We start from the raw sequence: 71,853 nt of genomic DNA on the forward strand, positions 1-71,853 counted from the left end.
TCCTGTCTCCCTGGGCAACCAGAGACTCTGAGTATAGGATTTGCCTGAGGCTACTCCAACTTGTAAACCCGGGAAACTCCCAGGGCAGGGCTGACCCAGAAGTCCGCTTTACTAAACCTAAGACGCACCTGGCCCTCAGGGGATCGTCAGCCTATAGACAATACAAGAGCAAAGACAAGCTGATTTGGGACTCAATTCAGCTTCTCTTCTGCAGGGGAACCGCAGAGTTGTTCTGTTCTGTTCTGTCAGTAACATTAATCAGGGGCGAGACTGGACCTGAGTGAAAATCCCCCAACCTTCATCAAGCGCCAAGGTTGTCAGGCCTCACCTCCTCCTGCTAGAGAGAGGCAGAGTGCAGCGGCCTGGCAGACTTCCTTGTGATTCAGGCAGGTGCAAACTCCTGGAGTACCGATTCACTACAGCCAACTGGGTCAGCCAAATGCAGGGCTATCAGTGACTGGGTGTGATAGCGGTGCAAGGTGGGGAAGGAGGCATCAACCTTCCCAGACTGATCTATTGGCTGGGTGCCTCCTCCTGACTCCACGCAGCACTGGAGCAAGCCACACCAGAGTAGTCACCAGACCCCTGTGATCCAGTTCCCAGAGGTGCAGACTGAGACAATTGATTTGCACTTTTTGAACTGAACCAATTACCTGAGGACAAATCAGGTGGTGCCCTGGGTGCACGGTGGTAGGAAGGTTTGATTTTTCTTTTCCAATTGTTTGCCGGTGGGGGTGGGGTGACTTAATTGCTGATATTTCTCCACAGCTGAGACTTCAATCCAGAGTATCTGTTTCACTAGGGTGGAACAGAAACCAGGTGAAAACAAGACAGAACCACTTAGCCCCACCACACCAGACAGGGCCCCAGTTTCTCAGGCCACAACACTGTACAGGCCCTTGACAAAGCCCCAGGGGAAAAAATCAGAGAGAGTAAAACAACCATGGGGCGGAATCAGCGGAAAATCTCTGGTAACATGAATAACCAGAATAGATCAACCCCCCAAGGAAAGATATGGCAGATGCAATTGAAGATCCCATTCATAAACAACTGGCTGAGATGTCAGAAATCGAATTCAGAATTTGGATTGCAGACAAGATTAACAAAGTGGAATTAGGGGAATTCAAGGAGAAATTAAAAAGTTGTCTCAAGAATTTCACGAATTTAAAGACAAAACCACCAAAGACTTAGACACACTGAAGCAAGAATTTGCAGCCCTCAAAGATATGAAAAATACAGTAGAATCCCTCAGCAACAGAATGGAGCAAGCAGAAGAAAGGATTTCTGACATCGAAGATAAAGCCTTTGAACACTCCCAAACTCTCAAAGAGGAAGAGAAATGGAGAGCAAAAATGGATCATTCTCTCAGAGAGCTCTGGGATAATTCGAAGAAGGTGAATATCCGAATCATAGGAGTTCCAGAAACAGATGAAGTGGCCTCGCTGGGCACAGAGGCCCTTCTGCATGAAATTATGAAAGAGAATTTTCCAGACATGCCTAGAGATTCTGAAATTCAGATAGCAGACAGCTTCAGAACCCCAGCACGATTCAGCCCCAATAAGACATACCCCAGGCATATCATAATTAACTTCACTAAAGTTAATATGAAGGAGAAAATCCACAAAGCTGCCAGGAGAAAGAAAACCATTACCTTCAAAGGGAAGACTATTAGAATGACTGCAGATCTCTCTGCTGAAACTTTTCAAGCCAGAAGAGGGTGGTCACCGACTTTTAATCTCCTAAAGCAAAATAACTTTCAACCCAGGATCTTGTATCCAGCTAAACTGAGTTTCATTTATGATGGAGAAATGAAATACTTTAATGACATTCATGTGTTGAAGAAATTTGCCATAACCAAACCAGCTCTTCAGGATATTCTCAGACCTATCCTCCATAATGACCAACCCAATCCTATACCACAAAAGTGAACTCACTCAGAAACTTCAGATCAAACTCCAATTTCCACACTAGTGAAAGGATTAAAAATGCCCACTGGACTTTTGAAAAACTCGATACCCAAAACTTCACCAGACTTATCAATATTCTCCATTAATGTGAACGGCTTAAACTGTTCTCTAAAGAGGCATGGGTTAGCTGACTGGATACAAAAACTCAGGCCAGATATCTGTTGCATACAAGAGTCACATCTTAACTCAAAAGACAAATACAGACTCAGGGTGAAAGGATGGTCATCCATATTTCAGGCAAATGGTAATCAGAAAAAAGCAGGTGTTGCAATTTTATTTGCAGATACAATAGGCTTTAAACCAACAAAAGTAAGGAAGGATAAGAATGGTCAATTCATATTTGTTAAGGGTAATACTCAATATGAGGAGATCTCAATTATTAATATCTATGCACACAACCAGAATGCACCTCAATTTATAAGAAAAATTCTAACAGACATGAGCAACTTGATTTCCTCCAGCTCCATAATAGTCAGAGATTTCAACACTCCTTTGGCAGTGTTGGATTGATCCTCCAACAAGAAGCTGAGCAAAGAAATCTTAGATTTAAACGTAATCATCCAACATTTGGATTTAGCAGACATCTACAGAACATTTCATCCCAACAAAACTGAATACACATACTTCTCATCAGCCCATGGAACTTACTCCAAAATTGATCACATCTTAGGTCACAAGTCTAACCCTAGTAAATTTAAAGGAATAGAAATTATTCCATGCATCTTCTCGGACCACCATGGAATAAAACTTGAGCTGAGTAACAACAGGAATCTGCATACTCATACAAAAACACGGAAGTTAAATAACCTTATGCTGAATGATAGCTGGGTCAGAGATGAGATTAAGAAAGAAATCGCCAACTTTTTGGAACAAAACAACAATGAAGACATGAACTATCAGAACCTCTGGGACACCACAAAGGCAGTTCTAAGAGGGAAATTTATAGCACTGCAAGCCTTACTCAAGAGAACGGAAAGAGAGGAAGTTAACAACTTAATGGGACATCTCAAGCAACTGGAAAAGGAAGAACATTCCAACCCCAAACCCAGTAGAAGAAAAGAAATAACCAAAATCAGAGCAGAATTAAATGAAATTGAAAACAAAAGAATAATACAACATACCAATAAATCAAAAAGCTGGTTTTTCGAAAAGGTCAATAAAATAGATAAACCTTTGGCCAACCTAATCAGGAAAAAAAGAGTAAAATCTCTAATCTCATCAATCAGAAACAACAAAGACAAAATAACAACAGACTCCTCAGAAATCAAAAAAATCCCTAATGAATATTACAAGAAACTGTTTTCTCAGAAATACGAAAATCTGAAGGAAATTGACCGATACTTGAAGCACATCACCTTCCAAGATTTAGCCAGAATCAAGTGGAAATGTTGAACAGGCCCATATCAAGTTCAGAAATAGCATCAACCATACAAAACCTCCCTAAAAAGAAAAGCCTGGCACCAGATGGTTTCACGTCAGAATTCTACCAAACTTTTAAAGAGGAATTAGTACTTATATTACTCAATCTGTTCCAAAAGGTAGAAAAAGAAGGAAGACTACCTAACACGTTCTATGAAGCAAACATCACCCTGATCCCCAAATCAGGAAAAGACCCAACAAGAAAAGAAAATTATAGACTGATATCACTAATGAATATAGATGCAAAAATATTCAACAAGATCCTAACAAACAGAATCTAGCAACACATCAAACAAATTATACATCATGACCAAGTCGGTTTTATCCCAGGATCTCAAGGCTTGTTTAATATACATAAATCTATAAATGTAATCCAGCACATAAACAAATTAAAAAACAAAGACCATATGATTCTGTCAATCGATGCAGAAAAAGCTTTTGATAATATCCAGCATCCCTTCATGATCAGAACACTTAAGAAAATCGGTATAGAAGGGACATTTCTTAAACTTATAGAGACCATCTACAGCAAACCCACAGCCAATATCATATTGAATGGAGTTAAATTGGAATAATTTCCACTCAGATCAGGAACCAGACAAGGCTGCCCATTGTCTCCATTGCTTTTTAACATTGTAATGGAAGTTTTAGCCACCGCAATTAGGGAAGAAAAGGCGATCAAGGGTATCCATATAGGGTCAGAAGAGATCAAACTTTCGCTCTTCGCAGATGATATGATTGTGTATCTGGAAAACACTAGGGACTCTACTACAAAACTCTTAGAAGTGATCAAGGAATACAGCAGCGTCTCAGGTTACAAAATCAAAATTCATAAATCGGTAGCCTTTATATATACCAACAATAGTCAAGTTGAAAAAGCAGTTAAGGACTCTATCCCAGTCACAATAGTGCCAAAGAAGATGAAATATTTGGGAATTTATCTAACAAAAGACGTGAAAGATCTCTATAAAGAGAACTATGAAACTGTAAGAAAAGAAATAGCTGAAAATGTTAACAAATGGAAAAACATACCATGCTCATGGCTGGGAAGAATCAACATTGTTAAAATGTCCATACTACCCAAAGCAATATACAATTTCAATGCAATCGCTATTAAAGCTCCACTGTTATACTTTAAAGATCTTGAAAAAACAATACTTCGTTTTATATGGAATCAGAAAAAAACTCAAATAGCCAAGACATTACTCAGAAATAAAAACAAAGCAGGAGGAATTACACTACCAGACCTCAGACAATACTACAAATCGATAGTGATCAAAACAGCATGGTATTGGCACAAAAACAGAGAAGTAGATGTCTGGAACAGAATAGAGAACCAAGAGATGAACCCAGCTACTTACTGTTACTTAATCTTTGACAAGCCAATTAATAACATTCAGTGGGGAAGACTGAAACTGGACCCACACCTTTCACCATTAACTAAGATAGACTCCCACTGGATCAAAGATTTAAACTTAAGACATGCAATAACAACAACAACAAAAAGACATGAAACTATAAAGATACTAGAGGAGAGTGCAGGGAAAACCCTTGAAGAAATCGGTCTGGGCAAGTATTTTATGAGGAGGACCCCCGGGCAATTGAAGCAGCTTCAAAAATACACTACTGGGACTTGATCAAACTAAAAAGCTTCTGCATAGCCAAGAACACAGTAAGTAAAGCAAGCAAACAGCCCTCAGAATGGGAGAAGATATTTGCAGGTTATGTCTCTGACAAAGGTTTAATAACCAGAATCCACAGAGAACTCAAACGCACTAGCAAGAATAGAACAAGGGATCCCATCGCAGGCTGAGCAAGGGATTTGAAGAGAAACTTCTCTGAAGAAGACAGGCGCGGCCTTCAGACATATGAAAAAATGCTCATCATCTTTAATCATCAGAGAAATGCAAATCAAAACTATTTTGAGATATCATCTAACTCCAATGAGACTAACCTATATCACAAAATCCCAAGACCAGAGATGTTGGCATGGATGTGGAGAAAAGGGAACACTTTTGCACTGCTGGTGGGAATGCAAGTTAATACATTCCTTTTGGAAAGAGATATGGAGAACACTTAGAGATCTAAAAATAGATCTGCCATTCGATCCTGTAATCTCTCTACTGGGCATATACCCAGAAGACCAAAAAATCACATCATAACAAAGATATTTGTACCAGAATGTTTATTGCAGCCCAATTCATAATTGCTAAGTCATGGAAGAAGCCCAAGTGCCCATCGATCCACGAATGGATTAATAAATTGTGGTAGATGTACACCATGGAATATTATGCAGCCTTAAAGAAAGATGGAGACTTTACCTCTTTCATGTTTACATGGATGGAGCTGGAATATATTCTTCTTAGTAAAGTATCTCAAGAATGGAAGAAAAAGTACCCAATGTACTCAGCCCTACTATGAAACTAATTTAGGGTTTTCACATGAAAGCTATAACCCAGTTACAACCTAAGAATAGGGGGAAGAGGGAAAGGGAGGGGAGGGAGGGGGGAGGGGGTAGAGGGAAGGGAATTGGTGGGATTACACCAGCGGTGCATCTTACAAAGGTATATGTGAAACTTGGTAAACGGTCTGTGAAGCTAGTGAATGATGCCCCATGAATATATCAATGTACACAGCTATGATTTAATAAAAAAAAAAAAGAAAGAAAAAATATATATCCTTGGTGAGTTTTTTTAAATCTCAAAAAAGAAGTATGGAATTATTATTAAACAAGGCCAGTGATACAAACAGAATTGGTCTGTTAAATATTGATTGAATATTTTCTCTGAACAATAGTGAGAAATGCAGGCTAATATTTGTTTTAAATGTTTTCAAAGTAAGTTTTTCTTGGTCTCTGAAAATAGCTTTTCAGAGCATTAAAATTATATGTATCGGATAATTTATTTTTGTTTGGTGGCTCATGGGAGGTAGAAATGTACAAGTTATGCAAATAAACCTTTTTTTAACATTAGGGAAATTGACACCTTCTGCAATTTTTGTTAAAATAATGCTATGCAAATACATAATTTATAAAAAAAACCCTGAGGCATCTAATGTTAAAAAATTCTAAGACTGTTAATTTATAGGTCACTTTATAAGTGAGAATTTATTTTAAGCAATTTAGGGTTCTTTTTTTTTTTTTTGTAGAGACAGAGTCTCACTTTATGGCCCTTGGTAGAGTGCCGTGGCCTCACACAGCTCACAGCAACCTCCAATTCATGGGCTTAAGCGATTCTCTTGCCTCAGCCTCCCAAGTAGCTGGGACTACAGGCGCCCGTCACAACGCCCAGCTATTTTTTGTTTTTTTTTGCAGTTTGGCCGGGGCTGGGTTTGAACCCGCCACCCTCGGCATATGGGGCCGGCGCCCTACTCACTGAGCCACAGGCGCTGCCCGCAATTTAGGGTTCTTTTTGATTGTCTATAGAATATTTAACTTGTTCAAGTATAGCTGATCTAAAACTTTAAATTTTGATAATGAAATATGTGGGTGAATACAAAAGCCTGAGTTTTAGAGTTCAGATGCACCAATATTAATTTGCTGTTTCTTCTAATAGTTTTGTATGTAGTGATTTGCACGCTCTGTTCTAGTAAAATGAAATGTGTCCACAGTCAACTGTTACCTGTCTATTTATGGTGGAGGGTGTTCAGCAACCAAATGTTAATCTAAGTAAGATTTCGTTCTGCCACTTAACCATGGTAGAACAGATGTGTGCATTTAGGGAAAATGGATGGGCTAGGTCAGGAATGGGGAAGCTTTTGAAGACCATATTAATTTATTAATAGGTATGATCAAATAAGGCCACATTCAAGAAATTTCAGTTAGATATAGTACTATTTTAAAATATTATTATTTTGTAAAAACAATAATTATTTTACAAAAATGTAATTACAATACAAAATTATTATTTTGTAAAAATACAACTACTATGCACTTAATAATTTCAGAAAATGAAAACTATTACTTTTAAATGGTTTTGTGTGTTTGCCCTTTGTTGAAAAGCATTTGAATATTTGGTTGCAGCATGGAGGTCCACACTTTCAGTTGATCCTCTATGGATATCAGTAACTTGTGATCTTAACAGCTAAGTTAGAGAATGTAAAAGCTGGGCACGGTGGCTCATCCTATAATCCTAGCACTCTGGGAGGCTGAGGTGGGTGTATTGCTTGAGTTCAGGAGTTCAAGACCAGCCTGAGCAAGAGTGAGACCCCGTCTCTACTGAAAATAGAAAAACTAGCCAGGTGTGGCAGGTGCCTGTAGTCCCAGCTACTTCGGAAGCTGAGGCAAGAAGATCTCTCGAGCCCAAGAGTCTGAGATTGCTGTGAGCTATGGTGATGCCATAGCATGTCACCCAGGGCAACAGAGAAAAGGGAACACTTCTGCACTGCTGGTGGGAATGCAAATTAATACATTCCTTTTGGAAAGATATATGGAGAACACTCAGAGATCTAAAAATAGATCTGCCATTCAATCCTGTAATTCCTCTGCTGGGCATATACCCAGAATACCAAGAATCACAACATAACAAAGATATTTGTACCAGAATGTTTATTGCAGCCCAATTCATAATTGCTAAGTCATGGAAAAAGCCCAAGTGCCCATCGATCCATGAATGGATTAATAAATTGTGGTAGATGTACACCATGGAATATTATGCAGCCTTAAAGAAAGATGGAGACTTTACCTCTTTCATGTTTATATGATGGAGCTGGAACATATTCTTCTTAGTGAAGTATCTCAAGAATGGAAGAAAAAGTCCCCAATGTACTCAGCCCTACTATGAAACTAATTTGGGGCTCTCACATGAAAGCTATAACCCAGTTACAACCTAACAATAGGGGGAAGTGGGAAAGGGAGGGGAGGGAGGGGGGTGGTGGGTAGAGGGAGGGGGATCGGTGGGATCATACCTGTGGTGCATCTTATAGGGGTATTTGCGAAACTTGGTAAATGTAGAATGTAAATGTTTTGGCACAGTAACTGAGATAATGCCAGGAAGGCTATGTTAACCATTGTGATGAAAATGTGTCAAATGGTCTATGAAGCGAGTGTATGATGCCCCATGATCATATCAATGTATACAGTTATGATTTAATAAAAAAATAAATAAACTTGAAGATTTGAAAAATAAATAAATAAAATAAAATTTCATGATAAAAAATAGATTTACAGCAAGTGGTTGAACAGCAAGAAAGAATTTTTTAGGCATGTTGGCAAAGGTATGAATATTCTACTGCATTTTTCCATATTTCAATTGTATCTTTCTTAGCATCAAAGAATGATGTTAAAATGTCATCTACTGAGAGCTCAATCAATTCCATCTGCGGTTCTTTAGATGCCTTGGTGATACCAATTAGGTGAGGCTGAAATGCTAATGTGAGTGTGATGTCATGATTCTCAAAGTCAGTGAACTTTTCATTGTATTCTCCAATTAATAGGTTTATAACAGCAACAGTTCTTCAAATTATTTGCATATATCATCTTGCTTATCAATGACATTTGCTAACCAGGGAAAATGTGCATCCGAAATTTCCTTTGGTGTTTTAAAGCCATGTTGCATTTACACTAATATAGTTAAGAATATTTATAACTTGCTGCAAAGTGTCACTTAAAATAGCAGCTTTAGCACAGAGATTTTGCGGATGCAAGGGCCAATGAAAAGAAATGATAACATCTGGATCTCATTTTTTTAAAAACATCATTTTTTTTATTTTTTGAGACAGAGTCTCAAGCTGTTGCCCTGGGTAGAGTGCAGTGGTGTTTCAGCTTGCAGCAACCTCAAACTCTTGGACTTAAGTGATTCTCTTGCCTCAGCCTCCCAAGTAGCTGGGACTACAGGTGCCCACCACAATGCTCGGCATTGTTTTTGGTTGCAGTTGTCATTGTTGATTGGCAGGCCCGGGCTGGATTTGAACCCACCAGCTCTGGTGTATGTGGCTGGCAACCTAGCACTGGCACTGAGCCATGTTAATATATTTTTTAATTTGTACAAGAAACCCTTCATGTTTTCCTGTCATGGAAGGTGCACCATCTGTACATACAATCACTAAATTTACCAAATTAAGTCCAATTTCATAATGTTTATCTTGAAAGTTGTTGAAGATATTTATTTCCTGTATTATGATTGCAAGAATGCCCAAAGCAAGTAACTCTTCATAGCAAATAAAATCTTCTATCATAACCTGAATGAAGTATAGAACTTGCACTGAGTCAGTGGTATCAGTTGATTCTTCCAAAGTGATTGAAAAATGTATGTTTTCCTTTTGAAGTATTACATGAAATTGTTCTGTTAAGTTGAAGGCAAATTCACGCTGCTGATCAGTTATGTTTCTCCTTGAAAGAGGTAATTGTTTGTGCTTTTAAACGTTATTTAAACATCCTACAACTTTAAAAATGCATTATTTCACAATTTCTAAATGGCTTCTACTTTATCTTGAATATATAAGCTACTTCAGTGTCATTATTTCCAGGTCTTATTTCTGCTTGACAAAATTGTCTTTGCTTTTGCTTTTCTTTTAATTTCTGCAATACAACCTTTTGTGCCTCTCCCTCTAACTTAAAATATTTGTGGTCCTTTGTGTGTTATAATGCTGATAAGCATTGAATTTCTTTCTTTTCTTTTTTTTTGGTGTGTGTGGGGGGACAGAGTCTCAAGTCGTTGCCCTGGGTGGAGTGCCATGACATCATAGCTCACAGCAACTTTCAACTCTTGGGTTCAAGTGATCCTTTTGCCTCAATTTTTCAATTTTTAGTAGAGATGGGGGAGGGTCTCACTTTTGCTCAGGCTGGTCTTGCACTCATGAGCTCAAGCAATCCACCCGCCTTGGCCTCCCAGAGTGCTAGGATTATAGGAGTGAACCACAGCACCTGGCCTGAATTCTTTAATGTTGATCTTGGACGCCTATAAACTCTCACCAATCAGCTTCATGTGGTAGTAGTGCCAGCCAGATGGGGGAAGTTAGAACTTAATCATGAAGTAGTAGCCATGAGTTTAACCCTTACGGCTTACTACTGTTCTCATTGTGCTGGTCAATCTGGGGGGATTATTTCCTGGAAACTTATTTTATTCTTTGGTATTTTAAATATGTTCATTTAAAAAATAAACCAACAACATAAAAGATGAACAAAAATGTATTAATAAAACTAAAAAGAATTGTTCTGTAAAATTTGGATTCAGTCAAAAGGCCCCACCTAAGGACCTAGACAGCCACAGGTTCCCCATCTCTGGGATAGGTTATAAATTGAAGCACATCCCAATTTAGGAGACATATCTGCAGCAATAACAATACTATTGATGCACCGTACACCACAAAAACAAAGGGAAGGTGTTTTCTTCTTTTTTAAAATCTGTCTGTAGGAGATTATCCAACCGTTAGTGAGGCCAAGTGAGGAAACTATGTTCTCAGCAGAAGAGATGATCAGCGGTATTCACTTGTGGCAAATGCCAGACTCCTTCCGGTAATGGGTTCTGAAGTTGTTGATCCAGGTGTGAATATGTTTGAATATGGAATTCTTTTTTTTTTTCTGAGACAGAGTCTCACTCTGCTGCCTTTTGTAGAGTGCCATTGTGTCACAGCTCAACTCTTGGGCTTAAGCGATTCTCTTGCCTCAGCCTCCCAAGTAGCTGGGACTACAGGTGCCCGCTATAACACCCTGCCTATTTTTTTTTTTTTTGTAGTTGTCATTGTTCTTTAGCAGGCCCAGGCTGGATTTGAACCCACCAGCCCCTGTGTCTGTAGCCGGTGCCCTACCTACTAAGCTATGGGTGCCACCTGAATATGGAATTCTATATGGAGAGGCCTTTCAAGGGGAAGATAAATGAAAATTGGATTATTGACTTTATTTGACCTCTTTAGTGAGTCAAGAACTTACAAGTCATCTTATTCAATTTTTTATTTAGTACAGCGGTTCTCAACCTGTGGATTGTGACCCCTTTGGAGTGTATTAAAGTTTTGCAGCATTAGGAAGGTTGAGAACCGCTGATTTAGTAGAAGAAATGAGCTAGGGAAGATCATTTATTCATTCATGCATTCACTTGACAAATACTTTTTTTAAAAAAACACTTATTCTGTATAGACATTGACCTAATCATGAATAAATTGGGTGAATATATAATTTATCATCCAAACTAGGACCCTTTCTTTTCAGAGTGAAAAGGAATCCTGTTAATAATGGTACTGAGACGGCAAACAAAGGCCAAAGTCTGTCCAGAGTAAACCTAAATGTAGAGCTACCCTGTGACTAAGACATATTCCTTAACCTTCAAGGAGCCCAGTATCTAACAGGAAAGAGTTATAAACAAGAGATGGTTATAATTATGCATTATGATAAGAGCAAAAGAAATGCTCAGGAAAGGTGCACCAGAGCCAGTGAGGAAATACCTCTCAGAGAAAATGATGCTTCATTTGGTGCTAAGGGATGAGTCATGGCTATAGTCACAGCGAGGAAGGAGGGAAAGGGTATTCCCAGTAGAAGGAAGAGAATGTACAAAGCCTTAGCGCTGTTTTGATGTTTGGGGGAGCTCGAAGTGTTTTCCCATGGTCAGTTCATGGTGGGAAAAGAGGAGATGCTAAAACAAGGCCAGGTTCTTGCACTGTGTGCTAAGGAGTTTGGATTTTATTCTTGTAGGTACAAGGGAGCCATTGCAAGATTTTAAGCAGGGCCTTAACCAAATCAGTTTTATGTTTCAGAAAATTCACTCTGTGTATAATGTAGGAGTATGCAGCACACCCCCTGGATGAGGGGCCAAACTACAACTTTACCTTAGATGCAAACAACGTATCCTAATCATTTGTATCCCCATACTTATCTGAAATTACAGCAAGTGGGAGATGGATTGGAGGAGGAGACACCAGAAAACAAGCTTTTGCATTAATTCAAACAAACGTTGACAAGATCAAGTGTAGGCAGTGGGGATAAGACTTAAGGGACAGAATTGAAATGCTCTAAAGAATCATGTAAAGATCATGTAACTAAAAAATCCAGAGGGTAAGCCTCCATCTATCATGACTGGTTACAGGGGCTTAAACAATGCCATCAGCCTCTGGACTGTCTCCTTAGCTCAGTGTTCTCTGTGACAGGTTCCGGCTTGAGATCTTTGGGGTTTTTTTTGAGACAGTCTCACTATGTCACCCTCAGTAGAGTGCCGTAGCATCACAGCTCACAGCAACCTCAAACTTTTGGGCTTAAGTGATTCTCTTGCCTCAGCTTCCCAAGTAGCTGGGACTACAGGTGCCCGCCACGACGACCAGCTATTTTATTTATTTATTTATTTTTTGGTGTGGTTGCCGTTGTCATTGTTGTTTAGCAGGCCCAGCCCAGGCTTGAACCCACTAGCCTTGATGTATGTGGTGCCCTACTCACTGAGCTACCGGGTGCCGAGCCCCAGCTTGAGATCTTATGTATATCCCCACAGCTTAAAACCCTGTGGGAAAGAACACCTGCCTTGCACTCAAAGCCTCAACTAATCAATCTCTTTGGCCAAGGAAATAGGAATCTCTCTTGGCCAGTCTGGGTCATATGTTCAACTTCTGATTGAAGATGAAGCTGCATACAAATTGCACAGACTGGGAGAAGAGATAAGAGTAGATAGCACAGGAAAATCTGGTGTTTTTTTGGAAAAAGTGGCATATACACTAGGTAGGTGAAGAATAGCCATCCACCATGTAGACAGAGCTGGATTGACCCCCAGGACACTGCTGTGGCTGCTGTCCCTTGGCAGCCCTAGGAAGAGGTCCTCCAAGCAAGGTCAGGAAAGGCATCTCTTATTCAGGAGGGAGTCTTATCCTCCTTACCTTAATTTCCTTAGAGGAAGAAGAATAGTCCCTTTCTCTTCCCATGAGGAGGAGAGAGGAGGGACTGACTTGACTGAGTTGAGACTAAGACATTTGCTGAGAATACAGATGGAGTTATTTTGCTTCAAAAGGGAGAACAGGTCCCAACGCTTCTCATCGGCCCAGATGCAGCCACTCCTCCATTTACCCACTCACAGGTATTCAGCTGTATAATAGGAATAGGAAGCAGATTAAGGGTGATAGCAAGGAAGCTCCATTTTCACGTCAGGCCTGAAAGTGCAGGCTCTAGAGCTATCTTATCTTTGGATGTATTTCAAGGTAAATTTTAGACATCAGTACATTTCCCCCTAAATCCTTCAGTGTGCACATCATGAACCAGTTTCAATACTTGCTTATAAGTTCTTTCTTTTGAGTTTTAATAAATCCATACATTTGTGTAACCCACACCTGGAGGGCTTTTTATGACCTCCGAGTCACAGAAAAGCCAATGGCTCCTGCCTGAGATTATATCTTTTTTTTAGACAGAGTCTCAGTATGTCACCCTTGGTAGAGTGCCATGGCCTCACAGCAACCTCCAACTCTTGGGCTTAAGTGCTTCTCTTGCCTCAGCCTCCCAAGTACTACCACGATGCGTCGCTGTATTTTTGTTGCTATTGTTGCAGTTGTCATTGTTGTTTGGCAGGCCCAGGCTGGGTTTGAACCACCAGCCCTGGTGTATGTGGCTGGTGCCCTAGCTGCTGAGCTACAGGTACCAAGCCAAGCCTGAGATTATATCTAAGAGAGCAGGGAAGAAGTGGTCTCCCAGAGGGTATTTCATGGAGCAATGGGGAAGAGAGGGTGGAGGGCAAAGGGAGAAAGAATAAAGCTCTTCCTGTCTACAGCCTACCAGTCCTGCCTATTCACTGCTGTGGTTACGCTGTACAGGGAAGAAGTGCTCAGTGTCGGCTCCTAGTATTGTTGCTGTTGTTATTATTATCATTTAACCGGCAATCCTTTAACTATTTTTATTAGTCAGATCTCTGTAAGAGAAGGAGGGGTAATGATAGAATCTGGACACCACGCTTAAACCTGAACCCTCTATCTCCTCTGAGATAGTAACTGAAAGAAAAGCAAATAATGAATAGTGGATTTATAAAAGTGAATCAACCCAGGGAGATGGCATGTTGTCCATACAACAGCAATTCTCCTCTTTCTCCTTGATGGCAGAGCCCACCTCTAGTCAGAAATGCTGAAAATACCTAATTATCCCTTCTCAGTCTCTCCTGTAGTTGGATGCTATATTCTGAATGTGCGTATCTCCCCAGAATTCATATGTTAAAATCCAGGACCCAAGTTGATGGTATTAAGAAGTGGGACCTTGAGGTGATTAGATCACAAGGGTGGAGCCCTTATGACTGGGGTTAGTGCCCTTCTGAAAGAGGCCCCAGAGGCTGCCTCCCCCTCCACCATGTGAGGACACAGCAAGAAGGCATCATCTTTTAACAGAGAGCAAACTCTCACCAGATACCCAATCTGCTGGGTCTTGATCTTGGACTCCCTAGCCTTCAGAACTTTAATCAAAAAACTTCTATTGTTTATAAAATGCCAGGTCTAAAGTATTTTGGTACACTATCCCAAACTAAGATATTGAGCATATGAATCAATATGAGTCTAATGTCTCAGACTAAGATATTGAGCATACAAACCAATTTAGGCCAATGAGACATTAGGGAAAGTGACTAGGGCTTCTGGAAAAGGATGTGTAAACAGGTATTAAAGTCTGGTTCATGATCTGCACACTGAAGTAATTGGGGGGAAAGATTTTCCACCCTAATAAAAAGAGATGCATGGGAGGAAATGCCCTTTTCTTCTTAACTTTGAATGTTATCATGTAAGGATGGCATGCTTGGAGGTATGCCAGTTAATTTGCCTCCATGAGGATAAAGCTAAGAGAATCAAAGTCAGTCCTCAGCCTCAAATCGTAGAGCTATTGAATTCTGGAGTGCTTACCTCTGGACTTCTTGTCTTATGAGATTATTAACTCCTCATTGCATTAGTTGTCTGTAATTGGATAGTCTGCTCCTTGAAGCCTAAAGCATCCTAACCGATACACTTCATTTGTGAAATTTGTTATTGGTAATACTAGTGAATTTCCTGAAAACAATCTTGTGTGAATCTCAAAGAAGATCAGACAGTAATTATTATAAAGAAAACTATAGTCCACTGATTTGTGGCATGAGCAAAACTGTTAAGGTGGTAGGATTTGTTTCAAAATGATAGGTTTTGGTATTTTTAGGGATTTCAACATTTCAGGCTTATTATAACTCAGGATGGAAACTTTCTTCTTATTTCTAACTTTATTGATGAGTATTTATCTGGTGACTGACTTGGGGTTTCCTATGGGGGTAGAATATACATAAAGGCCATTTGAAATCTTGATATATTTAATTCTGTCATCCAAACCAGTAATGCTTTTCTTGGTAGAAAACTTGGATTTATTACCTGTGTACAGTAAGAAATTTCAATCAAATTATGTATGCCCAGAGAAAACTTTTTTTTTTTTGAGACAGAGCCTCAAGCTGTCACCTTGGGTGGAGTCCTGTGGCATTATAGCTCACAGCAACCTCCAACTCCTGGTCTCAAGTGATTCTCCTGCTTCTGTCTCCCAAGCAGCTGGGACTACAGGCACCCACTATAATGCCTGGCCATTTTTTTTTTGGTTGCAGCCATCATCATTGTTGTTTGGTGGGCCCAGGCTGGATTCGAACCGGCCAGCTCAGGGGTATGTGGCTGGCACCTTAGCCGCTTGAGCCACAGGTGGGCCCAGAGAAAACTTTTTATTTTTGTTTTTTGGTCAGACTAATTGGCAGATTTTCCATTATTGTTCAAAGTTCAAATAAGTGTTTACTAAGTACGGACTACATGCTGGTTTTTGTGCTTGACTCTGGAAATAATAGCAATTTCCACCCCAAACAAGCCCCCAGAAAGAGAAAGGAGGATGGAAAGTAACCAGGCAATTGTAATGCAAAGACAGAAGTGTTTCCTTAAGGCCAAGTCCAGGAAGCTGTGAGAGCCCAGAGGAGTTCATTCATTCATTCAACTCAATTCACCATTCAACATATTTACTGAGCATCTACACTGTACTAGGAACAAGGAGAACAGCAAAGGAAAGACAGATACAGTCCCTATTGCTTTGGGTGTAGTGGGGGAGACAGACAGGTAGATAATTACTCTGCTCTGAGAGGAGAGGACCTGAGGGCACTGATCCAAGTGTGTGATGGTGAGGAAAGGATATCCAAGATGAAGGCTCTGAAGGTGGAGAATAATGCTCCATACAGATGGGATAGCATCCTGCATGGGGCAAGAGAGGCCATGGAGCAGGTCATTTCAAATGGCTAGCGCAAAACATTTGGTCAGAGTGGAGATTTCAAAGGGGTGGGAAGATGAGGAGTTGGCAAAAGATAACCAGTGACCAATCCTGAAAAACTTTATATGCCATGTTTGGGAGCTTGGTCTTTCTTGAGGTTAATGGGCAAAGAAGAGATTTAAGCAAAGGAATGAAGTAGTCAGATGTTCACTTTAGAAAATCATCAGCTGCAGGGGGCACCTGTAGCTCAGTGGTCAGGGCACTGGCCACATGCACCAGGGCTGGTGGGTTCAAACCCAGCCCAGGCCTGCTAAACAACAAGAACAACAACAATAACAAAAACAACAAAAAATAGCCGGGCGTTGTGGCAGGTGCCTGTAGTCCAAGCTACTAGGGAGGCTGAGTCAAGAGGATTGCTTCAGCCTAAGAGTTTGAGGTAGCTGTAAGCTGTGATGCCACAGCATTCTACCAAGGGCAACAAAGTGAGACTCTGTCTCAAAAAAAAGAAAACACCAGCTGCCTTGTACAAAGTGGATTGGAGGGTGAGGCGCCAGAGGCAGCCCATTGAGGAGGCTCCTCGTTCTTTTGGGAATTGCTGTCAATGGCCTGATCTCAGAACAGCTGCGGAGAAATGCAGAGAGATTGGAGAACTACTTGAGAGGCACAGCAAACAGGAGACGGGGGAACATTAGAATCAAAGGGCTGGGGGAGGTGCTAGTTTCTGACTTCAGCAGCTGAGAAGATAGTAAGGCATAAGAGGAATGGGGGATGAGTAATGGGTTCCTTTTGGCATATGTTGACCTTCAGCAGCCTGTGGGACAGTCACATCAGTCTGCAAGTGGGTAGAGGGAGCTCTGCTGGAGTCATCCGAATGGAGGGAGCCACGGAGTCTGATACAGGAAAGTGGACCCTCAAACTGGGATCCAGCCTGAAGGCCAAGTGGGTTCTTGATTTCGAGCAGGAAAGAATTTAAGAGGGAGCTGACAGAGTAAGGCAAAAGAAAGTTTATTGAAGTAAGAAAAGAAAAAGAGGGAGGTTGCCCCACAGACAGAGCAGCGGCTATCCCTCACAGCAACAGACAGTAGCCCTTTGTGCGTTTCAGGGGCCTTATTTTATATCTTCTATTTAATTTTATGTTAGGTGGAGAGAGGATTATTCATAGGATTTCTGGTAAAGAGGTGGGGAGTTCCTGGAACTGAGGGTTTTTATTTTTATTTTTTTCTGTTTTTAAACATATAGGAAAACTTTTCATGGCATTTGGGAGTTTCCTTTAGCAAGCTCATACATTATAATCAGGGTATAATGAGCAGTGAGGGCTATATGAGGTCATTTTCATGGCCATCTTGGTTCTAGTTGCATTTGGCTGGCTTCTCCACCGCCTCCTGTTTTATTAGAGACCTTGGTTCAGGTCTTATGACTTCTTATTCAGAAGGGCCTGCCAGTTCCCTGTCTCAAGTCCATACGCACGAGTGAGATCACATGTGCGTGTTTATTTTTCTTTTCTTTATCTTTGAGACAGGGTTTTACTGTTTTGCCCAGGCTGGAGTACCATGGCATCATAGCTCACTGTGACCTCAAACATGTGAACTCAAGCCATTCTTTTGTCTCAGCCTCCCAAGCAGCTAGGACTATAGGTACACCACCACCACCACGCCTAGCTAATTTTTCTATTTTTTGTAGACACGATGTTACTCTTGCTCAGTCTGGTCTCGAACTCCTGGCCTCAGGTGATCCTCTCACCTTGGCCTCCCAAAGTGCTAGGATTATAGGCTTGAACTACTGTGCCTGGTCACTTATGAGTGTTTAAATGTGATGAAAGCAAGAATGAGGACAGAACCCAAAGAAAAGCAACATTGAAGAGATGCTTTGGAAGCTGGGCCCACAGATGAGGCTGAGACAGACCAGAGAAGTAGGAGAACCAGGAAAGGGTGGGATTCCAGAAACCAAGGAGGAGTTAACATTTGTTTGGTATTTGGTTTTTACTTTTTGCATGTGTGTGGAGGGTTTATAGACAATTTGTAAGAGGAAGGCATGTGTCTGAAAATCTCCATCCTTTGTTTTTATTTTTTTGAGACAGAGTCTCACTTTGTCACCCTCGGTACACTACCATGGTGTTATAGCTCACAGCAACCTCAAACTCTTGGGCCCAAGTGACTCTCTTGCCTCAGTCTCCCAAGTAGCTGGGACTACAGGCACCCACCACAATGCCTGGCTAGTTTTAGAGATGGGGTCTTGCTCTTTCTCAGGCTGGTCTTGAACCCATGAGCTCAGGTAATCCACCTGCCTCGGCCTCCCAAAGTGCTAGGATTTCAGGCGTGAGCCACTGCACCCCGCCTCATCTCCATCCTTTAATATATTTTTCTTCTATAATTCAGGGAAAGAGTCCTTTCTGTAGCTTGTGGGATACCAGAATTCCATAGGCCATAGCTGGAGAACAACTGGCCTAAAATAAGGAGGTATTCACCTGAAATCCTAGCCCTCTGGGAGGCGGAGGTGGGAGGACTGCTTGAGCTCAGGACTGCTTGAGCCTCAGCAGTGTGAGTTGAGACCCCGTCTCTAATAAAATAGAGAAATTACCCAGGCATCATGGCAGGTGCTTGGAGTCCCAGCTACTCTGGAGGCTGAGACAGGAGGATCACTGGAACCTGGGAGTTTAAGGTTGCTGACAGCACGGTGCTTTAGCCTGGACTTTGTCTCACCAAAAAAAAAAAAAGAAAGAAAGAAAGAAAAAAAGGGAGTATTAACAGAAAGCTGGAACCATGGAGTCTAGAAAGAAAAAGCCAGAAAGAAGCAAATGTCCCCACTGTTCCAGCGCTTGTTGAGTGGGAAAGCTTGAATGTGGCAACAACACATTTCCCCTCTCTTGAGGAGAAATTCAGTTTGAAGGTCATGTCCAGTTCATGGCACTCTCTGCAAGCCTGCTCATTAACCAAATTTCCCAGGTATTGTTTAGAAAACAGCATCTTGGGATATGGTTAGAATGAATCAAGTCCTAGGGCTCTAGCTGATCTAGGAATTGGTGAGGTGTAGGAGCCTACAAAGTGGACAGCAGCCCCCTGCGCTGGGTCTCACTGGCTGCAGCACATCACAGTGGAATTTCTGCCTCCCAGATGCTCAGAGACAGTGATCTGGAAGGAAGGGATTGAGGATGTTTTCATAGAAGTCCAGGTAAAGGAAGAAGCAATAATGAAAGTTACAGAACAGGGATGTTAAGCTCTGTGAACTCTTCTCTTAAATATGACATTGTTAAATGGCTCCTCCTTTTCCAGTTCCCCTTGATTTTTCATGGGGGAACCAACTCCTGTGGCACGCCAAATACACCAATTGCAAAATGACACCTCTAGATGTAAACCAGAAGTTAACTTTTGTTCTTTATTGATTATTACAGTGCAACCTGTAAGCATGGGAAAAAACTAGGCCAGCGCTTGAATCTCTATGGTCAGTTAGGCCTACATCATATAAAGGTACTGGGGTAGTTTGGGGGGTGTGTAGGTGGAGAGGACTCACAAGAACAAAACGTATTTCCTGTCCTGACAAACTCACAAGATGTGGCATGAGGTCTTCTGCACAAGAGCACTCAGCTATAACTGCCACCCAAGAGCCTCTTGGTGCAGGAGGTAGGTGGCTGGGAGTGGGGAAGACCAGTATGCTTGGCAAGGGCTTGGCTGGGGATGGAAGCCTGGGAGGCTCTGGGCAATCAAACACCAAGATTGAAGATCACTTAGAACCATGTGAACCATGGTTCTAAGGGGAAAGAGTTCCCAAAAATGAGTTATTTCTTGCAGATGGGAATCATGGAGCCCAGTGGTTCTCCCCATGGACACATCCTCAACAGAAGCACAGAGCTGACCCCTCTTTGTCTTCAGGGCCTGATCTCTGAGGTATCTTCAAATAAGGTTCATTCAGGAAGTGCTTTATCTTAGAGTTTCATAAATTACCACTGGCTTTCAGGAACTGAAGACCTAGTGAAGTTCAACCATTCTGATTGTTTTAAAATAAGTTGTGTGAACCCTCTTCAGCTTGCCAAAAAGAAGAAATGGTTGTTTCAAAATGATGGTTTTCAGTATTCGCAGGCATCTCAACATCGTCATAGTCATCTTCAGGTTCAATGTAGCTCGGGATAGAAACATTCTTCATATGTTTAACTTTGTTTATCAACGAGTAGGTATCTGGTGGCTGATTTGGGGTTTCCTGTGGGGCTAGAATACACAAAAAAGGTGACTATAAGCCAGGCATGGTGGCTCACTCCTGTGATCATTTTGACAAGTGAAGGTGGGAAGATTGCTTGAGGCCAGGAGTTTGACACCAGCCTGGACAACATAGTGAGACTCTGTCTCTACAAAACATTTAAAAATGCTCCCACTGAATGGGCATACAGCAGGGGTGTTTGGCACACCTTTTAAGTGTGGGACAGTACTGTAAGAGGGACTCTACCTAACAAATTAAAATATTTTTACCTGGTTGTTTGTACCCTCACATTAACCTGAAATAAAATAAATAAATCAATAATTTTTAAAAAATAAATAAATATGTGATGCTTACAAAAAAAAAAAAATTAAGCCGGGGGCTAAGGTTCATACTGGTCATCTTAGCACTCTGGGAGCCTGAGGCAGGAGGCTAGCTTGAGCTCAAGAGTTCAAGACTAACCTGAGCACGAGTGAGACCCTGGTTTCTACTAAAATGGAAGAAAAATTAACTCGGCATTGTGACAGGCACCTGTACTCCCATCTACATGGAGGCTGAGGCAAGAAAATCGTCTGAGTCCAAGAGAATGAGGTTGCTGTGACCTATGATGATCCCATGGCATTCCACTCAGGGCAACAGAGTGAGACTCTGTCTCAAAAAAAAAAAAAACAAAAAAAAGGAAAAGAAAAGAAAAAAATTAGCCAGATACAGTGGCACATGCCTATAGTCCCAGCTACCTGGAGGCTGAGGCAGGAGGATCACTTGAGCCCAGGATTTTGAGGTTGCTGTGAGCTACCATGACACCACTGTATGCTACCAAAACCGACATAGAGAGATTCTATCTCAAATATAAAATAAAAATTTAAAAATAGAAAAATTAGACGTGCATGGTGATGCATGCTTATAGTCTCAGCTACTTGGAAGGCTGAGGCAGCAGGATCTCTTGAGCCCAGGAGATGAAGGTCGCAATGAGTTATGATCACACCACGGCACTCCAGTCTGGGCAACAGAGCAAGACGCTGTCTTAAGAAAAGGAAAAGGAAAAAGAAAGAAAAAAAACCTTAGATGCAAAGCTACCATGTGTTTATATATTTTTGGCCAAGTAGCTCAACACAAGTTTCATGTTTCAGTAATCTTCACATGTCCTACTGGGCCAGATCCCCATTTTACAAATGAGACTTAGACACAGACATGACACAGACTCAGGATCATCCAAGTGAGTAAATGAGAAATATGAGTCAGACATCTTGACGCCCTGTCTCTCTGCTTAAGGGTGTATTATAGGAGAGCCATGAAGCAAAACTTAGAAGCGGAACCAGAGTCAGTAGTCAGATGAGTATTATTGTGTCCTCAGCCCTAATTCTCACAAGGAAGTGATACAAACCATATTTCCTTTTTGGCACATCCCTCTCGATGACTTACACTGTTTTCCAGGACTCTCCATAATTGCTCACACACACAGATGGTCTCTACTAAGAAACAAGGGGACAGTGGTGCAAAATTGTGCAGAATGGGTTCATAGCAAAAGGAAGGATAATGGAACAGTTCAGTTCCACCTTTGATTGGGATTGGATCTGTCTCTACCACAATCTTATCTTTTCCCCGGAAAAGATGAAATATATGTACTACCACCATTTCATTTCCTGTAGAACTCTGCAGTTAAACAGATCCAAGTTCATATAAAGGCTTCAGCAGTTACTAGCTGTGCGACCATAGTTAAGTAACTTAACTTCTCTGTTCCTCATTGTCCTCAACTGTCAAAGGGGAATAAAAATGTACTTGCCCGTGATGGGCATGGTGGGTCATGCCTGTAATCCTAGCACTTTGGGAGGCCCAGGTAGGTGGATCACTTGAGCTCAGGAGTTTGAGACCAGTCTGAGAAAGAGCAAGAATTCATCTCCAAAAAATAGCCGGGTGTTGTGGTGGGTGCCTGTAGTCCCAGCTACTCTGGAGGCTGAGACAAGAGGATCACATAAGCCTAAGAGTCTGAGGTTGCTGTGAGCTATGATGCCACAGCACTCTATCCAGAGTGACAAAGTGAGACTCTGTCTGAAAAAAAAAAAAAAATGTGTCTGCCTCATAAAGTTGTTGTTATAAGGATTAAATGAGATCATTCCCACAAAGTTCCTCATATAGGGCCTGAAACACAGTGCATGCTCAGTAAATGATAGCTAAGATTATTCACTCATTCAATCAAAACATTTTCTCTTAAGTACCTACTAGGCCCCAGGCACCGTTCTAGTTGGTGAGTGAATAGTGAAGACAGGATAGGTTCCGGTTTTCCTACAGTTTATCTTCTGGTGGAGGAGATAGGTAATAAACAAACGAACAATAACTAAACAAGACAATTTTGGTTCACTGCCATAAATTTCATAAGGAAATTAGCAGGGCTACTTTAGATAATGTGGTCCTGGAGAGCCTCTTTGAGGTGGTGGCTTTGAGCTGAACCTGAAGGATGAGGAAAGCCATCTATGCAAAGACCTTAAGGAAGGACATTTGAGTCAGAGAAACTAGGCAGAGTTTTTCGATAGAATGTGAGAGGCCCAGCAACACCCCCAACTTCCTTTTTGCTTAACATTGGTCTTTATTCTACCCCTTTAAAATTTTTTATTCTCTTTTAAATGGGATGCTCATTCTACAAATCTTAGTGTTCCAGCCTAGGTGTTTGTGTCTCTTCCAGATTCATATATTGAAGCCCTGACCTTTCATGTGGCTATATTTGGCCATAAGGGTGGGACCCTGATCCTATAGGATTAGTGTCCTTGTAAGAAGAAACACCAGAGAACTGGCTTTCCCACTGTCCTCCTATGAAGGAAAAGCCATATGAGGAAGCAGTAAGAAGGCAGCTGTCTCTGCAAGTGAGGAAGAAACCCCTCACCAGAAACTAAATCAGCCAGCACCCTGACCTCAGGCTTCCAGTCTCTGGAACCATAAGAAAATAAATCCCTATTGTTTAAGCCATGTAGCTGATAGTATTTTTGTTATGGCATCCTGAGCTAACTGAGACACCTAGATAAATGTGTTCTCCTACCCTAAATGAAACTGTTATCAGCAAAACAGACTTACCAGACTCTTGTGAAGAAAGCAAATCCCGGGGTGGCAGAGGGGGTAAATGAACTGGCGAATGATTGTGAACATTCCTAGAGAGAGAGAAAGAGAGGGAGTCAGTTTAATTTGGACCATGCCTCTTGTCAGGAGATTTAAAAGAAAATGCTAAGGAAAGTATGGGTTGAAATCTTGGTCCATACACATTGGGAAGAATTACCTTCCCTTTCATCCTGTTTGTAACTGGCACACTAAAGAAACTGTTTCCTCTAAGCCAGGGAATGACTGCGGTTGAGTGAAGGGAGTTGAAGTGCTACAATCCAGAGCATGGATCGCACCTTCCTGTGTTCACCTGAGCTGCATTAGGAGATGGAGATAGGTACCAGTTGTATTTGCAAACAGATGCACTCCTAAAGCTGCATGTTCACATACCCCAAGACAACAATCTCACTACTGGGTCTGTACCCAGCTGAAATGCTTGTGTATGTTCATCAAAACACATGTACTAGAATAGCAATCCCCTATCTTTTTAGCACCAGGGACCAGTTTTATGGAAGACAATCTTTTCAAAGACTGGGGTTGAGGGATTAGATCCTCATAAGGAGCACACAACCTAGATTGCTCACATGCACAGTTTATAGTAGGCTTCGTGCTCCTGTGAGAATCTAATGTTGCTGACGTGGGAGGAGGCGGAGCTCTGGCTGTGATGTGAGCAATGGGGGGGGGGGAGGTGGTAAACACAGATGAAGCGTCCTCACTTGTCCACCACTCGCCTCCTGCTGTGCAGCCCAGTTCCAAATAGGCCATGGGCTCATGAACCAGCATTTGTCCTCAGTTTGGGGGTTGAGGACCACAGTACTGGAATGTTCTTAGCCAAACTATTCATAACAGCCCTGAACTGGACACTACCTGTTAGTCTGAGTTCTCCAGAGAGACAGAGACACATAAAAAATTAACCATCCCACTACCGAAATGCCCAGCAGCAGCAGGATGGGAATCAATCATGGTATACTCCCACAGTGGAATTCTCTATACAAGAGCAGCAGGGATGAACAATTTACAACTACACACAATGAATCTTATAAAAATAATTTGAAGCAAAATAAGCCAAACACCAAATAATACACACTGTATGATTCCATTCATATAAAGCATAAAGACAAGAAAAAACGAACTTATACTATTACATATAGTGGTTACCCTTGGGGTATCATGGCTGAAAGGCAGTCTAAGGTAAGCATCTGAAGTGTTGGTCATATCCTGTTTCTTTTCTTTCTTTTTCTTTTTCTTTTTTTGAGACAGAGCCTCACTATGTCGCCCTCGCTATGTCGCCCTTGATAGAGAGCTGTGATGTCACAGCTCACAGCAGCCTCTAACTCTTGGGCTTAAGTGATTCTCTTGCCTCAGACTACCAAGTAACTGGGACTACAGGTGCCTGCCACAACACCCAGCTTTTTTTTTTTTTTTGGTTGTAGTTGTCATTGTTGTTTGGCATGACCAGGCTGGGTTCGAACCCTTCAGCTCTGGTGTATGTGACTGGCACCCTAGCCGCTGAGCTACAGGTGCCAAGCCATCATATCCTGTTTCTTAACTTTGGTGCTGAGGCCGGGCATGTAATCCCAGCACTCTGGAAGGCTGAGGCAGGTGGATTGCCTGAGCTCAGGAGTTCAAGACCAGCCTGAGCAAGAGTGAGACCCTGTCTCTACTGAAAATAGAAAAAGTAACTAGGCACTGTGGTGGGTGCCCACAGTTCCAGCTACTAGAGAGGATTGCTTGAGCCCAAGAGTTTGAAGTTGCTGTCAGCTACAACACCATGGCACTCTACCCAGGGCACCTGAGTGAGACTGTTTGGAAAAAAAAAAAAAAGATCTGAGTGCCAGCTATCTGGGTCTGTTCAGTTTGTGGAAATTCATCAGGTTGTGCACTTAATTTGTACTTTTCTATATTCATCTACTCCAGTAAGAAGTTTTAGGCCTCCATTCCTCCAGGTGCACTGACTTGATTCCTATAGGTGAGGAGGTCCCTCTGAGACTGCATCAATATCTTTAGGTTATTGGGGGTTAGTGCAGAAGGGGTCATGAACTTATACTATGGCCAGAGCTCCATCAGTGGCTCTCTCCATCTCTCTGTAGCTCTTTCTAGGAGAAGAAGCAATTCAGCTGACTGCTAAATTTGGCCAAAATCCAGCTCCTCTCACTTTCTCCTCCAGAGTGGCCTAACTGCAGAAATCACAAACCCTTCTCCAGTCTTTGGCATTTAGAGGAAGTGGCCTGCCCTGTTGGGGAGACTTGAGGTTTTCTAGAGCTGCATGTGAACTGGGCAGGAAAACTGTCCAGTTCAGAATTAGGGAACTCACTTGCCCTCAGAGAAAAGCCACATTCTGCAATGCCAGTTTTATTCTTGTTTTGTTTTTTGTTTGTTTTGAGACAGAGTCTCACTGTGTCACTCTGGGTAGAGTGCTGTGGCATCATAGCTCACAGCAACCTTAAGTTCTCAGGGTCAAGCGATCCCCTTGCCTCAGCCTCCCAAGTAGCTGGAACTATAGGTGCCCACCATAACGCCCAGCTAGTTTTTCTAATTTTAGTAGAGATAGGGTCTCGCTCTTGCTCAGGCTGGTCTCAAACTCCTGAGCTCAGGCAATCCTCCTGCTTGGGCATTCCAGAGTGCTAGGATTAGAGGCATGAACCACCATGCCCTGCAAAAGTTTTATCCTTGATGAAGGCATTATTTTTGTTACCTGGCTGCCTTATGCGTTTGCCTTACTCTCCCAGGGGATCAGATTTGGTGGGGAGATCTTATTTGCTGGGCCCCTGAAGCTATAATAAAAGCCACTTTAGAAAAGCACTGTTTTATTCAGTGAAATTACTTGCTTTTTGTTGACAGTTGTGTTTCTCCAGAGAGCAGTTTGTATTTCATAGTTCCATGAAGGTTAGTGCAATCAATGTTCCTTTAAATATCTTTATCAAGATACAACTCATATACCATAAAAATCACCCATTTAAGGGTAAAAAAAAAAAGCACAGTTTTGTTTATGATGGTGCGTGTATTTCAAAGAAATGACTGGTTCTTGACTGGCTCCTGGGAGACAGTCTCTAAACTCAGAATACCTTCCTTGATAAAAGTGTCTTTTTTTTTTTTTTTTTGTAGAGACAGAGTCTCACTTTATGGCCCTCGGTAGAGTGCCATGGCATCACACAGCTCACAGCAACCTCCAACTCCTCTCGCCTCAGCCTCCCAAGTAGCTGGGACTACAGGCACCCACCACAATGCCCAGCTTATTTTTTTAGAGACAGGGTCTCACTCTTGCTCAGGCTTGTGTAGAACTCATGAGCTCAAGCAATCCACCCACTTCAGCCTCCCAGAGTGCTAGGATTACAGGCGTGAGCCACCAGGTCCAGCTCTTCTTTGCTGATTTTATTTTTCTTATTTTTTTTCTTTGTCTTTTGCTGATTTTAATCTATATCTTTTTACTATAATAAACCATAACCATGAGTATAATAACTTTTCTGGTCCTGTTTGTCCTTCCAGTGAATTCTTGAGCCTAAGAGTGGTTTTGGGGATCCCCAGCACAGATATTAACCATAAAGCCCCAAAATATGTCACAAAGGAAAGTGGTTGGCATGTTTTTGTTCTGCATGAAAGCTTTCAGAAGGCTATACTTGGTATCCATCTAAAGCAGAGATGTATGGGCTGGGTGATAAGGCCCAGAACACAGACTCCAACCTGTGACCTTTGTCAGATAGACAAGGGATGACTTGGAGAGCAGAGAGTGCCAGATGGTGCCCTGCACCCATGATGTCCAAGGCCTCTGATCTTATGTGGGCAGAGTTGACAGCCAGGACATTTTGCCAGCTCAATGGGAAAGTGAGGAGCTCAGTCACCCAAGTACAGGTAGCAGAGGCCAAGAGGGGAAGTGAACAGGCAGTTTTCAAAGGTAAAAAGCAGAAGGATTTCCCCTCACTTACTCATACATCTTTTCTTCATCTGTTTTGTTTTGTTTCAAGGGGTTGGCAATTTTCCATTTCTTGCCTAAAGGGGGAAAAAAGCATATTCTCTTAGAAAAGAAGTAGCAAAAGTCGTGATTTTGGAGTTTAGGAGTCCTTGGAGAAAAGGTGAATCCAGAACATTGAAAGAAGAACCACCCAGAGGAAACAGACTTAGGAACATAGAGCCAGTCAGCTAGAGGGCCAGACTTTGAATCCAGACCTTCTGAGCTCAGATCCTGTGCACTAACCCAGAGAGGGCAGCAATTATAGGGCCATGTTTATTTACTCATTGTTTAGGACTATGCCTGGGCCTTAGCTGACACTCAGAAATGTTGATTGAATGACTAACCAAAAGTATGAGTGCAAGGAAATAAGATAAAGAATGGGGAAAGTAGTTTGTAAACTGTGATGTGATGGATATGTAAATTATCATTAATTACACCTTGCTTAGTAATAGGAATGACTCGAGATGAAAGAGTAGGTAAAATTTTGTTCAGGGTCATACTTTTTTCCATATCTGAGAATAAAACATTTTAAGAAGGCAAATGAATTAAAGAACATGGGGGCCCAGAATACACTATTTGCATTTGAAAAATTAATTATGATTAACGAATAGAGGGAAAGAAACATTGAACTGGGAGTCCAGTGAGTGACCTGAGTTCTGGTCACAAATCTGCCACCAACTCTTAGAGTACTTCAGTTAAGGTACCATCTCCCCTCTGAACTTTAATTTTTTTTTTTTTTTTTTTTGAGACAGAGTCTATGTAGCCCTTGGTGGAGTGCCGTGGCATGATAGCTCATAGCAACCTCAAACTCTTGGGCTTAAGCGATTCTCTTGCCTCAGCCTCCCAGTGAACTTTAATTTTTTTATCTCTAAGGAAAAATTGAGAGGAATGACAAAAAGATTTCACTTCTGTGCAGTCCTTTCATCACTGGTTAAGCAGGATTTTGAGACTATGTCCAGAGGCAATGGGATCATGAGGGAGGCCTGGCCAGGGTGCCCCAGGGGAAGGTGGCCGTGCCTCTCAGTGTATTTGCCATCCTCAGGTCTACTCCACTTCGCTTAGGTCAGTGGTTCTCAACCTTCCTAATGCTGTAACCCTTTAATACATTTTCTCATGTTGTGGTGACCCCCAACTATAAAATTATTTTCGTTACTACTTCATAACTGTAATTTTGCTACTGTTATGAATTGTAATGTAAATATCTGATATGCAGGAGACCCCCAAAGGGGTTGTGACCCACAGGTTGAGAACTGCTGGCTTAGGTCATACTTAAATGAATGAGCTCTCAAGACAACACACCATTGAATCAAGGATTTCATGTTTATGGAGATGAACAACAATGTGGAAACCCACTTACAGATAATCTAAAGTTAATGTTAATACCCAAATTGCTGCTTATTCATGGCGGTGGGAATAATCCCAGAAAATTCAGAGTGTGATCTTGGCAAAGACAATCATGGTGGCCAAACACGCTGGTCATGAGTTGAGTCCATATTTCACTCATAAGACAGTCTGGGACTTTCCATAGACTTGTGTTCTTTTGCAAGCCCCAGAGACAAGATGCTGAAATCAACAGCCACAGAGCAAAGAGAAAGCACTTGAGCATATTGTGCCTTAAAGCAGATTCTGCTTTCACCCACACCCTTGGGGCTGGAAACGTTCTTTGAAATTAGTTAATCTCTCCCCTCCCTTCACTGTGCAGGTGGGAAAACTGAGGTCCAGGGACATAAATTAGTGGCAGGGCTAGGACTCAAACCCAGAATGTATGCTCAATCCAAGCCAAGCCTGTACCGACCCAGAACTAACCTTCTTGCCCTGAAGGAGACCTACTGTACGGATAACCACGTCATTCCCTCACCACCAGATGAGATAGTGGCCATTACCTTGTCTAAGATGCCACCGACAAACACAGAACAGGATAAGGCCCAGGCCCACGGAGACAATGATGATAGCCACAGCTAAGATGATCCAGAAATTGTTCCTCCACCAACTCATTGCAGGGGAATCCTGAGAAGAATGGAGATAGAATAAAGAGGCGGGAATGGATGGCATCCCATGGAGGGAGGCAGTTACCTACCACGTTGTGTAGAGATGCAGATAGACATCTGTTTAGGAATCAGACAGGCCTGGTTCATAGTCATACACTACCGATGAGCAGTTGGGGGACTGCAGGCAAGTCACTTAACCTCTAAGGCTAGTGTTCCTATCTGTAATATGAGTATGATACTGTCTACTACTTCACAGAATTTGTGCAGATTAGAGATAAGATACGTACTTACTAGGTACTCCAGAAATGGTAGACAGAATCATCACTTTTTCTTACATTGCTAAACACACAGCAGGAAGGGGAAAGTGCCACTTAAAACTGAAACTGGGCCAGGTGCAGTGGCTCATGGCAGTAATCCCAGCACTTTGGGAGATCATGGCAGGAGGATCACTTGAGGCCAGGAGTTCAAAACCAGCCTCAGCAGCAGAGCAGACCCCAATCTCTATAAAAAATTAAAAACTTAGTCAGGTGTGGTGGTTGCATGTCTGTAGTCTTAACTGCTCAGGAGGCTAGGCTGAGAGGATCACTTGAGCTATGATCACATCACTGCACTCTAGCCTGGGCAACAGGGCAAGAACCTGTCTCAAAAAACCAAACCAGAGCTGGATGTGGTGGCTCCCACCTGTAATCTAGCACTCTGGGAGGCTGAGGCAGTTGGATTGCCTGAGTTCACAGGTTGAGACCAGCCTGAGCCAGAACGAGACCTTGTCTCTAAAAAATAGCTGGGTGTTGTGGTGGGTACCTGTAGTCCCAGCTACTTGGGAGACTGAGGCAAGAGAATCATTTGAGACTCAGCGCCTGTGGTTCAGCAGCTAGGGTGCCAGCTACATACACTGGAGCTGGTGGGTTTGAATCCAGCCTGGGCCTGCCAAACAACAATGACAACTACAATAAAAAAATAGCTGGGTGTTGTGGTGGGCACCTATAGTCCCAGCTACTTAGGAGACTGAGGCAAGAAAATCGCTTAAGCCCAAGAGTTGGAGGTTGCTGTGAGCTATGACGCCACAGCACTCTACTGAGGTGACAAAGTTAAGAGTCTGTCTCAAAAAACAAACAAAAAAACCCCCCGAAAACCAAACCAAACAAAATCCCCCACACCTCAGTGACTGCAGGGCAAGACAGACTTAATTTATAACAGGGGAGAAAGAATTTTGGAAGCTTTTGGGGGGAAGGTTAGAAAAATACCTTGATGAATCCAGGTTGATCTGACACCAGCCGCCTCCACCATGCCACCTAACTTTGACCCCAACGAGATCAAAGTTGTGTACTTGACGTGTACTGGTGTACTGGTGGCAAGGTTGGTGCCACGTCTGCCCTGGCCCTCAAGATTGGCCCCCTAGTTTGTCTCCAGAAAAGATTGGTGATGACACTGTAATGCCCTAACTCCATTTTGTTCCTAGAGCCAGCTTACTCCATTTTGCTAAGGACTTTGCTAAGGGCTTTCAACACCAGGAAGCTCAGCTGAAAGCTGAAGAGTTTAGCAAAAACTGCAAAAACCTGTGAAACCACAGTTCCCCCTTGTAAGCACTCCCCTTACCCTATAGATCTAATTTTGCAGGTGTTGGCTCTTGTGAAATTTGGCTTGCATTAAGCCCCCTTCCCTACCGAAAGCACCTGATAAAAGGTTTCCACCCCTGCTCTAGGGGTCAAGAGACTTTGAGGCATAATCCTGCTCTCAGCTGATCAAAAAAGGACTCTTGCTTAATTTGGACTCAGTGTGCTGGTGTTTCTCTATTCCACTTGCTTCGGGTATAACAACATTGCCAAGGCAACCAGTAACTGGAAGGGCCTGAGGATTACAGTGAAACTGACTAACAGAACTTGTAGGCCCAGATTGAAGTGGCACCTTCTGCCTCTGCCCTCATCATCAAAGCCCTCAAGGAACCACTGAGAGACAGAAAGGAACAGAAAAACATGAAACAAAACAGACATATCACTTTTGATGAGATTGTCAACACTGCCAGACAGATTGGCACCGATCTTTAGCCAGACAACTCTCTGGAACTATTAAAGAGATCCTGGGACGGCCAGTCAGGGGGCTGCCATGTTGATGGCTGCCACCCTCATGACATCATAAATGACATCGACAGTGGTGCTGTCAAATGCCCAGCTAGTCAAAAAGTACAAGGGAAAATGTTTCAATAAAGGGTCATTTGACACCCTCCAAAAAAAAAAAAAGAAGAAGAAAAAAATTTAAAAAAAAAAGAATCAACTTTCTGTGTCACAATTTAGCCAGTGGAAACTCATCCATGCATGTTCGAGCACTGTCACTCAGACTTATGCTTTTCAGTAATATTAAAGATTTAAAAAGGCACCTTGGCAGGCAGTAGAATTAGGCTGCTGCTAAATTCTACTTATTAGTTAAGGTCACACTATTACTGCAAAGACTTTCTATAATCACTTGGCTGAAAGTTTTAAAGTTTGTTTGTATCACTGGTATAGTGTCTTCATTGATGGAGCTATATTATGATTTGGATTTTCAGTTCCAAATTTTTTTTTTTTTTCCTGTGGTTTTTGGCCGGGGCTGGGTTTGAACCCGCCACCTTCAGCATATGGGACCAGCACCCTACTCCTTGAGCCACAGGCGCCGCCCTTCAGTTCCAAATTTCTTCGCTGAAGTTGTGACCTGATCAAATATAATATTCTTTGCCCCTTGATAAAGTTATGTGTGGCAAAACCAATAATGTATAACTAGTGGTCTCCTATATATATCATTCTGCAGCTTACATTTTTGCTCAACGTGATGCTTTTGTGATTTATCCATGATGTACCAAGGATTTAAACACAGAATAACTCACCCCCATGGGCACACACAAACAAAACCCAGAGGTTTTGTGGAAGATCATCTTTTCAGGATGCACAAAAGAGAGCAATGAGGAAGAAGAACCAAGGGGAAAAGAAAAGAAATGGAGACTGGAAATTAGTTTGGCAGGGCCCAATAAGTCGAAAGAACACTAGATATAAGGGCACAAGTCAGAAGGCAGACTGTTCAACAAATAAATTAGAATCTTGCCTTCTTTAGCCTTGGGGAGCCAGACAGATGGATAGATAGACAGACAGATAGATAGGTGATAATAGAATTTCCTTCCCTCCACTTTCTCAGTTCTTTTCCCCCTAATTCACATGTATGACTCCAAGTTTTCTGTTTAATCTTTCCCTGCCTACTTTCTTTCTTCTTATTTTACTTTTGAAGACATTCTCCAAAAAGCAACATGAATATACCCTTTAGAGCTAGAGAAGTAAATGCCAGCTTATTGGATGGATGATGTGAGGAGACAGGGTTGTCACCATTCATTAAAAACCCTCTGAATTAGGGTGGCACCTGTGGCTCAAAGGAGTAAGGCACCAACCCTGTATGCTGGAGATGGCGGGTTCAAACCCAGCCCCAGCCAAAAACTGCAAAACAAAAACAAAACCCTCTGCATTACTTGATTTTGAACTATTTCTGTTTACTTTGATAAAATTGTAAAGAATCAATTGACTGTCATGTAGCTTCCAATAAACACTACTAATCTGTTAAAGCCAAAGAAATCTCATTCTCATCAGGTTCCTAAGGAAAGAAAGGTGAAGTGGAATGATGTTGTCAGAGAGTGAAACTTTGGGTCATTTTCAGAACTGCTCAGAGCGATGTTGTTTTTTTTTTTTCCAGTTTTATTCTTACAAATAAAATGGATTTGATGTGCCATCAGATATTTCAAGTGTGCTCAGTGTAGCTACCAGTCTGCCACGTGCTTCTCCCATCTCTCCTCTCATTTTACTTTCAACACCACCCTGCTCCCCAGATGGGAAGCTGAGGCTGAGGTGAGTAACCTACCCAATTCACCCAGGAAGGACAGAGGGCCAGAATGCTTTCTTTCTATGTCACAGGGCCTTCCTCTGCTGATGTTGGTAATGAAGCCCCTGAATCAGCAAGGCCAGATAGAGTTCAGGATAACTTGCTTTCAAAGGACCACCACTGTGGCAGTGATACAGGGGTCACAGGCGATCTCTTCCAGAATGAATGATCAGGGCCCACTGTTGAGAATAAGAGTCCAAAGTTCCCCACATTCTAAGACATTCAGAGAAATAGCAGTGGGTCAGGCCCTGCTCCACAGACTGTTGGGAGATGCCTTCTCAGTGGACTTGAGAAGAGCTAGTCTTTGGGGAGCATGCAGCTGAGAAAAGGGGCCCAAGAGAATCACCTCCCACTTCCAGTGAGACGTCCTCTAGGCCACCAGTCTAGGGTAATGGCTAAGGTGCTTCCATAGAGGGAAGAGGAGCCCTGGGAGGGCAGGCGGGGAAAACTGCCAGTCGGGGGCATGCCGTGGCTGCACAACTAAGTTCAGTAAGGTGTGGAAGCTGGATTCTACCCTTCCTGGCAGGCCTAGAATTGGGGTTACAGAGGGGCAAGAAGATCATGGGTATAGGTTGCTGAGAGCTACTGAAGGACGGCAAAGAAGGGCATGCATGAGAGGAGGCTGAAAAGCACCCCAAAGATGCAGCTGCATCTCTGAAGGGACTGCAGAGACCCCGCAAGGACTAGGGGTTGAGTCCCTCATCAGTGGCCAGTGGGGAGTCCCCATGCCCCCCACTTAAATTAGACTGGCAGTAATGGCCTACGGAAAGGAGACTTCCCATGGCAAATCTTTGTCCCCTTTTTTCTTCCTCAATCCAACCTCATAGAAATAAATACAGGGAAGCAATTGTTGAGAGATTTGAGTGGCGTCCACCCCTCTTCCCATGCCTCTCACTGGGCAAAGGAGAGAGCTTTGAGTTAAACATGTGACTAAAGTTCAAAAATGAGCATGATTGGTGGCGCCTGTGGCTCAATGGAGTAGGGCTCTGGCCCCATATGCTGGAGGTGACGGGTTCAAACCCAGCCCTGGCCAAAAAAAAAACTACAAAAAAAAAAAAGAAAGAAAAGAAAAGAAAAAGAGTGTGACTAATTTTTTTTTTTTTTTTGAGACAGTCTCACTCTGTTACCCAAGCTAGAGTGCCATGGCATCAGCTAGGTTACTTCAATCTCAAACTCCTGAGTTCAAGGGATCCTCCTGCCCCAGCCTCCAGAGTAGCTGGACTATAGGTGCCCAACACAATTCCCAGCTAATTATTTTGGTATTTTTTTGTAGAGATGGGATGTGGCTCTTGCTTAGGCTGGTCTCAAACTCCAGAGCTCAAGTGATCCTCTTGCCTTGGCCTTCCAGGGTGCTAGGATTACAGGTGCAAGCTCCCATGCCTGGCTAGCATCACTAAATTTAAAAAACTGAAACAGGTCTGCTTAATAATATAAAATAACTCATTTCCTAGGGATACTCTAAAAAAATCATCACATAGTTAGTGGTATGAAATAATTCAGATGTCCAACGTAAGTCTCACTGGGATAAAAATCAAAGTGTTGACAAGCCTCCCTCTGGAGGCTCTATGGGAGAATCCACTTCCTTACTCTTTTTTTTTTTTTAAAGACACAGGCTTAAAAGGGTGCACTGGTACAATCATAACAGCTCACTGCAACATCAAACTCCTGGGCTCAAGCAATGCTCCTGCCTCAGCTTCCCAAGTAGCTAGGACTACAAGTATGTACCACCAAAGCAGGCTAATTCTTGGTTTTTTTTCTACAGACAGAGTCTGACTATGTTTCCTAGGTTGGCCTTGAACTCCTTGGCTGCTAACCCCTAACCTTGGACTCCCAAAATGCTGTGATTGTAGGCATGAACCACCTTGCCCGGCCACTTGGGGAGCTTTAAAAACTACTGGTGTATGTATTACATCAGAGATTCTGATTTACTTGATCTGGGTCGGGGCCTGGCCAGTGGAGCTTTGTTTTTTACATATGGGGTCTTGCTTTGTTGCCCAGGCTGGCCTCAGCCTCCTGAGGCTCAAGCTATCCTCCCACCTCAGCCTCCTGAGTAGCTGGGGCTACCTGCATGTACAGCTGCACCTGACATTTTTTGTTTTTATAAAGCTCTTCAGGTGATTTTGAGGCTGACAACCACTGACATACATGTTACTGCTTAAGTCCTCATTATGACTTTCCAGGGGGTCCATCTATTGCTAATCCCATTTTACAGATAAGGAAATAGAAGTCCAAGAGGTTAAGGAATTTACTAAAGGCTACACAGCTAGCAATTAAGTAACGTGAGATTCCAGCTCAGTCCAGTCTGATGCCAAAGCTTGTGCTTTCTTTACTTTGCCATGCTGACATCAAGTTGATAAATTCTTTCTGTTCATAACAGAACTGAAAGCAGAACCATGGTTCAAGAACTTCCAATATTGGTAAGACCTTAATCATTAGCTGTGACTTCTTCCACAAAATGAAAACCTCAGGGTGAAAATGCGCTTTAGAAAACTAACAGGCCATTCATGCCGACTTAACCAAGAGTTCTGATTTCTCTCCACAGCCCAGCTTATTCAATCCTCCCAAAAGCACTGTAGAGTAGGTAATAATTGTTATTACACCTTTTTGAAGATGAGAAAACAGAGGCTTAGAAGTGCTCAATGACTTGCTGAAGGTTGCAGACCTAGTAAGTGGAAAAATCACAAGCCAAAGCCAGGTTCTGTCTGACTCTAAGGCCTTAACTTGTTACCAAGTCAGGGCTTCTTAACTGTTACATTTAAACTGCCTGGGAAATGTATTGAAATGCATTTGAATACAGGGTCCTATGTCTCCACTTGACTTTTAGTTGTGATTTGTAGATCTTGTGTGGGACACGGGAATCAGCACTTTTTTGACTTTTTTTTGAGACAGAGTCTCACTATGTCGCCCTCAGGAGAGTGCTGTGGCGTTACAGCTCACAGCAACCTCAAACTCCTGGTGTTACAGCTCACAGCAACCTCAAACTCCTGGGCTTAAGCAATTCTCTTGCCTCAGCCTCCCAAGTAGCAGGGACTACAGGCGCCTGCTACGACACCAGGCTATTTTTCTGTTTCAGTTGTCATTATTGCTTAGCTGGGCCAGGCTGGGTTCAAACCCACCAGCCTCAGGGTATGTGGCAGGTGCCGTAACCACTGTGTTACAAGCACCAAGCCCAGGAATCAGCATTTTTAAAAAGTACTCAAGGTAGTTCTCATGCCTCAGTGGTGGAGTCTAGCCTCTAGGTGATGAGCTTGGATGCTTATTCTCTGTAATAGCACAAGCAGGAGCTAGGTGGAGTGAACAACACTAAAAAAGACTCCTCAAACCCAGATACCTTTCCAGGCTGCTTGTCACAGTACAGGGCTACCTGGAATCCCACCAGTGACCAGCCATGTCTCTCTAGAGCAAGGATCTGTGTTCCCTGTTCCCTCCTCCCCCATATCCCTTACATTTAAAGCTGTTTTTTTGTTTTGTTTTTGAGACAGAGTTTCAGTTTGTTACCCTCGGTAGAGTGCTGTGGTGTCACAGCTCATAGCAACCTCAAACTCTTGGGCTTAAGCTATTCTCTTGCCTCAGCCTCCTACATAGCTGGGACTATAGGTACCTGCCACACCACCTGGCTATTTTTTATTTGTTTATTTTGTTTTTGTTTTGCAGGCCTGGGCTGGGTTCAAACCCACCAGCCCCAGAGCATGTGGCTGGTGCCCTAACCACGGAGTATGAGTGCCACCCTAAAGCTGCTTATCTGGGTGTCTTAGACACGGGGTGCAGCAGGAGCAGGGACAATTCAGAATCTTTGTCCCTAGTCTTCAGAGGATAGTTATAGATATATTGCTGGATGCAATAAAGATGGATGGATGAAGTTTCTACGGACCAAGAAGACCTTGTAGTGGGGGTATTGGTCCTCTCTGCCTGGCGTCCTACCCCCACCCCCCAGGGGAGTCCTGTATTCTCCCTTCCCCTTTCTCCTCAATCACCTTGCCCTCAGGAAACATTCTGAATCTCATGTACTCCGAGAAAACCGGAGCGAGAGATGGAATCCATGCATCAGGTTGGAAGGAAAGAGGAAGAGGAATTTGCGAAGGAGGATGAGAAAGAACAGCCAGAGAAGTAGGATAGGAATAGGAGAAAAGAGCATCGTAGAAGGTAAGGAGATACCCTCGCAGGCCCAGAAAGAAGAATGAACTTTCCTTCCTCCTCACCTGGCCCCTCCTGAGGAAAGCTCCTCAGCTGCATGGAGGGTCAGCACCCATCCTGCAGTATGTCCGTGTTCTTTATGATCAATATGCGACGTGCATTTTCCCTCCAGTGGAGCCTGTTACGGAGACCACTGTCTCTTAGTGTATTTGTTCTCGTTGTGCATTTGTTCATTGTCTGTCTCCCCCACTGGCATGTCAGCACCAGGAGCGCCCGGGCCTTGCCTCTCTCTTCCTCTCTGTCTTTTATTTTTCTGTTTTAGCGGCTGCCTGTATATTTCTGGCACACCCACTTTAGAGTTAATCTTTCTGAACAAGAAGACCTTGCTACAGTATGACTGTAAATAATTGTATTCTCTATAGCTGACATTTTAGCTCTACCTTGTTTGTAAAGTCTCCAAATAAAATAGTGTAATTTTTTATGTTAAAGAGAAAAGATAACCCTAAACTCTGTAAAATAATTTAAAGAGGTTTATTCTGAGCCAAATGTGTATGATAGGCCCAGAGCACATGGCTTCAAGAGTTTTGGAGAAAATGTGCCTCCAATTGCCTTTTCTTATTTTTTCTTTTTTAATCTCCTCCTTTTTAATTTAATTTAATTTTATTTTGTAGAGATGAGCTCTCACTATGATGCTCAGGCTGGTCTTGAACTCCTGGCCTCAAGTGATCCTCCTGCCTCAGGAATTAGGATTACAGGTATGAACCACTGCACTTGGCCCCTTGTCTCTCTTTGCCACTATGTTTCCAGTGCCAAGAACACCAGCTGGGACACAGTAGACACTCTTGTGTCTGTAAATACCCGAATGAATGAAGGCTGCCCATGTCCCCTCTTCTAGGTGGACTGCCCCTCTAACAATGCAGGGCAGTAGACAGTTTGGATCCAGGCTCTGAAATTTCTGCCCTCTTCGGTCTAATTCTAAAGCCACCTCACTTGGACATTGACCTTGGCAGGGTCCCTGCCCCCCATCTACCATTGCCCACCAGGGTCAAGAGAAACTTCCCATCTGGGAAGCAGAGGCCACGCAAGTGTAGGGAGGTGGGGTTCCAGCTTTCCCCTTGTCTTCCTGTTCCTCTAGTTACTCAAGACATTTTCTAGGAACACCAATAAATCTGTTGCAATTCTGAGTGGTTGCAAGGGAAAGGATTGAGCAAGACATTCCACTGGGAAGGGGGACAGGTGGGTGGGGGAGCAGCTGAAGGCAGTAACCACCTCAGCCCTGCTCTCACTTATCCAAAAGGCATTTCTGGCTGGGCGCGGTGGCTCATGCCTACAATTCCAGCACTCTGGGAGGCTGAGGTGGGTGGATTGCTTGAGCTCACGAGTTCTTGCCTGAGCAAAAATCGAGCCCCTCCCCCCATCTCTATTAAAAATAGAAAAACTGAGGCAAGAGGATTGCTTGAGCCCAAGAGTTGGAGGTTGCTGTGAGCTGTGATGCTATGGCACTCTACCCAGGGCAACAGCTTAAGACTCTGTCTCAAAAAAAAAAAAAAAGGCATTTCTGTGGAACCAGGGGCAGAAATCACATAATCTTTCTCCAGGAATTCCTGAGACTGTGCGTTTATTCAGTATTTGCCTTTTTTAAAAGACCAAGATTCTCAGCAAGAAATACAGTTCACAGTGTGAAAGGTACACACACATTCACATTATCAAGCACTGGAGGCCCTGGCTAAGCATCAAGGCAATAGTTTCTTGTCCCCACTTTTCAGGGCACTAGCTTTTGCACCTGGAACAAGACCCTTAACATTGCATCTGCATCCTTAGATGCTTCTGAAAGGCTTCCAAGAAATGATGTGTGCAAAAGGGTATGTGTGCAAAAGGTGATCTGAGGATCACCAAGCATGGAACATTATTAAGAGCAAACTGAAAAAGTTCTATTCATAACTGCACAGGCCTTTTCAAGAGCAGAATGGTTTGTATCCTGCAGAGCACCTCTGAATCTGCAAAGCTGGCTGGGAATGAAGTTTGCTGGTAGAAACTAGGGAGTGTCAAATTCCTCTGTGTCATAGAGGAGGGAGAATTTGGAGTCACAGCGCCAAGCTGAAGGAGAGATGGAAGGATCAGAAGGGGAGGCACCAGGATGGTGCAAAGCTGGGAGAAGCAACTGATAGAAAGTGCTCGGGGCCTTAGCGCCCAGTGGCTGGGGTGCCAGCCATATACAGTGGAGCTGGTGGGTTCGAATATAGCCCGGGCCTGCCAAACAACAATGACAACTACAACCAAAAAATAGCTGGGTGTTGTGGCGGGCGCCTGTAGTCCCAGCTACTTGGGAGGCAGAGGCAAGAGAATTGCTTAAGCCCAAGAATTTGAGGTTTCTGTGAGCTGTGATGCCACGGCACTCTACCAAGGGTGACATAGTGAGACTCTGTCTTGAAAAAAAAAGGAAGGAAGGAAGGAAGGAAGGAAGGAAGGAAGGAAGGAGAGTTCAGGGATGGGGTGGCAAAGGCATTTCAGAACAGGCTATATTACATCCAGTGTGCAGTAGTTGTTTTCACTGATGCCTTATAAACCTCTCTGCGGGCCCCCTGCTCAGTCTTTAGTAAAGTTTACTGCCTCTGCCAATGCTTTTTGAGCAGATTTGTTTTGATGGTGCAGGGAACCAAGAAAGCAGGCATTTTACTCCTGGGTCAGGGCAGTCGGAGCCGAGTCTTACTCACATAGCCTGTTAGCCAGTACTGATCATGGGGAAAGAGGTAGCCTGCTAGGGGATCCACAGAAGTCCTGGAAAGGTGTTTGGACTTTGGAAAAGTGTGGAATGAGGGTTTGAGCTGATCTTATGCTCATCAGCATGCGGAGTCCTTGACCTGATTCATCACTAGTTCCCAGATTGACACTGCTCACCTTCAATAAGGCCATGCTGGTACCTGACTTCTCCCATGTCAGCACCAGAAACGGCCACCTAAAACCCATGTGTGTGGATAGTGGATGGCAACCTAAAACCCATGTGTGCCTGAGAACAGCAGGGTAGGGTGATCAAAAGGAGCCCAGCCTCTCTTCTCCCTCTCTGTCCTCCTGTTTCTGTGGGACGCCAAAAACCTCATTTCATCCGTCTTTCTCCCACAACCTCAGCCCCACCCCACTTCATTCAGCCAGCCACCAAATTTCACCTCCACATTGGCTTTCAAATCCATTCCTCTTCTCTCCATCCCTACCTTCCCTGCTTTAGTCCATGTTCTCTTATTGCTGTACCTGGACCCTTGCATTTCTCTGGCCTGGTCCTAAACATCTGGCCCACCTCTGGCTGCCAAATGTAAATACAACCCTGGCCTTTCACTGCTTTAAGTCTGTCCATAGTTCCTATGATTGAAGCAGAGAGAAGTCTGAGCTGCAGTGCTTAGCATGGCCAAGGCTCCCTGCCCACCCATAGCCTCAGCTCCCAGAGTTCCTTGGGCCCCTTGTGTGCCTCGACCACACACACCACCTGCAGATCCAAGCACTCCTTGTGTCCACTCCATCTCCTGGTGCCCACTCCACCTCCTGACCTAGGCGCACGCTTTCACTTAGAACAGTGATGCTTGGGGTCTGGGTGTGACCCATCCATCAGTGGGGCTCCAGGCAGTGGCAGCTCCATGGTTTGTCTACAGGAGGTGCTCAGGGGCAGCAGCCTTGTCTTGAAGCTGCATTTGTGTAGCAAGCATTTTGTTCTTATAAAGGTGTTATGTACAAATCAACAAAGATTGCAAAACTTTCTGCAGATGCATAATTCACAAATCACACTTTAGATAAGATTTAGAAAATGTCAACTCTCTGCCCTAAAAACTATAAATCCTTTTATTCTTGAGGGCAAGAAGATGACAGAGTGGTGTCAAAGCATGTCTCTGCCCACACACAGACCTCTCCTCCTCACTCCACTGCCAGTGCTCGGATGGGCCTGGAACACATCCAGGAAAATCAATCCTTTCTTCAATTCTGTTGTCAGATGGCATGCAATTATTTGAACTTGCATTTTTATGTAAAAATAGGGACCATTTACCTAATTAATTCTTACATCATTAATAGCTATTAAAATTTGAGGATTTTAAACTAAAAGTGGCAGACTCCTGGAGTTTGCCGAGGACTCTGCCAGAAAATCTGGCCACCATGCAACTCCTTGTGACATCATTGACGTCACACAACCCTTAGAGGAGTGGAGTTCCTGCAATGTGTGAGAAGATCTGGAGGTGGTCTTGAGTGAGTCATGGTGCTGAGCTGCTGTGATTCTTGGTTTTTAAGTATATGTTAAAATTGGCTTGGCACCCATAGCTCACATACACCAAGGCAGGTAGGTTTGAATCCAGCCAGGGCCTGCTAAACAATGACAACTGCAACAGAAAAAAAAGCCAGGTGTTGTGGCAGGCACCTGTAGTCCCAGCTACATGGGAGGCTGAGGTAAGAGAATCGCTTAAGCCCAAGAGTTTCAGGTTGCTATGCACTGTGATGCCATTCTACCAAGGGTGACATAGTGAGACTCTGTCTCAAAAAAAAAAAAAGTTAAAATTAGCTTAGTTTCTTTGTCAATTAAATTTATTATGAGGTAACTATGATGTATATACATGTTAATGCAAACAGTATTTTGGGCCATTAATATTTTAGTACGACATACGTATGCTATGTTTAAATATAAATTGCATCCACATTGCACCTGTTGGTAAAGAGGACATATAAATGTATTTGTGTATTTGTTCTTTGCCTCTTTGTAAATGATGTTTTATTTGTTAATCTGCATTTTTTTAAAGAACATACAATTAATGATATTCTTTTGTGTATTTATGTGTGAGAGAAACAGAGTCTCACTTCTTTGCCCAGGCCAGAGTGAAGTGTCATTGTCATAGCTCACTGCACCCTCAAAATTCTGGGCTCCAGGGATCTGCCTGCCAAGTACCTGGGACTGTAGGTGTGCACCACCAAGCCTGGGTAATTATAGGGTCGCACTATGCTGCTTTGGTTGGTCTCAAAACTCCTAGCCTCAAGTGATCCTTCCACCTTGGCCTCCCAAAGTGGTAGGATTATAGGCGTGAGCCACTATGCCTAGCCCATATCCCTTTTATGATTAAGAAATTAATCATATTCTTCTATAGTGAAGTAATGGACAGAATATAATAGTAGTTTCTTCTTACATAATGTTAGGAACAGGTTTATAGGAACTCATTTGACTGGAGTGTCTTTTGATAATATCCTTGTTCTGTATTTCTGTATTTTATATTGCACTGTATTGCTGACATTCTACTTATTGTTGGATAAAAAAAGACAATTCTGGCAGGGCAAAGTGGCTCACGGAAGCACTCGGGAAGGCCAAGGCAGGTGCATCGCTTGAGTTCAGGAGTTTGAGACTAGCCTGAGCAAGACCAAGACCCCATTTCTACTAAAAATAGAAAAACTAGATGGGCATTGTTTTGGGCACCTGTAGTCCTAGCTACTTGGGAAGCTGAGGCAGGAGGATCACTTGAGCTTGAGTTTGAGGTTGCTGTGAGCTATGATGATGCCATAGCACTCTATCCAGGGCCACAGAGTGAGACTCTGTCTCAGAAAAAAAAAGAGAGAGAGAGAGACAATTGTGACTATAAATCTATAAATCCTAGAGAACTAAGGAGGAGAGAGCAAATTGTTCAGGTCTTTGGCTGAGCTAAGCCATGCTGATTGCACATGGTTTTCTCAGTGTGATAGTTTATCATATTACCATACTTCTCCGATTAATCTTGAGTCTGATTGATTTCATTACAGGAGTAAATTCTGTTCATATGTGCTCAGTCATCATAGTTTATTGCTTGCCTAGAATATTTGTCTACAGTTAGAAACTACACATATCTGCTAGCCAAAAATAAAAATAATGATAAAATTCTATTATGTCAAAGCTATGTGAAACTGATTCTCTGATTTAGCCAGGAGAAGTGTACACTGATTAAAAAAAAATTTTTTTTAAAGCAAATGGTAATACATTTCAAAAATGGTCATATCCTTTGATTAAAAAACTCCATTTCTAGGCTCAGCGCCTATAGCTCAGCAGCTAGGGCACCAGCCATATATACCAGGGCTGACAGGTTTGAACCCAGCCTGAGCCTTCCAAACAACAATAACAACTACCACACACACACACACACACAAAATAGCCAGGCATTGTGGTGGGTGCCTGTAGTCCCAGCTACTTGGGAGGCTGAGGCAAGAGAATCACTTAAGCCCAAAAGTTTGAGTTTGCTGTGAGCTGCGATGCCACAGCGCTCTACCAAGGACAATAGAGTGAGACTTGGTCTCGAAAAAAGCAAAAACAAAAACAAACCAAAAACCTCATTTCTAGAAGTCTAGAAAGGAATCCAAAGAAAGTAGAAGCTAAATACAGAAGTATGTTCACGTTGGTATAAATTAGAGGAGCTAACTAGAAGTCAAACAGTCGGGGAATTGGTGAACTAAATCACAGAATTCCTTGACGGGATAGGAAGAAGCAATCGAGTGATAATTAGGAAGAAAATCTCATGAAAGAATGATTGGGAGATGATATAAAATGAATAAAGTAGAACCCCAAATTGTGTCTATGCTGTGCAGCCCCATGTTCACGTAACATTATCTAAACGTGTGACTGGAGACAACTGGAAGAAAATGTGGAAAAACAATTTTGAATTTTTAGTACCCAACAATAGGTTCATTCTTTATTTCCCTACCCCTCAGCCTTTATGTTAAGCACAAAATATGCACATTTTCAAAATATAGGCATCACACCTTAACAGAATTTCTGTTCCCTGCTTGCACAAGACCAATTTTCTGATGTTTCAGAGATATTCTGGGTGGTGTGTGTGGCCTTAGCAGAATCTTCCAGAGGGGGAGTATGCTCAGCTTCCTAATAAGTTTATTCAAGAATTTCTACCTCTCAGAAGTCCTTTCTTGGGTCCAATCAAAATGCCCCTTGCTATTGCATACTTTTTCCTGTTCTCTCAGGCAGTAATGCCAGTGGAGGGGATTGTGTACACCACTGCCGTGATTACAGCAATGCTGTCTGTATTTCTATTTTTTGAATGTGTTTCCATTGAAACAAACTATAAATCTCTAAATTATCCATATCTAGGAAAAAGGACTGGAGGGTGAGACACCAAACTCTACAGTGTTTGTTACAAGGTGTTCGAATTTGATGTTATTGTTCTCCTTATTTCTTAGCAGTTTTAAAAATTTCAGAGGAGAAAAAAGATTCTAAAAGCTTAAAAAGAAGCTACCAAGCCTTGTGTTCACCAGGCTCAGCAGTCCCCACTTTCGACGTGGCTTTAGAGCAAAGGAGCCAAGAAAGAGACAAGTGAATACATAAGCAAATGACCTATAAATCCCTGAATCCAAGAGATGCAGTGACAAAGATCCCAACACTGGTGGTGTTCTAAGTCTTTCATCCAAGAGCTCCAAGATGTAGCCCAAAGTTCACATAGTCCACGCCTGGCTCCCCACCTCTACCTCCAGCCCAGCACCCTGAGGGGCCTCTCACATACCAAGTGCCCCAAATGTACTATGAGTATCCAAAGCATGAGAATAACCCCTCTGCACTTTACACATCTCACTCCCAGCCACTCTCTCAGTTCAGCCTCATATGTAGACTTCTTCATCTCTTCCAACTTAAACACAAGGGAACTGAGGCCCAGAGAGGTGAAATGTTGCTTCAGGTCACCCAGCCAGTGAGCAGATTCTCCAAGGCCCAAGTTTCTGCAACCCCACCCAGCAATTGTACCACAGCCCCAGGCTACAATCTCCCTGCCCAGCATGCACATGTTGGTGCCCAGTGTTGGCCACCAACACTGTCAGTGGCCTGTCGTAGATCACACAGAAAATTGTGCCTGGGAAAGCCAAGGCACTTACCTGAACTGTGACGGTATCCATAGGCAAGCAGCTGAAGAGACCGTGGTGGCCTGAGTGTCACAGCTCAGGCGCAGCTGGTGAGAGGCGTTCCTTGTTCACAGGCCCTCACCCACCCCAGAGACAGTGAGCACCAGCCTGACCACTTCCCCTTTCTGGTCAGCCCCTGGAGGAGAGTCCCAGGCACCACCACAAGGCAACCACTCCCTTTTCCAGGGAAGCCGACTACCCTAGGCTTTCAAGAAGACAGAATCTTCTCACCCCTCTTGTGGCTCCCACAGGGCCCACCAGAGGACCAGTATGGTATGGAATGGGCATTGGGAGGGGTCAGGCTCCAGGGTGGAGGTGGAGTGTGGGTGGGAGAGGGGTCTCCAAAGATGTGTCTGCCTCAAACTTCCCTGGATGTGTTGGCCTGGAACTCAAGAAGAGTCATGGGAACCCGACTCCCACACAGAGACAGTTCTGGGTAAGAAATCAGCTCATGTGTGACAAACACATTGTCTCACAATGACAGGGGCTCTTGAAACCCCCTGAGAGCCTTGGAACTGCTGACCTCACTTCTACTTAAAGGAAGCAAGGTAAGGTCTTCCGGTTTCTATGGGTGTGTGAGAAGCTATGTCAAGATAGACATGTGTCCACTGGACCATTTTGACCGAATTGGGTCCGTCCCTGCAACACTGTGAGATAAAATTCCCAGCAAAATTCACAGTTTTTGCAAATGGAGGCTGAGGGAAACCAGTTATCCGTTTTGTTGAATTAGCTGGTTCTGATTTTAATGAGCAAGTCACATCAACAAAAATAGACAAACTGACGTGCATTATGTCTAACTGGAGTGAACGAGTTGTTTTTGCTCTCAGTAATAATAATGATAACCTAGAATTTCAGGCAAATCTTTAAATTGGGCTCCAAAGATTCCTGATTTGTAGCGTTTGCTAATTTTCATGATGTAAATACCCTCACCCACCATGACCAATTTCAAGCTACGAGCAAGAGCAACACTGGTCTTGAAATTGGGAGATGTGCCCAATCACTTGGCTTCCATGGGCCCAAGCAGGCCAGTTCCAGAACACCACTAAATTGAGAAATCCCATTATTGAGCATCTACTTGGGACTAGCTGGAACCAGTGTTTTTTATCCCTTATCTCTCCTCATCTTCACTTACCTGGAAGATTATCCTCTCCATTTTACAGGTGAGAACATCAAAGCTCAGGGAAGTAACATCACTGAATCAACTTTATACAGCCAAGGAGAAAGGAGAGGATTTTAAACCTAAGTCTGTCAACCTGCAAAGCCTGCACTCATTAAGCCCATTCAAAGTTTAGCTGCTCAAAAACCTTCCTAAAAGCAAATCAAAATTGTCTTCTGCTAAGAAAATGCCAGGAAGGCTATGTTAACCAGTGAGATGCAAAAATGTGTCAACAGTCTATGAAACTAGTGTATGGTGCCCCATGATCACATTAATGTACACAGCTATGATTTAATAAAAAAAATTATATTAAAAAACAAAAACAAAATTGTCTTCTGAAAAGTGAACAAATGCTTCTGTGGGCAGATCTTATCTTAGGCTAAGAAAGCGGTGACTCCTTGGTTTGCATTTCATTTATTCAATAAATGATTTTGCTAACCCATTGGAATCCCCAGTCCAGCTGTGATGTAGTGAACTCTGTGGACCTACTATTTCCAGCAACGCATTTTGTGTAGCAAGTCCAAGCCTGTGGTGTCAGGAGATCAGAATTCCAGGCCCAGTTTGCCAACATCTTCATTTGTGAACCTCTCCCTTCTCTGAGCCTCAGTTTCCTTGTTTGTAAAATAAGGAGTTCAATTGTTAAATAGTAAGGTGCTCCCAGGATTCTCTATATCTCAATAAAACAGAGGGATTTCAAACAAACAAAATTATGACATGTATTTAAGTTGCAGAACATGAAGATTTAATATACTCATTGTCAAATGATCATTACAATCAAGCTAATTAACATATCACTCACCTCGCATAGTTACCTTTGTTGTTTTTTCTGCTGAGGCTACTTAAGATCTACTCTCTTAGCAAATTTCAAGTGTATATTATTAACTATACTCACTATGGTATACTCAGACTTTAGAACTGAAAGTTTGTATACTTGAACAATATCTCACCATTTCCCTCAACCCCCACCCTCTGGTAACCACCATTCTACTTTTTGTTTCTATGAGTTTCATTTTTTTAGATTTCCCTTATAAGTGAGTCAATGCAGTATATACATATATTTTTTTTTAATAGAGACAGAGTTTCACTTTATCGTCCATGGTAGAGTGCTGTGGCATCACATAGCTCACAGCAACCTCCAGCTCCTGGGCTTAGGCGATTCTCTTGCCTCAGCCTCCCAAGTAGTTGGGACTACAGGCACCTGCCACAATCCCCGGCTATTTTATTGTTGCAGTTTTGGCCAGGGCTGGGTTTGAACCCACCGCCCTCGCCCTGCTCACTGAGCCACAGGCGCCGCCCTCAATGCAGTATTTGTTTTGGGGAGAAAGAGTCTGGCTTATTTCACTTTGTATAATATCCTCCAGGTTCATGCATGTTATTTTATATATATATATATTTTTTGTTTGTTTATTTGTTTGTTTTTCGTGAGACAGAGTGTCACCTTTTCACCCTCAGTAGAGTGCTGTGACATTGTAGCTCACAGCAACCTCAAACTCTTGGGCTCAAGTGATCCTCTTGTCTCAGTTTTTCATTTTCAGTAGAGATAGGGGTTTCACTCTTGCTCAGGCTGGTCTTGAACTCCTGAGCTCAAGCATTTGTTCACCTTGGCCTTCCAGAGTGCTAGGACTACAGGCATGAGCCACTGAGCCTGGACATGCATGTTATTATAAATGTCAGGTTTTCCTTCTTTTTAAAATGTAATAATACTCTCTCTACATAGTGTCCCATAAATCCTGTCAGTTTTTAAAATTCTTTTATTTTCTCCCTTGACTAGATAATTTCAACTGACTTGTCTTTGAGTTCACAAATTCTTTGTTCTGCTTGATCAGGTCTGCTGTTGAAGTGCTATATTGCATTTTCATTTCATTCATTGTATCTTCAGCTCCAGAATTTAAAAAATAATTTATATCTCTTTGTTGAACATCTTCTTTTGTTCATGTAGTATTTTCTTGATTTTTGTTGTCTATCTGTATTCTCTTATAGTTTATTGAGCTACCTTAGAACAATTATTTTGAATTTTTTGTTAAGCACTTTATAGATTTCCATTTCTTTGGAGTCAATTACTACAGAATTATTCTGTTCCTTTGACAGTATTGCATTTCTTTGATTTTCACGTTCCTTGAAGTCTTACATTGGTGTCCTCGTATTTGAAGCAGGCATTTTCTCTCATCTTTACTGACTGGCTTTAAGAGAAAATCACCTTCACCAGTCAGTCAGGCTACAGATTCTGAGGCTCTTTCAGACCTTTTTATAGATGCACTGACTCCACGCTTCTTGTTCTCTCTTGGGGTGGGGGATTCTTAAGACAATATTTCTTCTCTTGATACTGCAAATCCAGGCCAGGTGCTATGAGTCTCCTGTTTGCTTTCCCTAGGGAGGTGCCCTGAAATGCTCATTTGTGTGCCTTCTCCCAATCCTGCAGAGTCAATCCAGCTCACTCTGTGCGCTTACAAATCATATGCAAGACTCACATTTGACATCCAGTGGGCACAAAAAGGAGCCAACAAGGGGGTTGAGAGAGTAAAGCACACAGAGCACTGGGAGTGCCCATCGGCAAGCTGAGGAGTCTACAGGTGAGGCACCTCAAGCAGCTTATGGGTAGGCCTCATGATGGAGTCCATGAAGCAGTTAGAAAGATACATGGCCCTTTATTGAGTTTCAAGCTTTGACTGCTGTGAGTTCCTCACCACTCTTCCTTGTTCTAAGACTCTCCCAGATATTTAGTCATGCTGACCCACTCAGTATTCTGGGTGGGACTTTTGGGCAGCATGTTGGCACAGCAGGGGGAAGGCAGGTGCTCACTCACTGTGCTCTTATATTCTCCTGTAGGAGGAATTATGGATTGAGAGAGTCTTTCTTGGCACTGATCTGTACCACCTTGGGAGGTGTAATTTAGGTAAAGTGAAATTGACCTTTTTACTCTCTTCAGTGTGTCTATTTTCAGACTTTTTGTTCCAGCCACCTACTGGAACTTCGCCTTGAACTCCAGGACTCCCACAAGTACTCTAGTCCACAGATGAGTATCAAGACCAGTGCACTATGGAGGAGATGAGATAGTAGGAAACTCCTATTCTGCCCTCCCTTCTTCCTCTCTTCTGTTGGTGTCTGCACTCCCCAGATGGTAGATGCCTGGAGGACTGAAAACCTTCTCAAGTCCTTCCTAAGTGGACAAATGTAAACTGTTTTTCCTCTTTCCTCACATCACAATGGTCACAGAAGACTTTTGTGACCAGATGTTTGGGAATTTATCCCACAAACAAGCAAGCAAGCAGCTCTGCAGTCAACACTAGCCAGGTGTCCTCCAATTCAATTCAGAGACTATCTACCTGGAGACACTGTTTGATCACACAGGTTGAAGGCTCAGTCTCACAAGATTGTCTCCTCCTCTTCTGATACCAATCACAAGCTCCTGTGTTTCTGGCTGACCAGTTTCTGAAAATTATTGGAATTTCTACAACTCACTCCTTGGGTTAGATTAATTTCATAGAGAGGCTCACAGAACTCGAGGAAACATTTACTTACATTTACCAGTTTGTTGTATTATAAAGGACACAGTTGAACAGACACATAGGGTGAGGTATAAGAGGAGGGGCACAGAGCTTCTGTGCCTTCCATGGGTGCCACCCTGCACGAACCTCCATGTTTTTGGCTATTTGGGAGTTCTCTGAACCATGCCCTTTGGAGTTTTTATGGAGGCTTTCTTTTTTTTTTTTTTTTCTGTAGAGACAGAGTCTCACTTTATGGCCCTCGGTAGAGTGCCGAGGCCTCACACAGCTCACAGCAACCTCCAACTCCTGGGCTTAAGCGATTCTCTTGCCTCAGCCTCCCAAGTAGCTGGGACTACAGGCGCCCGCCACAACGCCCGGCTAATATGGAGGCTTTCTTACATATGTATAATTTGATTAAACCATTTCCATTGGTAATCAACTTAACCTTCAGTCCCTGTTCCCCTCACCCCCAGAGATTGGGGAATGGGGAACTGAGAGTCTTGACCTACCTGGGTCTTTCTAGTGACCAGTCCCCATCCTGAAGCTACCTATGGGGCTGCCAGCCATCAGTCAACTCATTAGCCTACAAAAACATCATTTTGAAGATGCTAAGGATTTTAGGAATTGTATGCCAAGAAATAGGGACAAAAATCAAATATTTATTTTATAATATCACACCTCCCCAATCATGGCACCCAACAGCGTTGTGAACACAAGAGAAAATGCCTGATAGATACTTGCTGACTAAAAAAAGAAGCTGAATTTTCCACAGAGAGAAATGAATTGTCTAAACAAGAGGAAGCAACTTTATTCTGCCAAACTTGAGGGCCTATCTTGCCAGAGTCTGTGCTAGACAGTGCAAGAATTAAAGAAAAGAATCATACCCAGCCCCTGCCCTCAAGAAAGCCCCTCAAGGTGGAGGAGGAAGGTGAAGACAATATAATGCAAGCACAGTTCAATGATCTTCACTTTGTGCCACACTCTGTGCTCACAAGCAAAGACTTGGAGCTGAGCAAGTCATGGGGGTGGAGCCTATGTTCTACAGCACAGGGCACATAGTAGTTACTATGTAAAGTGATGAATGCAATGCTAGTGCTGTGGAAGCACAGAAGTGGGAGGGCTAGTGGGGTCTGAGTGATGACATTTGAACTGGGACTTGAAGGATGTATAGGAGCTCCCAAGTGGAGGGAATGTGGACAGACAACACCAGGGACTTTTGAACTGGGACTTGAAGGATGTATAGGAGCTCCCAAGTGGACGGAATGTGGACAGACAACACCAGGGCGCAACAGATGGTTGTGTGATTGACCCAGAGCAAATGTGTTGGGCAGACAGAGGCCTGAGAGCAAAGTTCAGGAACCCACCAGGGCATCTGAGTCTGCCCACTTTCTTGCTGCCCACACTCTTTCCCTGACTCCACCATTTATCTACTTATCTTTTCACCACCAAAGGAAGGCAGGAAGTTGGGGTGGTTGTGTTTGGCCTTCTTTACATGCATCTGAAGTGGCACCTGCAAGTCTGGGCAGCTAAAGAGGTTTCCAAGGGCCCTAGTTTAACAGTTGGACCAGAGATGGTGGAAGAATGTAGCACGCCCTCTGGTGGTCATCTGTGGTACTTTCTCCCTCTCAGGATTCTGGTCCAGCTGTGACCACAGCCAGAGACTGTCAAGACTAGAGGACACCAGGAAGAGACTCTCGTCCATCCCTCACTCTGTGAGTCAAACGCTTGTGAGCATTCAGGCGGCACCCAGCTTCTGCTGTTTTGTCTCTTCCCACTAAGGCATCCAAGTCATGTATAGAACAAGGTGTTATCATTTGTTTCACTTCACAAGTGTCAATTTTTCCTTGTCATGAGAAATAACTGAAGAAAGGGAAATGATAAAAGAAAACATTAACAGAGTCGATTACATTTCTAAAAAGTTTTTGAAGAACAAGAGAAACCAGATACATGTCTGAAGGATAGATATCTAACACAGGGATAAACATTTCATACACAAATGGGAAAGAGGTAATGTTCCTAATTTGAAAACATCACTTACAAGCCAATACGAAATAAAATAAACATACACATAAAAAAAGAGGCAAAAGGTATATGCAGGCAATTCATAGAAGAAATACAAATCATTGGTAAACATAGGAAAAATTGTTACACATCACCAATAATGAAAAAAATACTTAAATACAGTTTTTACGGTGAGAATTTAAACTGATATAGTCCTTCTGGGGGACAGTTTGGCATATGCAATTGTATTAGTTTTCTAAGGCTTCTGTAACAAAAATATCATAAACTGGGTGGTTTAAAACAAAGAAAATTATTGTCTCACAGCTCTAGAGGCTTGAAAGTCCAAAATCAAAGTGTCAGAAAAATTATGTTTTCTCTGAGACTCTGGGTAGAATCCTTCCTTGCCTTTGGTAATGGCCAGCAATCGTTGGCATTCCTCATTTGCAGCTGTGTTAGTCCAGTCTCTGCTTCTGTCATCATTGACACGACTGTCTTCACACTGTCTTCTCTCTGTGCACATTTGTATCTGTATTTAAATTTCTTTCTTTCTTTCTTTCTCTTTTTCTTTTTCTCTTTCTTTCTTTTAGATAGAGACTTATTCTAATACCCTGAGTAGATTGCCATGGCGTCATAGCTCATAGCAACCTCAAGCTCTTGGGCTCAAGCTGTTATCCTGCCTCAGTTTGTCTATTTTTAGTCTCATCCTTGTTTAGGCTGGTCTTGAACTCCTGAGCTCAAGCAATCCACCCACCTCAGCCTACCAGAGTGCTGGGATTACAGGCGTGAGCCACCTCACCCAGCCTAAATTTCTTCATGGATTGCTTTGATCAGTGACTCTGTTTCCATATAAGGTCACATTCACAAGTACTGGGGGTTAGGGCTTCAACATATCCTATTGGGGGGGGGGCACAATTTAACCCATAATAGTGTCCAAAGGTAGAATGACTGTACCTCTGACTCAGCAACTCCAAGGTCAGAAATTTACCCTACGGAGAAAAATGGCAAAGAGCTTCAGGGCGGTATTGTTCATAATAGTAAAAAGTTAGCTGTAACTTAGTATTCAGCTATAAACTAGCTAAATGTGTGATTCTATACAATACTATGAAACCAATAAAAATAGATATGTAATCTCACACTTTTTGACTCTGAAAAGTGATCACAGTGTATTATTGAGTGAATGAGGCTATTGAATAGCATAACAATTTATAAACGTGTATGCTTAAATCTGTGTCAGGAAAGTTGTACGTCAGTATGTTAACAGTGAATTAGTGGAGTTTTTAGAGATTTAAATTTTCTTCTTTTTATAGATTGGGGATGTTTGAGTAAGTTTGTAAATCACAAAAGGAAGAACTCATCTTTAAAGAATTCTGAGAGAGGTATGGGAGGCCAGAGCGCTCAGGCGGAACTGGTCGCTAAGCCAACCGTGCTTGCTTTGTTTGTCCCCAACAACAGCCAAGCAGGTGTTGTGCTCCTCTTCTTCCTCTCCCTGCCCCCATGTCATTGGGGTGTGGTCCTTCCGGCACAGATATAAAAAGGGGTGAGAGTTTAGAGATTTGTGGTGGGTGGGCAGGAGACAGCTGTCTCTTGTGTGTGAAAGGGGTTCCTACCCACTTTTGCCCACCCCTGGGGGTAGAGATTGCCATGAGAGGGCATGGGGGGGCCACTGAAAATCTTTTCTTTGCCCACACACTTCTCCAGAATGACCCCTAGTCGCCAGAATCCATGAAAGTTTGATTTAGATGATAAAAGGGATTTTGCAGATGTGTTTAGGATTTTGAAATGGAGAGATTATCCCAGATTTTCCAGGTGGACCCAATGTAATCACAAGGGTCTTTCTGAGAACACATGAAGACAATACATAAAACATTACACACAGCCAACACACACCGATTTGGGATAAATGAACATAGATAATGGCTAAACATAGGATGTTATACATAGAAAGACATAATCACATTACAAATTCCTCCACACATTCCCAGCTGATGGGATGGCTACTCCCTTCAATATGTATCCACACTATCAGAGTATGGGCATCTGACTAGACAAGGGCTGGGTGGCTTTGTGGCACACACTGGAGGGCATATGTCCCCCACAATTAGACTGGAAGGTATACCACAAGGTGGGGACTTCCTGTCAGGAGTTTTTATACATAAAACTCTGCCAATGGTACTCAATAATATAAAGGCCTTAAGAGCTAGTTTCCCAGCTGGGCACAATGACTCATGCCTATAAATCCAAGCATTCTGGGAGGCCAACATGGGAGAATCCCTTGAACTCAGGAATTTGGGACCAGCCTGAGCAAGAGTGAGACCCCTCTTCTATCAAAAATAGAAAAATTAGCTGGGCATGGTGGCACCTGTAGTCTCAGCCTCTTGGGAGTCTGAGGCAGGAGGATCACTTGAGATCAGGTTGCAATGAGCTATGAGGATGCCACTGCACTCTCGCCAGGGAGACAGAGTGAGACTCTATCTCAAAACAAACAAACAAACAAACCAACAAACCTCCCCTGCCATACTTAGGTAAACACCTCAAGTTAAGGAGAGAAAGATATCAACAAGGTATACAAACAAGCTGTCTGGCTACGTGACATTAAAAACCCCATTACTCAGACTATATAAAACTCCAGAAAAAGATTTCTACCATCAGTTACTTGGTTTTGACTCTTCCTAAGACCCTTAATGGCCATCTTGTTACTATTAATCTTTGGCCCTTACTTGTTTTAACCTTGTAAAGTTTGCGTCTCCTAAATTATAACAATTCCACATAAAGATGATGCTGGCACAGACTTCCAACACATACCAACACTGATCCAGAGCATGAAAATGTCCTGCCCCTGAGCTCCATAGATCAGGCATCCAGAGATTTTTGCTTTTCCCATGGTAGCCAGGCTCAACACCCTTTTTGTTTGTTTGTTTGTTTTTGAGACAGAGTCTCACTCTGTCTCCCTGGCTAGAGTGCAGTGGCATCATCATAGCTCACCTGATCTCAAGTGATCCTCCTGCCTCAGACTCCCAAGTAGCTGAGACTATAGTGCCACCATACCCAGCTAGTTTTCTATTTTTGGTAGAGATGGGGCACCTTGGGTAGGGTGCAGTAATGTCATAGCTCACAGCAACCTCAAACTCTTGGGCACAAGTGATCCTCTTGCCTCAGGCTCCCAAATAGCTAGGACTACCGGTGCCTGCCACAATGCCCAGCTAGTTTTTTGTATTATTATTATTATTAGTAGTAGTAGTAGTAGTAAATATAGAGTCTTGCTCTTGCTCAGGCTGGTCTCAAACTCCTGAACTCAAGCAATCCACCTGCCTAGGATTACAGGCATGAGCCACTGTGCCCAGCTTCCACACCCTTAAAAATCAGCATAAAGAAGTTATGAAAGACAGACTTTCATCCTTAGATAACCTCTTAAAATTAAGGAATAGACAATCTCTGAGCAGGGAATGAGATAGTGAATCAGTAGGCCTTGTTCAGCAAAGAGTCATAAAACCCAAATCACGGTCTCTGATTAAAACAGGAAAAGCCGGCCAAAACCAGCTAAAACCAAGATAACCATGAACAACTGGCCTCACGTTACCCTCACTGTGCATTATATCCTGCTTATAATGTATGAATTTTATTAAGAAAAAAAAAAAAAAACTCCATCAGTGCCATGATAGTATATAGACACCCTAGCAATTCTCTGAAGTTACCCTATATGGATCAGAAAGAGGAGGAACCTCCACTTCTGAGAACTTCCCACTCCTTTCCCACAATTCTTATGAATAATCCTTCTTCCACTTAACATAAAGTTAAACAGAAGGGGGCGATGCCTATGGCTCAGAGGGTAAGGCACTGGGTGGCAGGTTCGAACCTGGCCCCAGCCAAACTGTAACAAAAAAATAGCAGGCACCTCTAGTCCCAGCTACTTGGGAGGCTGAGGCAAGAGAATCACTTAAGACTAAGAGTTGAAGGTTGCTGTGAATTGTGACTCCATGGCACTCTACCCAGGGCAATAGTTTGAGATTCTGTCACAAAAAAAAAAAAGTGGAATTTACAAAGGGTTTCTCTGAGAGATAGTCGCTACTCTATGGAGCAGCCTCCCTGTTTCTTCCTTACTTCAAAAAACTTGCTTTTGCCTTACTCTTGAATTCTTTCTTGCAGGAAGCCAAGAATCCACTTGTCCTTCAGAATGGACCCCGGTTTTGGAGTCCACTTTCCTGTATCAGTGTGGATGGACTTAATGCCACTCAACTGTACACTTTAAAATGATTAAAATACTAAGTCTTATGGTACATACATTTGCCATAATTCTTAAGAAAAAGATTTGTTGGCAGGGCACAAGGGCTCATGTCTGTAAGCCTAGCACTCTGGGAGACCAAGGTGGGAGGATTGCTTGAGCTCAGGAGTTTAAGACCAGCCTGAGCAAGAGAGAAACCCCATCTCTACTAAAAATAGAAAAACCAGCTGGGAGTAGTAGCACACGCTGTAGTCCCAGCTGCTCAGGAGGCTAAGGCAAGAGGATTGAGGATTGAGCTTAAGAGTTTGAGGTTGCTGTGAGCTATTATGCTACAGCACTCTACCCAGGGTGACAGAGTGAGACTCTGTCTCAAAAAAAAAAAAAAGAAAGAAAGAAAGAAAAGGGCGGCACTTGTGGCTCAAGGAGTAGGGCGCCGGTCCCATATGCCGGAGGTGGCAGGTTCAAACCCAGCCCCAGCCAAAAACATCACAAAAAAAAAAAAAAAAAAATACAAGAAAGAAAGAAAAAGTAAAAAGATTTGCTATTTTGACTACATCTCTGGGTGGGTTCCTCTGGGGAAAGCTGAAATTAGACTCGATTTCACAGGTTCTCAGAGCCTGAAGCTTTTTTTATGTGTGTGATTTAAAAAAATAAACCTCCTTCCTCCCACTCCAGCACCTCCATTCTGAACTAAACTACAAACAGTGACTGTGACCCCCACCTCCCCATGGGTAAGGTTCCACACACCAGAATGGAGGAGACAGAATGGATACTTGCTATTGTTCTGAAAGGATTGTTTCGGAAGCCAATGACAACCTTCCTTGAACAGACTTAGACATAAAAAAAGAAGTATTGGGAGGATCCTGGAGGTGTGGGTGGGAGTATTAGTTTCTGCTGTAGCAAAGGTTCATGCACTTAGTATTCTCTTACAGATCTGGAGCTGTCTGGAATGAGTTGGCAGGCTGGTTCCTTCTGGAGGCTCTAGGGAAGGATCTGTTTTCTTGCGTTTTCTGGTTCCTGGAGGCCGCCTGCATTCCTAAGTAGCAGTGGGGAGCAATAAATAGGAACAGGACATGTCTGACTGAAGTCACATGGTTGATGGGGGGAGGGGCAAAGGCAGTGGGGGACATTTTCCAGTAAGAAAAGTGTTGCTATTCACCAAAGAAGGAGGGAGGCCTGAGAAGACAAAATAACAGGTGTCTGATCTAGCTGTGATAGAGAGGCAGGACAAGCACAGTGCTCACAGCTAGAAGGCAGTTAACCCTTGCTCCTGGAGGCAGGGGAGTAGAGTGGGGGGAGGCGCGAGGAAAAGCCCAGTTCTATCTGTCCAGCGACTATCAATGTGTAATGAGTTACTACAAAACTTGTTGATTTAAAAATAATCATTTTGTTTGCTCGTGATTTTGTGAGCCAGGAATTCAGGAAGGGATTTAGCAATTTAGCCAGACCATTCTCACTCAGCATCTTTCTGGAGCTGCTCAGATGTCATCTGAAGGCTTGACAGGGCCGGATGCCCCCGATGGCTCACTGGCAGGGATGGATGCCCGTGCAGGCTGCAAGCTGTTGCCTGGCAGCTCAGCTGGGGCTGCCAACCCAGTGCCCTATGCGCCCTCCAGTGGGCAGGGTCTCAGAATAGCTGGACTTCTCACATGGTGAGACTTCTCACATTGCTTCCCCCAGAGCAGGCATCTTTAGAGGACTGCATAACCTTTTTCCAATCTACCCTCAAGAGGTAAGCAGCCTCACTGTCACTATGTTCTGTGGGTTATAAGTCAGTCACTGAGGTCAGCCCAGTTCCAAGCAGAGGAGATATGGCTCAGCAGGAGAAATGTAGGCATGTAGAAATTGTGGGCATGTTTTAAAACCTCTGCAAAGTATGTCACGGGGAGGACGCCTGGAGAGGGGATGGTTGAGCTGCGTTAAATTGACAAGCTGCAACAACGGCCGCAAAATTACATGCCACGAGTTGTTCAAAATCAACAGCAGCAACAAATTGCCAGGCTGAAGAAATTTTCTAGATATTACACATGTAAAGAGTAAGAGTTATTGTTAATTTGGCTCCAATCAGAGCTGAACGGCTAAGGGGCTAGTCAACTCCTATTTGGGAGGGAAGAGGAGGAGAGAAGATTCAAGATTAGCAACTGAAATGACCCCTGTCTTCATATCCCCGTCCCAGTGAAAAATCCATTTCCTAGCCTTTGGGAGCTCAGAGGCCACCTGCACTCTTCGGCTCATGTCCCCTTCTTCACAACTCTTCTGTCTCTTGCTTCTGTAAAGTCATGTCTTTTAGTTTTATTGACAGTTGGCGGGTGGGAGGTATTCTGAGATGTAGATAGCTGCCAATGACAAATGGTGGAGTTGATGTCACCTGCATGTGTAGGTTGCTTCTCCCCAAAGAGCATAGCTAGTCACTCTAATTCTGTGATGTTAATGGCAACACATTCCATGGCACCCCACTTCTACTGGACAAAGGTAGATATCTGTAAACCCAACAGTCAAAGTGGCTGGTGACTGCTATTGTTGTAGCACAGATAGCAGAATGTAACCATACGTGTTTACTCTCAAGGACATGTTGATTACCTGTAATATTATCACTAATGTATTTTTTTGTAGATCATAGAAGGTCAGCTGCTGTAGACTCACAACAGCACACGTGGCTTCTCTACACAAGAGAGGGCACCATAGCCAATTAAGAAGTTTCTGGGGTTGTCCATACCACTCACACTTCGATGGCTCCAGCTGGTTTTAGTGTGTCTCAGACAATGGTGTTATAAGGCTCTGTCCAGGAGCACAGCTGGGGTCACCTCACTATTTTAATTTTTTTTTTTTTTTTGCAGTTTTTGGCTGGGGCTGGGTTTGAACCCACCATCTCCAGTATATGGATGGTGCCCTACTCCTTGAGCCACAGGCACTGCCCAGAGTCACCTCACTATTGGCCACCTTCATGACACCCTCCAGCATCGTAAATCTGATCCATTGTGGAGGCACCTTTCATCTTACTTTCAGGTTTATGTAGCTATCTCTGCTCATCAAGTCTGCTGGTGTTTTTAGGAACAGTTTGGCTGTCACTTTAGGGGGATGGCTCAGAGTCTCAGAAGCAACTCTGTGAGTTTGTGGGGCCTGTTTTACAGGCTTTGCCAATAACTTGGAGGAGGCAACGCCATGCATGGTAACCCCATTCAAAACCCATGTCCCCCAGGAGATTCTTAGTCTAAGACCATGGAAAGTGCATAAATTTGAGTTTTTAATACACCATTTTTTTTTTAAAGGCTGGTTATGGTAGCTCATGCCTGTAATCCTACCACTCAGGGAGACTGAGGTGAGAAGATTGCTTAAGCTTGGGAGTTTTAGACTAGCCTGAGCAAGAGTGAGATCCCATCTCTACTAAAAATAGGAAAACTAGCAGGGCGGGCACCTGTAGTCTCAGTACTTGAGAGGCTGAGGCAGGAGAATCATTTGAGCCCAAGAGCTTGAGGTTGTTGTGAGCTATGATGCCACAGCACTCTACCAAGGGTGTCACAGTGAGACTCTGTCTCAAAAAAAAACAAACAAAAAAGCCCTCATTTAATAATTTTGCTTCTATTTAAATTAATATAAATTTGTTACTAGATAATTTAAATGTTTAGCTACCTATAAGCTTCCTTTTCCTGTCATTATCAGAAGTAGACATTGGTTACAAGTGTGAGCCACTGCCCCCAGCCAAATTTATAAGGTTTTTGTTTAAAACACAATTAATTATTTAAAGAGACCATTAAAAAATTCTGATACAAAAGTCTCTAAATCCATAGACTTAAATGGCTATTATTTATATAGCAAAATTCTCTGTACTTACAGATAAGTTAATTCTGTAACCTTACCTTTGGTGTTTTGGTTTTTGCTCTTACGTTATTACCTAAAGTGTTTTAAAAAATTAATACTAACCAGGGCTCTCATTTTCCAGAACATGACATTCGGAAATGAGTGACAGAATAAAGCATAGACATATAGACTAGAAATTTTGTCATATAATCCAACAGGTACAGGTCGAAAAATTATTGGCAACTCGATCACATATAAAATTCTTTTATAAGTTCTCTCTAATCACAAACCTTATTACACCTTAAATAGACTATCTATGACATGTCTGGACTTTTTGTTTTGTCTTAAATTTTCTTTTTAAATAGTTTTTAAAATTATTATTATATTTTATTAAATCATAACTTTGTACATTGATGCATTTATGGGGTTCAGGGTACTGCTTCGATATACAATGTGAGATGCTTACATTGAACTAAGTAACACATCCATCACAATTATACTCATTTCTTAATAGTTTTGAAATGTACCATTGCATCATGCACATTAGGTGAGGTCCCCCCAAATACCCTCTCTCCTCCCATGTCCCCCTTCCCTCCCCTCTCTCTCCTCTTCCCTTCTACTTTCTGGACTATAGTTATGTTTTGCCATTTGTATGAGTGTGTAGGTGGTTATATATTGATTGAGTAGTATTGAGTACATTGGATACTTTTTTTCCCATTCTTGAGATACTATACTAAGAAGAATATGTTCCAGCTCCATCCAAGTAAACATAAAAGATGTGAAGTCTCCATCTTTTTTATGGCTGCATAGTATCCCATGGTGTACATATACCACAATTTGTTAATCTATTCATTGGTCGATGAGCACTTGGGCTGTTTCCATGTCTTGGCTATTATGAATTGGGCTGCAATAAACATTCTGGTGCAAATGTTTTTGTTGTAAAATAATTTTGATCAACTGGGTATTGCAGGATCGAACGGTAGGTCTACTTTAAGTTCCTTGAGTGTTCTCCAAACTTCTTTCCAAACAGGTGGTATTAGCTTGCATTCCCACCAGAGGTGAAGAAGTGTTCCCTTCTCTCGCATCCATGCCAACATCTGTAGTTTTGGGATTTTGTGATGTGGGCTAATCTTACTGGAGTTAGATGATATCTCAGAGTCATTAACATTTGCATTTCTCTGATGATTAAGGATGATGAGTTTTTTTCATGTGTTTGTAGGCCATGTGCCTGTCTTCATTAGAGAAGTTTCTTTTCAAGTCTCTTTCCCACAAAGAAACGGGGTTATTTGTTCTTTTCTTATTGATTAGTTTGTGTTCTCTGTGGATTCTAGTTATCAGACCTTTGTCAGAAGCATAACCTGCAAAAATCTTCTCCCATTCTGAAGGTTGTCTGTTTGCTTTACTTACATGCTCTTGGCTGTGCAAAAGCTTTTTAGTTTGATCAGATGGCAGTAATGTATTTTTGGTGTTGCTTCAATTGCCTGGGGGCTCCTCCTCATAAAATATTCTCCCAGGCCAATTTCTTCAAGTGTTTTCCCTGCACTCTCTTCTAGTATTTTTATAGTTTCAAGTCTTAAGTTTAAATCTTTTATCCAGTGAGAGTCAATTTTCGTCAATGGTGAAAGGTGGGGGTCCAGTTTCAGTCTTCTACAGGTTGCCAGCCAGTTCACCCAGCACCATTTATTAAATAGGGAGTCTTTATCCCACTGAATATTTTTGATAGGCTTGTCAAAGATCAAATGATGATAAGTAGCTGGGTTTACTTCTTGGTTCTCTATTCTGTTCCATAAATCTACTGCTCTGTTTTTGTACCAGTACCATGCTGTTTTGATCACTATAGATTTATAGTATAGCCTGAAGTCCGGTAACATGATGCCTCCTGATTTGTTCTTATTTCTGAGTAATGTATTTGCTATTCAAGGTTTTTTCTGATTCCATATAAAAGAAGTACTATTTTTTCAAGTTCTTTAAAGTATGACAATGGTGCTTTAATAAGGATTGCATTAAATCTGTAGATTTCTTAGGGTAGTATGGACATTTTAACAATGTTGATTCTTGGTGGTGCCTGTAGTTCAAGCGGCTAAGGCACCAGCCACATACACCAGAGCTGACGGGTTTGAATCCAGCACAGGCCTGCCAAACAATGACAACTACAACCAAAAAATAGCCTGTTGTGGCAGGCACCTGTAGTCCCAGCTACTCGGGAGGCTGAGGCAAGAGAATTGCTTAAGCCCAGGAGTTTGAGGTTGCTGTGAGCTGTGATGCCATGGCACTCTACCCAGGGTGATAGCTTGAGGCTCTGCCTCAAAAAAAAAAACAACAAAAAAAACAAATACCAATGTTGATTCTTCCCAGCCATGAGCATGATATGTTTTTCCATTTGTTAATAACGTCTTCAGCTATTTCTTTTTTTAGAGTTTCATAATTCTCTTTATAGAGCTCTTTCACGTCCTTTGTTAGGTGATTTCCCAGATATTTCATCTTCTTTGGTACTATTGTAAAAGGAATACAGTCCTTGACTATATTTTCAGCTTGACTATTGTTGGCATATATAAAAGCTACTGACTTGTAAGTATTGATTTTGCTGCTGTATTCCTTGATCATTTCCAAGAGTTTTGAAGTTGAGTCCCTGAGATTTTCCAGGTATAGGATCATATCATCAGTGAAGAGTGAGATTTTGATGTCCTTTGACCCTATTTGGATACCCTTGATCACCTTCTCTTGCCTGATTGTGATGTCTAAGACTTCTATTACTATGTTGAATAGCAGTGGAGACAGTGGGCATACTTGACTCGCTCTGGATCTGAGTGGAAATGTTTCAATTTTACACCATTCAACATGATATTGGCTGTGGATTTGGTGTAGATGGCCTCTATCAGTTTAAGCAATGTCCCTTCTATGCCAATTTTCTTAAGTGTTCTGATCATGAAAGGATGCTGGATATTATCAAAGGCTTTTTCTGCATCAATTGAGAGAATCATATGGTCTATATTTTTTATTTTATTGATGTGATGTATTATATTTATAGATTTGTGTATGTTGAACCAACCTCATAACCCTGGAATGAAACCAACTTGATCATGGTGTATAATTTTTTTTTGATGTGTTGTTGAATTCTGTTTGCTAAGATCTTATTGAATATTTTTGCATCAATATTCATTAATGATATTGGTCTATGATTTTCTTTCTTTGTTGGATCCTTTCCTGGTTTGGGTATCAGGGTGATATTTGCTTCATAGAATGTGTTGGGAAGTATTCCTTCTTTTTCTATGCTTTGGAAAACGTTGTATAATATAGGTACTAGTTCCTCTTGAAAGGTTTGGTGGAATTCGGATGTGAAGCCATTTGGTCCCAGAATTTTCTTTTTTGGGAGATTTTGTATTGTTGATGTTATTTCAGTGATTAATATAGGTCTATTAAAGATTTCTAATTCTTTCCAGTTGAGTCTAGGAAGGTGGTGTGTTTCCAGGTATTGGTGCATTTCCTTCAGATTTTCATATTTCTGGGAATAGAGATTTTTGTAGTAATCATTGAGGATTTTTTTAATTCTGAAGTGTCTGTTATTTCTCCTTTACCATTTCTGATAGATGATATTAGAGATTTTACTTTTCTATTTCTGGTTAGGTTGACCAAAGGTTTATCAATTTTGTTAATCTTTTCCAAAAACTAACTTTTTGTTTTGTTGATCTTCTGAATGATTCTTTTGTTTTCAATTTCATTTAATTCTTCCCTGATTTTGGTTATTTCTTTTCTTCTGCAGGGTTTGGGGTTGCAATGTTCTTCCTTTTCCAGTTGCTTGAGATGATCATTAAATTGTTAGTTTCCTCTCTTTCTGTTTTCTTGATGAAGGCTTCCAATTGTATAAATTTCCCTCTTAGGACTGCCTTTGTAGTATCCCACAGGTTTTGATAATTTTTGTCTTCATTATCATTTTGTTCCAAAAATTTGGTGATTTCCTTCTTAATCTCATCTTTGACCCACCTATCATTCAGTCTAAGGTTATTTAGTTTCCATGATTTTGTTTGAGTATGAAGATTACTGTTGCTGTTGAGTTCAACTTTTATTCCATGGTGGTCCGAGAAGATACAAGGAATAATTTCTACGCTTTTAAATTTGCTGAGGTTAGACTTGTGTCCTAGGATATGATCTATTTTGGAGGATTACCCATGGGCTGATGAGAAGAATGTATATTCAGTTTTATTAGGGTGAAATGTTCTGTAGAGGTCTGTAAAGTCCATTTGTTCTAGAGTCAGGTTTAAGTCTAATATTTCTTTGTTCAGTTTCTTCTTGGAGGATCTATCCAAAACTGTCAAAGGGGTGTTAAAATCTCCAACTATTATAGTGCAGGAAGATATCAAGTTATTTATATCCATTAGGGTCTGCTTTATGAATTGAGGAGCATTCTGGTAGGGTGCATAAATGTTAATTATCGAAATCTCTTCATGTTGGGTGTTTCCCTTGACAAATATGTATTGACTTTCCTTATCTTTCTTTATCTTTGTTGGTTTAAAGCCAACTGTACCTGCTACTAAAATGACAACCCCTGCTTTTTTCTGGTTTCCATTTTTCCTGTATTATACAAGTCCATCCTGTTCACCCTAAGTCTATTTTTATCATTTAAGGTAAGGTGAGATTCTTGTATACATCAGATGTCCAGTCTGAGTTTATGTATCCAGTCATCCAGCCTGTGCCTCTTTAGAGGACAATTTAAACCATTCACATTAATTGTGAGAATTGATAAGCCTGGTTGTGTGTTGGGTATCATTATTTTCAGATGTCCAGTGGACATTTTTAATCCTTTCAGCACTGTGGAAGTTGGGTTTTGTTCAAAATTTTCTGGGTGAGTTTATTTGGAAATAGAGCATTGCGCTGGTCATTGTGGAGGATGGGTCTAAGAATATCCTGGAGAGCTGGTTTAATTATGGCAAATTTCTTCAACATGTCTATGTCATTAAAGTATTTTATTTCTCTATCAATTTTATTTCTCTATCACAAATGAAACTCAGTTTAGCTGAATACAGGATCCTGGGTTGGAAGTTGTTTTGTTTTAGGAGATTGAAGGTCGGTGACCATCTTCTTCTGGCTTGAAATGTTTTGGCTGAGAGAGCTACAGTCATTCTGTTATTTCTCCCTTTGTAGGTGATGCTTGTCTTACATCTGGCTGCTTGCAGAATTTTCTCCTTCATTTTAACTTTGGCAAAGTTAATCACAATGTGTCTAGGAGATGCTTTATTTGGATTGAGTTTTGCTGGGGTTCTGAAACTGTCTGCTATCTGAAGTTCTGTATCTCCTGCAATGCTTCAGAAATTCTCCTCCAATATCTCTTGGAGTAGAGCATCTGTACCTTTAGGACCATTCTCTTCTCCTTCAAGAATTCCTATAAGATGAATGTTTGATCTTTTGGAGTGATCCCACAACTCTCTCAGGGAATGATCAGTTTTTGCTCTCCATTTGTCTGCCTCATTGAGTGTTTGGGAACGTTTAAAAGTTTTGTCTTCAGTTTTAGAGATCCTTTCTTCTGCCTGGTCAACTCTATTACTGAGGGGTTCTACTGTATTTTGGAGCTCCTCAACTAACTTTTTCATTTCCTTGAGCTTTGCTATTTCTTTTCTCATTATGTCCATATCTTTGGTGACTTGGGCTTTGAATTCATTAATTTCTTGAAACAACTTTAGAACTACTCTTTGGAATTAAATTTCTATCTTTTCTTCCATTCTGCTTATCTTATTTGCAATCCATATTCTGAATTCAATTTCTGACATTGCTGCTATTTGTCTGTTCATGGTATCTTTGTCATTTCTTGTGTATGTGTGTGTGTGTGTGTGTGTGTGTGTGTGTGTGTGTGTATGGGGGTTGATCTACTCTGGTTATTCATTTGCCAGAGTTCTTCTGTTGGGATTGCATCATGTTTATTTTCCACCATTTGGTTATTAGAACTGGTAGGATGAGATTGAATTGGGGTTCCCAGGTAGTAGAGATAGCCCCTTACCAAAGTGCTAGGCTTTGTAATTGTGGCTTATCTCCTATAACCTTATAAAGGCCCCTTTCAGAGTTTTGGCTGGAGACTCTGAGGACCTACTTGGTGAGATAGCACCAGCTACCTCTGCTTTGATATCAGCCAACTTCTACCCTATCATAAGAAACCACTGTATTATGTTTAAATCTCGACTGTGAAGAGATACAAACAGCTGTGACACCCAGCCCCTACCCTTCAGTCCTTTTCCGCTACAGAACTTCAAAGGTCAACCTCAGAATGTCTCCGAGTGGACAGCCCCAGACATGGGTTCCAATTAAATTGTCTCAGGCAGTGCAAACCCTGTTCAACAGAGAGGGATTCAAGGGACTCCAAAAGCACAATTGGAGGAGGAATCCACACTCCCGCCCACCAAACTCAGTCCACACTGTTGTCCTCTTCTCTGCTCTCAGGCTCAGTTGGAGCCAGGGGCCATGCCCCAGCCCACTGGTCTCAGTCCACACTCAGCTAGCCTCTGCTTGCCAGACCAGTTGGGGTGAGAGGACCATGCCTCCACCTGCCAGTTTCAGTTCACTGCCTGGCAAGCTTCTGTTCACAAGCTCTGTTAGACTCAGGGCACCGCACTCCACCTGCAGGTCTCAGTCTTCACCAGGTAAGCCTCTGCTCACCAGCCCCACTGGAGACTTCTGCTCACCAGCACCGCTGGAGATAGGGGACCAAGCCCTAGCCCTCAGGTCTTGATTCCCACCCAGTAAGCCATTGCTCGAGGGTTCTGTTGGAATCAGGGGACCATACCCTTGCTCTCAGGACTCAGTCCATGCCTAGCAGATCTCTGCTAGCAGGCCCAGCAGGGGCTGGGGATGAGCCCTGTCTGCTGAACTCCGTCCACATGGGGCAACCACTCTCCCATTGTGGGTGCCATCAGAGCTAGGGGTTCTGCACACCGTCCCACCAGACACAGCTCAAACTGAGGGTCAACACCACCACTGGCCAGGCATAGTCATAACCAGGGGACTGCTTCTCCTCCCACTGAGTGTCCCTTTCTTCCCACACCCTTTTTCTTCCCCGTTACTCACAGATTCCACCCTGATGGTTGGCGGTCCACACTATGCCCAGATCTCTCAGGACAAGACCAAACACTCTGGGATCTGCAGGGGGCAAAACTTCAGACTGCCATGCAAGGGGAAAAGGGTGGACTGGGAGTTTGGAGTTGTGAGGGAAAATATCTGTTCAATTTTATGACTGATAGGGTGGTGTCTAGTTTCATAAGTGGGACCTCCCTGGAGAAAGACCTGGAGTTTAGAGGCTCTCTCCAGTGAGGTAAAATGATAGGTCTTTGTTCCCTGCTCCTTCACATATAGCCTGCGACAAGTGTCCTGCTTGGGGCAGGGGTCTCACATCCTCTAGTTGATAGACTTTTTACCTGTAATTTGCTTTCTTGAATGCTCTTCCTTGGAGTTACAGCTTGCAGAACTTCTTTTTTGGCTCAGCTCCCCACTTTTGGCTTCATAGAGTCTGATTCCATCCAGTTTTTCTTCCTCTGCTCAGGAGCCTCTGCCAAGGCTTGCTACCAGTCAGCTGTCTTCCCAGAATTCTGAATTTGTTAAATAACTAGCTTTTTAGGACAAAATTTTACCATATCAGATCATTTCTTTATATTCTTTTCTTTTTTTAACCTTCTTTATCCAAAAATACAACTTTATACCCTAACTTTCTTTGCATCCTTCTCTCTTATCTACTGGTTCCTTTTTAACTTGCTTAATTTGTCAAACTCTATGTTTTGAATCTACCTTTAAATAACTTTTGAATTGGAAAATTATTCTTTCCTTCTTAATAAATAACATATTTCATGTCCTTATAAATTTTTTTCCAAAAAACTTACTTTTGGCACCCCTTATATACAGAAGCACATGTATATGTGTGTGTGTGTATATACATATATATATATATATATTTTTTTTTTTGTACATAAAGTGCTTCTTTTTTTAATGAAACAAATCTGAAAGAGGTACAGTCAGGCTCAAGTTGTGCAGTTCACAAGCATGGAGAAAACAAACAAACAAAATGACAGAGTTCAGGAAGGACAGTCTCAGTTAACCCAAGATGAGGCTGGACTTGCCCCCAGGGGGATTTCTTCTGGATGGCACCAGGGCAGGGGCCACCGGGCTGGGAACAGGGGCAGCAGGCACAGGCTTCCCTTCACTGCGCTCCAGGTTGGCTTGCAAGTCTGTGTCCACATTTTCATGAATGTCTCCTTCTCCCTTCAGATCTAAGAAGTCTCCAGAGTTTGCTTCAGAAGAGTTCCTTCTCTGGGATCCAGATAACTCTAAATCTTCTCTGCCGCCGCTGGACTTGGCACCTGCCAACTTGGCCCAAAAAGGAGAGTTTTCTTCAGGTGTCCCAAAGATGTCAGAGGCCATCTTGTTTTTCCTCACAGGTTGTTCTGTTGGTTCATCAAAGCCTAACAAAAAGTTGGATCCACCACCTGGAGGCCGCAAAACCCGGGAGCTGTTTCTGCTGTTGGGGTTGACACCAGAGAAGGTGGTGGTGGTGGTCATGGCACCAAGAGGTGAGCTGGTGCAGGAGCCAAATGCTGAAAAGGTCGGACTAGAGGAGCTTAAGAAAGACCCAAACCACCCCAGCAACCACCGCTGCAGGAGCCTCCACCCATACAGAAGCACATATATTGACCAGAAAATTTTAACTATTTCTTTCTTTCTTTTTTTTTCAACAGAGTTCCATACTTTGTTGCCCTTGGTAGAGTGCTGTAACATCATAGCTCACAGCAACCTCAAACTCAAACCTCCAGCTCAAGTGATCTTCTTGCTTCAGTTTTCCTTCTTCTTTCTTTCTTTCTTTCTTTTTTTTTTTTTTTTTTAGTAGAGATGGGGTCTCACTTTTGCTCAGGCTGGTATGGAACTCATGAACTCAAGCAATCCACCTGCCTCTGCCTGGCCTTAACTATTTATTTCTTATGAAGTAAGAAATCTTGAGTTGTCTGTCACAAGCATTTATCTCATTTATAATTACCTAAGTTATTTATTTTAGCAGATTGTTTAGATTTTAGAGGTCTGGAGGGGTGCAGTGGCTCATGCTTATAAACCTAGCACTCTGAGAGGCCAAGGTTGTGGATCACCTGAGCTCAGGAGTTCGAGACCAGCTTGAGCAAGAGTGGGACCTTGTCTCTACTAAAAAGGAAAAAATGAGGCAAGAGGATCACTTGAGCCCAAGAATTTGAGGTTGCTGTGAGCTATACAGCACTCTACTGAAGGTGACAAAGTAAGATTCTGTCTCAAAAAAAAGGATTCCGTGGTCATTTTAAGTTATTGTTAGTCATTTTTTACCCTATAAATCATAGATACTCATCTAAGTAAAAACCTTAAAGTTAAACAGATGTGTATTTTTGCCAGTAACTCAGAAGATTTAGCTATTGTCATTAAACCAACAATATTAAATTAATATTACTTATCAAAAATGACATAAACACATATTACTGTGTTTTTGCTGGCTTATACTTTTATAACCTTTGTATCAAACTTTAACACCTTAAAAGCATAAAAATTACTAGTAAACCTAGGCAAAAATGTTTGCTGACAATTTGAAGACATTATTTTTATGTTACTAATAATATTTTTAATAACTCAGTTTATTAAAAATGAATTAACTTCATGTGAATTTAAAAAATTTTTAGACTTATTTACTTAATTTATGAGCATATCTTTATAAGCCAATTGGTACCATGTAGACACAACATATAATGTAATACATTTATATACAAAGAAACACAAATTTATACTTATATACATATATGCACACAAAAATATGAATAGTTTTTCCTCTGAATTCCAGCCACAAGATAACAAAATAAACTCATTAGTGTGCAAAAGATGGTTGGATCCAAATTGTTTCTGACAAAGTTGGAACTTCTTCACATGGCCAAACTTTAGTTGTCCCAGTAGATAATATAATGAAAACTAAGGGCCAAACTTGGGTAAAGCAGCTTCCATGGCAGTTTGAGTTTTTAAAAAAGTCTTTTTCATCTTTTTTTTTCCAGTTTCATATGAGTTTTTTGTTTTAGAATATAAAAGTATAAGTTTATTTTATATTAGAAAAAGGGAAGAAAGTGGGGGAAGAGATGAGAAAGAGAGAAGAGAGCGGAGAGCAGAGAGAGAGGGAAGATGGGGGATGGAGAGAAAAGGAGGGAGAAAATGACTTGGCATCCCAAAGAAAGAAAGAAGAAGTTCTTTCTTTCCCAAAGAAAGAAAAGAACTCAGCCTCATATGAGTTGTTGTATTTTGTTTTTTTTTTTTGTTTGTTTTTTTGAGACAGAGCCTCAAGCTGTGCGTTGGGTAGAGTACCATGTCATCATAGCTCACGGCAACCTCCAACACCTGGGCTCAAGCAATTCTTCTGCCTCTGCCTCCCAAGTAGCTGGGACCACAGGTGCCTGCCACCATGCCTGGCCATTTTTTGGTTGCAGCCGTCATTGTTGTTTGGCAGGCCTGGGCTGGATTCAAACCCGGCAGCTCAGGTGTATGTGGCTGATGCCTTAGCCACTTGAGCCACAGGCACCGAGCCAAGTTTTTAATGTTCACATTTAAGCTAGAACTGAGAGTTCCAAGTAATCTCACATTAGTGATACCATAGAAGATAAGTTTTGTCTCACCATTGCTAACTTAGTGATGCCATTTTAAAATAGGCAGAAAAGAAAATAGATAGAGAACTTTAATAGACTCTACATTTTAACTCTATAGTGGCAGATACAGGGGAAACACACCTGGGACTGGCCACTAATGCTGATTAATCTATAGCACCCAGGAATTGAGTAACAATAAGAGTTCCTGAGTTGGGCCTGGTGGCTCAAACCTGTAATCCTAACACTTTGGGAGGCTGAGGCAGGTGGATTGCTTGAGCTCAGGAGTTCAAGACCAGCCTGAGCAAAAAGTGAGACCCTGTCTCTACGAAAAATAGAAAAACTGAGGCAAGAGGATTGTTTGAGCTCAAGAGTTGGAGGTTGCTGTGAGCTATGATGCCACGGCACTCTATCCAGGGTGACAGCTTGAGACTGTATCTCAAAAAAAAAAAAAAAAAAAAAGAGTTCCGACATTAAAAGCTGAAAACCCTGGAGCATCTGGAGGTAGCTTGCTAAGGACACCCAGAACATCTGGGGGAATGATGGCTGCCAGTAATTTCCAAAGGCACTCAACCTAACACAAATTAGGGTCACAGAACAATGTGGCTCTGGCAACCTACAGCCACACAACACAATTAGAAACCTCCTGACCAACAAAAGAACATAAGATCTGAAGGGGAAGTCTAAGGAAGGGATGAGGGTGACTGGGTCAGGGTGAAGAGAATGGAGTTTAAATTAAACAAGGGAAGTACCTTGCCTGACATAAAACAGACGCAGTTGTCCAATGGCCAAAACCAAAGATTATAAATGCAACAACAAAATAAGCATAAGCATGGATGATTCAGTTACTAGGGAATGAAAGAGGTTAAAAGATCACAAAGCCCATGAGAAAAAGAGGGGATGTCAATATATTAACCATTCACAGTGCAACAATCAGAT

The 71,853-nt window shown here is 42.4% G+C and overlaps 2 protein-coding genes across 4 annotated transcripts; both read right to left on the minus strand.

The window, feature by feature from the left end:
- Positions 1–19,879: 19,879 nt before the first annotated feature.
- On the minus strand, positions 19,880–45,712 carry SCIMP (SLP adaptor and CSK interacting membrane protein). Of its 3 annotated transcripts, none has more exons than XM_053569259.1 (6): positions 45,622–45,674; positions 30,022–30,231; positions 29,626–29,749; positions 27,717–27,780; positions 23,773–23,846; positions 19,880–20,720 (listed from the first exon to the last, which is right to left on the minus strand). In XM_053569259.1, the coding sequence occupies exons 3-6, from the start codon at positions 29,735–29,737 to the stop codon at positions 20,512–20,514; spliced, it is 459 nt and encodes a 152-aa protein (XP_053425234.1). In that variant the 5' UTR covers positions 29,738–29,749; positions 30,022–30,231; positions 45,622–45,674; the 3' UTR covers positions 19,880–20,511. The 3 variants fall into 3 exon arrangements, with proteins under 3 accessions (XP_053425234.1, XP_053425232.1, XP_053425231.1); XM_053569257.1 differs by having other exon boundaries at positions 30,018–30,231; XM_053569256.1 differs by lacking the exon at positions 30,022–30,231 and having other exon boundaries at positions 45,622–45,712.
- Positions 45,713–68,251: 22,539 nt separating this feature from the next.
- On the minus strand, positions 68,252–68,929 carry LOC128570346 (jupiter microtubule associated homolog 1-like). The gene has a single exon (XM_053569356.1). It carries the CDS (start codon positions 68,837–68,839, stop codon positions 68,375–68,377), a length of 465 nt encoding a protein of 154 aa, XP_053425331.1. The 5' UTR covers positions 68,840–68,929; the 3' UTR covers positions 68,252–68,374.
- Between the last annotated feature and the right edge of the window lie 2,924 nt (positions 68,930–71,853).

This window comes from Nycticebus coucang, chromosome 18, assembly GCF_027406575.1.
Source record: "Nycticebus coucang isolate mNycCou1 chromosome 18, mNycCou1.pri, whole genome shotgun sequence".
In the NCBI taxonomy this organism is placed as follows: domain Eukaryota; kingdom Metazoa; phylum Chordata; class Mammalia; order Primates; family Lorisidae; genus Nycticebus; species Nycticebus coucang.

Bases quoted from the DNA above. Each gene is read 5' to 3' on its own strand.
- SCIMP (XM_053569256.1), bottom strand. From the start codon at position 45,642: ATGGATACCGTCACAGTTCAG. The intron at 23,847-27,716 runs GTAAGTGAGGGG...CTCTCTCTCTAG, and splicing joins GATGAAGAAAAGATGTATGA to GAATGTTCACAATCATTCGC. The intron at 20,721-23,772 runs GTAAGTCTGTTT...TGTGTATTCTAG, and splicing joins GCTTTCTTCACAAGAGTCTG to CCCCACAGGAAACCCCAAAT.
- LOC128570346 (XM_053569356.1), bottom strand. From the start codon at position 68,839: ATGACCACCACCACCACCTTCTCTGGTGTCAACCCCAACAGCAGAAAC.